The sequence below is a fragment of the Lactuca virosa genome, chromosome 9, assembly GCF_052849685.1.
Source record: "Lactuca virosa cultivar CGN04683 chromosome 9, Lactuca_virosa_CGN04683_v6, whole genome shotgun sequence".
Classification (NCBI taxonomy): domain Eukaryota; kingdom Viridiplantae; phylum Streptophyta; class Magnoliopsida; order Asterales; family Asteraceae; genus Lactuca; species Lactuca virosa.
In genome coordinates, this window is record NC_136434.1 from 158,541,275 (window position 1) to 158,613,363 (window position 72,089).

A 72,089-nucleotide genomic window follows, 5' to 3' on the forward strand; every position below is an offset into this window, starting at 1 on the left:
ATTGGAGAAGGGAGCTAGGGTTTATGATCATTGTCTTGTGTCTGGGGACAGGGTGTTGAGAGTTCATTGCTCAGATGGGTTTGATTGCAGTACAGTGGATGGGTCCCTGGTGTGATGTGACCCTTTCATTCTTTGGAGTATGATCTGAATTGTTTAACATGTCTGGTATGAGTGATCGGTAGTCAATTTTTGGGCATTGACTTGTTTTATCAGTCGCAACAAGGGAATCAGAGGGGCAGTGAGTTGTCAAGGTTTGTTATTCGAGGAGCGAATAGCATGGTGATATCTTGAGAAAGCGGTCTGGCAGTGAGACAGTCCACTAGAGTTTCCAGATTTTGGAGAGTCAGAAGAGTTATCGTAATAGCAGAAGGGTCTATCCTTTTTCTAGGTGGGAGTTCCTGTTTGGATTTAGGTGTCCATGGAGGGTGATAGTTGTGTGGTATGAGATCCTCTCGGTGGATCTTTTCGGTTATTGGGTTCGATATATGTGTTGTTGAGGAGCGATTTCGAGGGCGAAATCTAATTCAAGTGGGGGAGAATTGTAACATCCGGACTTTCAGCAATATTATTGTGTGATTAATATTGAGATTTATGGAGTGACTCGACGAGTTGTGAGTCCAACTCGTCGAGTAGAGTCGAGTGTCCACGTGGGATTAATGATTGGACTCGACGAGTCAGAGAGCTGACTCGCCGAGTAGGTGCTGGGCAGGAAACCCTAATTTCCTAGGGTTGGGACCTATTTAAAGGAACTTATGGCCTCATTTGCGGCTACCCTTCCTTGAGAGAAAACCCTAAACGTGTATAGAGAGCCATGAGAGTCTTAGAAGCTAAAACTTGAAGTAGACTAGTGCATCTCTTGAGGGGAAGAGGAGATCACCCATCAAGGGAGCTAGAGAATCAGTGGATCTGGTGTAACTTCGTGCCAGGGCTTGAGTAAGAGGTAAAAGCTTGCACCTTTCTTGTTATTTTGCTTAGATCTGGTAAATATGGAAGATTAGGGTTTCTTCCACCATTGTTGGGACTTTCTATGCATAAGGTCTCTCTTGAGGGCTAGACTTCAGATCTGGACCTTGCGAGGTCCATAGAGTCCAAAGATTATAGCTTTATTTAACCATAGAAGAGTTATTGTGGTTAATCATCCTTGTTAGAGTTATATTGGCATTATGAGCCTTATATGCCATGTTTAAATGTAAAGCTTGCAGCTTTACGTGACAATCGACCCTTAGGATGGTAGATCTAGTGTTTGGGGTGATGGATCTGCCTCAAAATGTTTGAATGAGGAATCAGATCGAAGGGACACGTCGAGGCCATGGCCTGACTCGACGAGTCGGTGAGGGTTTATCCCGATGGGTTGATTGAGTGATAACTCAGCGAGTTGGGGGTCAACTCGACAAGTTGAGCTAGACTTTTGAGACTTCTGAGGATACGAGGGGACTCGACGAGTCGCAAGAGTGCACTCGACGAGTCGGGTCAAACTTGGACTGCTGACTCGAGAATTTTCTTCTGTTGACTCTGGGGTTCTGGTCAACATGAGTAATAAGGACCATGGAAGGGTAAAATGGTCTTTTATCCACCTCAAAGAGTTAGAAAGAGAAAGAATAGTCTTCGGTTGTTTGAATTGTGGAAAAAGTATTAATTAGTGATATTCATCCCTTGTGTTAGGCGGAGGCTAGTTCGAGATTCGGGTGCGAGGTTGTTTACTTGCTACTAGTCAGGTGAGTCTTCTCACTATACGTACCTAGAGTGGTAATATGAGTTGTGTGTGACCGGAGGGTCTTATGTGTTTATTTAAGTACTGTGATACCCTGGTTTATGTCTTTGTGATATATGTTGTGAATTATATTGAGATTACTGAGTTGAGGGACCGGAGGGTCCCACTGAGACACATTGACCGGAGGGTCTTATTGAGTTACAGCCTCGAGTGTCTAACGAGATGTGTGTGGTATTTTGGGGAACTCACTAAGCTTCGTGCTTACCGTGTCATGTGTTATGTGTTTCAGGTTCTTATCAGGAATCACGGGAAGGCACCAACTTGATTGTACACACATCTGAGTTGGAGATATGTCTTTGGAGGATTCTGGAGTTATGACAAACCATTTTGAAATGTGTTGATAAATTGATACTTGTGATTTTTGAGAAAATGTAACATGTGATTTATTGTGTTTTAAAAATGAAAAAAAAATGGGTTGAAAATTTACGTCGTTACAATGACACTTGAATGTCATACCATGGGGGTAGCCCATGGCATTTCAGGGAAAAGACGATGGGGGTAGACCATGGAAAATGTATGTGTGGTATGTGGTATTCTTGGGAACTCACTAATCTTTGTGCTTACGGTTTTTAGTTTTTGTTTCAGGTATTTCTGTTTATAAAGGGAAGAGCTCGAGATGATTGCAGTGCACTCACCACATGTTTCTGCATTTTGTGATTTACTCTGATATTGATCATGTGCCGATACATTTTGATAACTTTGGTTTTATGTCAATGATATGGTTTGATGTTTTATTAATCTAGAAATGAAAAATTTTATGGTCTTATTTATGGGACGTTACAAGTTGGTATCAGAGCCTTGGTTTGAGGGATTCAGACATACTCTTGGGTGTCTCAGAACTCAAACCGAGGATTTGGTAAAGTTTTTTCAAAAAGAAATGTATTTTTAAGAAAAGAGTTTTGTAAGACTATAACGGGTGTGGTGCATGTAATCAGCCGAGCTCAAGTAAGTTTTTCCTAAAATACCCATACAGGTTATCTGTTATGATTTTATTTATGAATCTGTGAATCACATGACTAGTTAGGGCTAAGGATCTGCTCAGTGTTTGCATGATAGAATGCTAGGAGTGATACCTTGTAGCCTAGGGAGCATTGGATGTTATACTGGAATGGGAATATCTATTGGTATCCATAATTGCTAAGTGTATGCTTTAAAAATTGTATACGGTTAGGATCATACATCCCTAAAATGATTGATTTGGCCTTATTTCCTGTTCCTCGTTTGGTTGTGGTCCTAGGGTAGAGTCTTTTACTCGATAGTCTATTTGATCTTGTTATGTGTATAATTTGCATGCATAAGGCAACCGGCTATGAGAGTGGAAGTGCCTTACATGAGTTGTAGTATGTGGGATTGGATGTTCTTTGGTTATTCTATGGATTGGAGTGCTACTGCATGAAGGCTGCTTGATTTATGCTTTATGGAACTCTTGGGTGATGGGAGTTAGCTACTATGTGAATATGTTAAGTCACATGTGACAAAGGTTGAATAATCTAAGAGTGATGGATTTGACCCTATTGCGCAACTCTTGTCTGAGTCCAACCGTTGCAGGGATGAGTCCGTTACTCGAAGGATTATCAAAGATTTGTTGGATGTAATTGTATTCATGAGGTAGGTAATTGGAATTATGGGGAGTTCTTCAGCAGCTGATGGCAGGGTGAGGTCGGGAATCTAGGAAAGCCTAGGAAGTGTTTTAGTGGGTTTAGTTACACTGTTTAGCGAGATTTGGGGTAGCAGTTTGAGAAGGTGACTTAGAGGATTTGGGATGATTCTTGAGGAAAGTATGGATAGGTGTGGAAGGTAGTATTAGGCCCGTACTACTGAAAACAAAGGATCCATACTCGAATCGGGGAGAGTCTTGGAGAATCTAGGAAGCCTGTGGGATAAGGATTCTTGGGTATGTTCTTATCTTTTGCATGTTGTTTTTTCAGTATGGTGTTGAGCACTCGGGAAGGAGGTTCGAGTTCGGAGTTAGGCTCAGGTGCAAGTGTTGATTCGATCGATGAGCGCATGCGGGAGTTCATCTCCTCGGAGATAACCCGCAATATTTTGGAATGGACTCCTGTGATCTTTGGTTCAATCAAGGAAGGGATTTTGGAGCTCTTGGATGGTCGTCTCAGGGCCTTTCGAGCCGAGATTGTAGCGGGGCAGTTGGGGGCTCATCTGGAGCCCAATGCTTGTGGATCCTTGAATCCTTCAGGAAGGAGGATCCTATTGCTAGTTCTCGACATTTGGGATTGGAGGTGGGATATGCACCATGTTTTCAGGAGGGTCGATCCCATGATTGGATTGTCGTGGAAGTTTTGCTAGCCTTACGCGAGGAGCTACCCGACATCATTGGGAGTGTCACTGATAGATTGGTCGTTGGGTTCAGGGGTCGGACCTTGGCTGTTCTGACGAATGATGGGATGGCCGGGGTAACCCAAGAGCAGGAGATTTATTTGGAGCACCTAGGGAAGAGGGAGCCAGAGCATGTGTAGGCAGTTGAGGGTCCTGCGAAGAGACCCAATACTTCAGATCAACGCTTGAGGGGCTAGCAGGGTTGGGGTCAGTGCAACACGTGTGTGAAGTAGCACGATGAGGTTTGTCGTTCTAGGGGCATGGGATGCTACAAGTGTGGAAGGATTGGCCACGTCAGTCTGGATTGTCCTCAGGGGGCAAGCCCATTACGTTTTCACTACAATCAAGTGGGTCACAAGAAGGTCGACTGCCCGATGTTGAGGGGTGGAGCAGTGAGTGTACCTGCTCCGGTTTCTGTGAGGATCTCTAATGGTCGTGAGGATAGGGCAGGAGCCCCAGCTGTGAGGAGTCGAGTATTACAGTGTCAGTCAGGGGAGACCAGGGTCCCATCAGGTGCTGTTGCGGGTATGTTATCTTTTTCTTTCTTCTTGATTATTACCAGAATTTATATTTCTTTGTAATTTTGCTTTGGTTTGAGTAAGCATTATCTTTGGTTTGGTTCTCTGCTATTGTCTGGGTTATATTATCAAGAATTGTTATATGTTATTCTGCATGCCAAGAGTCTTTAGTGAGGCGCATCTTGCTGAGCGAGTTTCAGTTTATTCGATTGTTGTTCTGATGCGTTGGTAGGGTCTATTCAGGGGTATCGTTTGGAAGTTTTATGATCGGAATAGCTGGTTATTTCTCCAATGAAGTCAGAGTTCAGTCGTGTTAGCGTTTGATCTATTAGTTTTAGTTGGAGGCATGTTAGAATTTTATTAAGTGTTCTCATCGCGGGTCAGAGTATATATAAATCTTATATATTATTGTTGGTGAGGTTTTGCAGTATTATTAAATTTTGTTTTGTACTCCAAGACTACCAATTATAGACGAGGGCCAGACAGGAAACACCGAAGGCCAGTACCATTTTAGTAATTAAGCCGTTCTTAAATCCAACAATCCTATGCGACCCTTCAAACCAGATTCCCCGTACCGTAAGTAGCCAAGAAGTAGTGTAATTAATAATAATAATAATAATACTTTTATTAGAAGCTAATTGCTATAGTTGTATTCCTCTTTCGAGGATACGAGTTCTCTATAGCCAATTTACCTCTGATACCAATCTGTCACACCCCCGGTTGAGGCAACGAAACACGCCGGGTTATGCGACTAAGTTCATGGATCACAAGAAAATTGAATATATAGCACAAGTACAACAATAACCAAAATAGCATTCGAGTTCCATCTTGATATTTGAATACAAGGTTTTTACAAATAATAATAATACATGAATTGCCTTAACATATAGGCATATAATACAACAGTAGGTAAACTAGGTCACCTGTAATCCAATCTGTCTTGAATGTCTGTTTAGTGATTTCCTGATAATACATGTAGTTTTGAGAGTCAACACAAGGTTGGTGAGCGTTACAAGTTTTCTGCTAACAACAGTAATACTTTAATAAGTCTAAAAAGTATTTTCTTTGTATGTATAATAATGGTTAGAACAGTGTTTGCAATGAGTCTTTAAAATCCAAAATGTATATTTTGTATAAGTAAATGCATACATAAAAATGTGTTTGTAATGAATCTTTGAAAGACAAAATGTTATGTTACATAAGTAATTCCATACTTAAAATAGTTTTGAAAGCAACCAAGCCCATAGTTATAGTGTGTGTGTGTGTGTGAGAGAGAGAGAGAGAGAGAGAGATTCCAGTTAATGATTATATTGGGTCCTATAACCAAGCTATATGACTTGAGTGTACCCCCCCTACAACGCTTCATTAGACGTTGTAGTAAAAATTGTAGACACCTATCACCCACTTCGATTGATCGGTCGAGAGAGATTCCAGTTAATGATTATTTACTAGTTTATTCGTAAAAATATGGAAAATTGTTAAATAATAATATTTTTATAAACTAGATTTATTGTATTTTAGCATAGAAAGGAATTTGATTTGTATAAACAACATATTTAGGCATATGTACTCCCCCCCCTGAAATAATTAAAATATTACAAATGGGTTGTAATCACTCACCCTTGAAGTGTGAGTTCGAGTTGTTCAGAGTTTATTAATTTTTTGGAAGCTTGACGTAAGAAACCACAAATCCACCATTCTTGAACTTTGAAATACTCTCAGGACCATTTCGTAACAAATGTAAACTATTGGGGGTTGTTTGGTAATTTTAATTAAACAAAATAGGGCTGATTTGGTTAAAATAATTCAAGGAGGGACTGATTTTGTAACTTGAACAAATTATAGGGGCTGGTATGTAACTTCTTGAATAAATGGGACTGTTTTGGCTGATAATTTTGAAGGTAAGGGTTGTTTTTGAATAAATGGGATTATTATTTGGGGATTTGGACTGACTTTGAATAAAGATTTAATAGTGGGGGTATTTTGGTCCTTTCACAAGCTAAATTAAATCAGGGCTTTTAAGCCCCCGTTTCTTTGTTTGATCAGGCAAAAGAAATGGAAAGCTAGAATTGAAAGCAGTCGACACGAAGAGAGATGAATGGCAAACGCGAACGAACAATCGATGGGTCGAAAGGGAGCACGAAGGTTCGTCGCTCGACTCGCAATCGGTGGTGGCCTCCGGGGTTCGACTAGACTGAAGAAGGAGAAGGATCGAAGCCGCCAGGCGGCGGTGACCTCGGACGAGAAGGAAGAGACGAAGCAGCGGGGCTGCTCGTCTTCTGTCTTGGAAGTAGTTACGAAGGAGAAAGAGGTCCGAAGGGGGTCTGGGAGACGTCGCGAGCAGCAGCAGCGATGGGGTGTTCGGTGGGTTTGCTCGAAGGGAGGGGAAGAGGAGTGCGAGGGTGGGGCTGTTACTTCGATCGGTAGCAGGTAAGCGAATGGGGGCTGCTACGGCAGCCTCCCCTGTTCTTCTTCTTCTTATTATTCTTCTTCTTGTTCTTTAATTGTTCTTGACAGAAATTGATATAGGGAATGGATGTTTATGTGTTGGTGTTTGATAAAGAATCGATGGATGTTTGGGTTGAGGCTTGGTCATCGAAACCGAAAAGGACAGAGGTGGATTGTGATGTTCTTAGTCCATTGGTGGCAGCTCAATGAAAGAAGAAGGTAGCAGTAAAAGCGATTCTCAGGGTGTTTTTGGGAGGCTTCGATTGACTGGAAACCGAAAGGGTAGAAGAACAAGATGAATCTTTTTTTTTTGAATGTTTGATTGTTTCAGTTGACAGGGAAGGAAAATGGATTAAGAAAAAAAAAGTGTTGTTCTTCTTGATTGTTTACGATCAGAAGATTGTTTGAGTGTGGTTTTGTATAAGCTGAATGGTAGAAGCAAGTTGTACAATAGTTGAGTAGTGTATACGTTTTGTATAATGTATTTGTTTCTATATTCAATTAAATATGTATTTGTGTATGAATTTATTGACCGGTAGGATGTATATTTTTAATAGATTTAATATACACTCTATGTGTATTTTGGTTGGAGACATTTTATAAGAATAATACATACTTTTATAAGAGTAATACATACATAATATTTACACGTTTTCATATTTTCCTTTAGATGGGACTTGCTCTACTTTGACTTCTTTATTTCATAACACTAGCCTTATAAGTTTTTCCATGTATATTTGTAATATATATAAATATACATAATAGGTGTCCAAATTTTGCAATATATACTATTAATTGGTATTTGAAAGTGTTACATGAAATATATATAAATTTATATATATTTAGTGTTGTTATATAATTTTAATTATATAACATATATGCATTGTGATTACACGACTAATTTGGATCTTTTGAAGTCGCAACAACACCAAAAATATATATACATATATAGTGGCTTGTCATTATACCACTTATAAACATTTTTAATAATAACTACAATACATTTTATATATATTTATTTATCGTGATGTATACCTCGATTCTCGTGTCCTCGTATAGATTCATATAAATTTTCTAAAAGTGTATGCTTAATGATCAGGTCGTGGTGATTCCTAAAATGCAGACGGAATTGAATTCTGTTATACTGATATCTGTGAAATGACGTTTAAAGTTTCGCGTTTAATTAAGCTGAAAACATCTGATTTTTTACTTTTATAAATATTTTTATAAAAATATTTCAAATATGAAATTAAATATTAGGCTATAGCCTGAGTCCAAAAATGTTTTCGGAAATTTCATTTAAGGTGTGCAAGTCCCTCAACGGATACAAGTTGTTTTAATAGTTTTAAGAAAATCAATATTATATTGGTTTTGGATTCTTAAAACGCTCGTATCTTTTGCATACGAACTCCGTTTTGGACGTTCTTTATATTTTCAGAATCAGGGAAACACGTACTATGAGACTAGAGTGTTTATATGGCTCACGACTGCTTAATACAAAATCTCAGTTTTTCAGACGTATTCCTAGGGTTGCAGTTTGAGTTGTTTGATTTGTTTGCCAGATTACATATTTGGAAGTAAGATACCATATGGTATCTTATAATGGTTGAAATAACTCATTTATTTTACATTAGATGCACTAAAACTCAGTGAGTCAAATTACAAAGAGATTTACTGTGAACTTGACCGTTCATAGTCTTTGACCTAAATTCTGGGATGTCACATTTCCTCCCTGTTAAGGGAATTTCGTCCTGAAATTATTTAGTTCTAGATTATTTTGTTTCACTATCATTTTGTTGTAATAGTATTTCATTCCAGTAGTGGAGGGAGCACCGCTGAAAAATTGCGGATACTTTTTTTTATCCTCACGTTTCCATGTAAACTTCGGCTCTCTACAAGAGTTCCATCGGGCATTTACTATAGTTATTTGACTTTGCTTGAGGCTTTTGATTTCTCGATCCATGATCTTCATCGGTTCCTTCACGAAATGAAGTTTAGTGTTGACCTGGATCTCATTGAGAGGGAAGACAAGGTTCTTATTGGAGAGACACTTCTTAAGATTAAGCACGTGGAAGGTATTGTAAACTTTATTGAGTTCTTGAGGTAAACTGAGTTTGTGAGCCACCGGACCAATCCTTGCCAGGATTTCAGAAGGTCTGATGTATCGGGGTTTTAGTTTACCTTGTTTTTATTATCTCATGAAAAATTTTCATCGTGCGACCTTTAGTAGGATACGGTCTCCAAATTTAAATTCTATGGTTCTGCGTCTTGTGTCAGCGTAACTTTCATGACGACTGCGTGTGGTCTTTAGTCGTTCCTTTATCTGAACGGTCTTCTCTGTTGTTTCATGAATGATCTCAGGGCTAGTGAATACAGTATATACAACATGTTTATTAGCTAGTTGGGTCTCTCTAACTTCTATCCAGGATATCGTAGAACGATATCTGCATCCGTACAAGGCCACGAATGGAGCGGCCTTTATGCTAGTGTGGCAACTATTGGTATATGAAAACTTAACTAGTGGTAAGTGAGTATCTCATGCATTACTGAAGTCTATCACACAAGCGTGGAGCATGTCTTCCTAAGTTTGTAATGTTCTTTTGTTCTGTCCATTTGTTTGAGGATGACATGCTGTACTCATATCGAGTTTGGTTCCTAGGAACCTTTACAATGATCGCAAAAACGTGGAAGTGAATCTGCTATCTTGGTCCGAGATGATATATATTGGTAGACCATGAAGTATGACTATTTCCTTGAAATAGGTCCTGGTGAGTTTCTTCATCTTGTCGGGTTCTTTGATGGCTAGGAAATGGGAGGACCTATTCGACTAGTTGGTTGGTCCCAACTCGTCGTGTAGGAGTTGATCAGGACGTGGAGATTATGAAGTTTACTCGCCGAGTCGGAGGATTAGACTCGACGAGTTGAGTCTGTCTGATGAAACCCTAATTATCTGAGCTTGCACCCTATTTAAAGGACTTTAACTCCTTTACCCCACCTCCCTCACCACTTTAGTACCCTGAGACAAACCCTAATCGAGTTCCTTCCATTTGAGAGTGTTTAGAGCTAATAGAGGGTGTGTTTTGGTTCATTCCTTGAAGAGTAGAAGGCTTGGAACAAGGAGTCCTTGGATCCGGCATCATCTCAGTGGTAGTAGTCATTTGAGGGTAAAAAGTTATTACCTTGATCACTTGTTTGTTAGATCTCTCCATTTGAGAGTTTATGGCCCTTTCTAGTTTCTCCTTGAGTCATTAAGGGTTGTGAGCATGCCATGGAGCTGAGACCTCAGATCTGGACACTACTAGGCCCTTTAGGCCCAAAGCCTCAAGCTTTATGAAGCTTTGAACCGTCTTCATGTCCTAAACCCCTTCTTGAGCTTAGTTTTGGGTGTTTTAGCCTTGTGAGGCCTTTCATGATCGTAAAGTTAGCAACTTTACGTGGTAACTTCATCCTAGGAGGTTGGATCTGGAGTTTGGAGCATTGGAATCGATTGGAATGAGTTTAATGAGAAAGGGCTGAAGAACTCGACGAGTTGGGCATCCAACTCGACGAGTTGAGTCGGGTTTCCCCGTTTTGTACACAGAGTAACTCGACGAGTTGGTAGAACGACTCGACGAGTGGTTAGGGTTTTTCCCCGATCTTTTGGACTCTGCATGGACTCGACGAGTTGGCTAGCAACTCGGCGAGTTGACTCGGGTTTTTGTGATTACTGAGTATTGAGGAACTCGATGAGTTCATGAGTTGCACTCGACGATTTGGGTCAGCTTTGACTGTTGACTTCCGTTGACTTTAGGGTTTTGGTCAAGCTGTGGATTTTGGAGGCTAGGGAGGGGCGGAGTCTAGACCAGTAGTTCGAGTGTGGGATATATTGCTTTATTGTGCGAGGTGAGTCTTCTCACTATACTTACCTGAGTGGTAATATTGTGTAACCGGAGGGTCTTATTTGAGTTATTGACCAGAGGGTCGTATCTGAGTTACTGACCGGAGGGTCTTATGTGCTTATACTGATTTATGTGATATCATGCATTTTGTCTTTGTGATTTATGCTGTATATTATTTCTGTGCCTTATTGAGATACCGGACTGGAGGGTCCGACCCGAGTTGTGAGACCGGAGGGTCTTCACTGAGATACCGGACTGGAGGGTCCGACCCGAACTGTGAGACCGAAAGGTCTTCACTAAGATACATGACCAGAGGGTCCTTATCAATACATAGCCACGAGAGGCTAATTATTTGTGAGTGGTATTTTGGGGAACTCTCTAAGCTTTGTGCTTACAGTGTTGTGTGAAATGTGCTTCAGGTACCTCTCAGGATCACGGGAAGGTGCCGACATGATTGTACACACCAGCTAGTGATTATGTTTTGAGGATTCTGGGATATTGTCAAACATTTTTATTAACTTGTGTTTTGAACAATTTATAAATTGGGTTTTTGGTTTTAAAAATGAAAATTTTATTTGGGAATTTGGAGCGTTACATGTTGGTATCAGAGCCTTGGTTTGAGGGATTCGGATGTACTCTCGGGTATGTCTGGACTCAAACTGAGGATTTGAGAAAATTTTCTAAAAAGAAATGATTTTTTTAAAACGAGTAAGAGCTTTTAAGAGAAAACGAGATGAAGCAGTGTGTACAATCAGCCAGAGCCTGAACGGTGATTTCCCAAAATACCATTGCTTGTTTATATTATGAGATACTTATGAGATATTAGAGCTGCACGCTAGATGATAGCCTAGGTATTTCAGGAATTTAGAGCTAGAGTTGCCTGATTCATGATGCCTTAGCCTAGGTAATTTTCTTTATTGATATTATCTACTATTTTCTCTGTGTATGTGCTGAGTAGGAGTACCTAGCAGGAATATTTTAGAGAGAGCTTTGAGTCGAGGAGTAATCTAGGAGAGATATCTAGATATGTATTTAAGGAATCTACTGAGAGAGTAGTTAAATACCCATGAGAGGTAGGATTGCCTAAGTTCGGTGATGCCTTTTGAGTTGTGGTTAGAGCAAGTGGAGTTGTATGCTAGAGTGGTTTTATGTGCTGGTGGAGGTTACTCGATGCCCAGATGCTGCTTGCTTTGTGCTTTGTGGAACTCACGAGTGATGTGAGTTAGCTAGAGAGCTAATTGACATGGCAAGGAGTTCTTCAACAGCTGATGGCGGAGAAGTGTGTGAACCTAGGAGAGCCCAGGGAGTAATTTCAGTCCGATGAGTGCGTTGTTCAAAGGAGAGTATTCGCTGGAGAGCGAGCATGAGTAATGGGATTGGTTGATCGAGAAGGTTGAGCGGCTACTTATGAAATGTGGGACGATCCGTGTGGAAAGTATGGGTAGATGTGGAAGGTAGTATGGGCCCGTACTACTAAAAGCAATGGATCCATACTCGAAACAAGGAATATTCCAGAGGTTCTAAGTAGCAGAGTGAAGGGAGATAACATGGTTCGGGTACCGTGATTCGTAGCAGAGTGTGTTTCCGTCTTTACGAGTTATCCGACTATGGGTGTTCAGACTGAGAATGGATATGGTAAACTGTGGGGCTAGAGGGCCATGACGGCCAAGCATAAATGGAGTATACCTTGCGAGGAAAAATGGAGTTTAGACCTCGAGGGAGTTAACTGGTGAGGTACCAGTTGGAGGCGTATGACTCAAAAAGGAAGTGGGGATGATGCATTATGGAGGATGGCAGTCTGAGCTGAGTGTTCGGCCGATGGTTGTGATGTCATTTTCTGTTACAAGAATTACACTATTGCCGCTTCCCGTGCGGAGCGAAAGGGCTAACGAGCTTCCGGTTTCAGATTTTGGAGGTAAACCCCGTGGGGTAGCATATAGTTGTGATATTGTCACCAGAGTGTTTTGTAGTATGTCTGATGCGAGGTATTTCTTATACCGTAAGAGAGTCATCAGTGGGGACTGAGATGGATGAGGACAAGGATATGTCTTAGTTGAGTATAGTAAGGCATATTTTCACAACAGTTCCAGGTAATCAAGAGGAGTATATTAGGGCGACGACCCTCGTTGTCTACGTTATATATTGACTGTGAGAGTGAGGTCTCTTGCTTCTATGATAACTCACGCGATGGAATGTTGGTTGAGGAATCGGAGATGAGGTGTGTGTGATAGTTCATTATTTTCAGGTTGAGAGTCGTAGCTAATTCGGGACAGTCGGGATGTCCGGTGGTGTGTCGGTATGAGATTTTGGGTGACTAGAGGCAGTCACATTAAGAGGATTCCGAGGTATTCATCTGAGATTTGGGATACTTGGAGTTATTGGGTCCTTATCTGGAAGGTCACCGAGTGCTGCGTGGTACATTTCATGAGTTGGGAATGCTACATCTGGCGAGCCGATCTGTAGTGTGGTCTGTTTGGTATGTTAATGGACGATGGTTCGAACCCTAAGTGAGGGAGAACTGGGTATTCTGTGGGGAGAATCCTCAATCTGATGTGGTACAGAAGTTTGGGTTATGGGGATCTGCAGTCCGAGTGTATGAGACTGGGGGTATGTGGTAGTCGAGGCAATGTATAGAGCGAGATGATGCATGTTGCATATGCTCAGGAGAGAATGAGTGTCTTCACGACAGGTGGCCGTTGGACATGAATCTGACTATGGTCCGTGTTTCTTCGTGTAACACCGTAAATTTTCAAATAAAATTTTCATTTTAAAATCACATAATTCTCATAACACATTTCACAAAAATCTCTTTTATTTAATTTACAAAACGCAACTCCATAATTGTCTGATTAATAATCCAGGATCCTCGAAACATAACTCTTTCTCTGGTGTGTACAATCAAGCCGGCGCCTTCCCGCGATCCTGAGAAGAACCTGAAACACATATCACATAACACGGTAAGCACGAAGCTTAGTGAGTTCCCCAAAATACCACATACACAAATAATAAGCCTCTCATGGCTATAACTCAGCATGCACCCTCCGGTCTCATGCGTCTCGGTGTGGACCCTCCGGTCGTGTGTCTCAGTGAGGACCCTCCGGTCTCACAGCTCGGTTTGGACCCTCCTGTCCTGTCTCAGTGGAACCCTCCGGTCCGACAACTCGGTTTGGACCCTCCGGTCCTATCTCAGTAAAACACAGAATATAGCATATATATCACACAGACAAAACGAATAATATGGTGTAACTCAAATCAGCATAAAAGACCCTCCGGTCACACATAGATACCACTCATGGTAAGTATAGTGAGAAGACTCACCTCGGATGATGAACAACTCCTATAGATGCTATTGCTGCACCAACCTCTAACACTGGACCAAAATCCACAATTACCCAATTAAGATCTAAGTCCAAATCCTCACTCTTCGTCTAAAGGTAGTCCACTAACTAGCCCATCAATAATCTAAAACTCATCGGGCCCACCAAGGCCCAATAATGAATAGGCTCTCCCGAGGCCCAACTCTCAAGTCCAAGTGCCAAGCCCAACACAAGGGCCCAAGGAATATATAACATTTCTCTGCTCAAAATCTCTAGTACACAAGCTCAAAGATCCAGGCCCAACCCTTAAGGCCCATTATAAGATTTAGCCCAAAAATCCCACAGCGAGGTTACGCGGGGCGTACCTCCCTTGGTACGCTCAGCGTACACAAGCATGCGCGAAATATGACCGGGGACACCAACCCGCTACGCGGGGTGTACCAGGATTACACCTGGCGTACGTCCAGTATGGCTTTACTCACTTTCTTGGTCTTAACCCGTTAAGACCTTAGCTCATATCACAGATCTGGACTCCCTAATAGCTCTTACTCCGTAAAGTGAGTGACTTTAAGACTTTGCATGGCTGATAAGGTCACAAACACACAAAAATCTCACTCTCTTATCTCAAAATGCTCATATCTCATGCATGGCTTGATTCCAACGTCCAAGTCTCGAGTTTTATGACACTACACCACTTAAGATACTCAAAGGGGCTGATAATAAACTCTGGAGCTCAATATCTCATAAATTCTCCAACTTTGGGACTAAAACCCTAAAATACACTAAAATGATGCACAAATCAAAGGAGTGAGAAAGCTTTGAGCGTTATACTTCAACATGAAGCTTCCAACTCAGATAAACTCAGATCCAAAGCCTGGAATCCCACTCCTTATTCTTCAAGGTTCCTTCTTCACTTCAAAGCAACACAAGATCACTCATAAGCTCACAAATGATAGCACAAGCTCCATGGATGAGTATCTTGGGTTTGCGAGGGTTTATTGTCTGAGGATGGTGGCTAGGAATGAGGCCATCTTATTCTTTATATAGGGACTGTTGAGCATCAACACTACCGGTTGATCTAAAACCAATTGGTGTTAGAAAGGGTGCCACCTTACCCATATAGCGCATTCAGCCATCCAGGACCAGACATTCGATTGCGGCACTCTAGGCCATCGTGCGAGGACTTGGTCGATGCCATTTCTGACCCCCAACAATCCCCCCTCAGAAATTGCTCCCTGAGAGAATCGAACCCTCGCCACTGTCTCTGATACCACTTGTTGAGCATCAGCGCTACCGGTTGATCTAAAACCAATTGGTGTTAGAAAGGGCGCAACCTTACCCATATAGCGCATTCAGCCATCCATGACCAGGCATTCGATTGCGGCACTCTAGGCCATCGTGCGAGGACTTGGTCGATTTCATTTCTGACCCTTAATAGGGACATCCCCTCATTTAGGGTTTTCACTCTATGCCTAGTACGCCCAGCGTACCCTATGGTACGCCTTGCTTACTAGGTGACTCTGCTTCAAACTCACGCACATGAGTACGCTAAGCGTACTCACACGTACGCCCAGTGTACTCAGCTGCCACCTTTCTCAAATAAGGGACCTATCTTGACAAAACTTCAAACTTCCATAGATTCCTCGATATAAATTTGTTTCCTATGAACCTCATATCCACGGAAAGGTGACAAGAAGCCCTACGCTTCTAGCAACTCGTTACAGCCCCGAGGCTTCCTCATGCCCGAGTTGCATCCCACGAACCCTAATCACGGACGATCCAAAACAGGATGTTACACTTTGGGTGTGCCAATGTTTGAGTTTCGAGATGCTTGGGTTGCAGAGGTCAAGATTTGATTGCTGAGAGATTGATATTTTGATGTATAGATTGTTATTTGTATTCCGGGAAGGGCAGTTGATTTGTCAATCAACTTCAGAGTCGCTATGAGTAATTTCGCATGGGCTTGATCAGTTGAAGATGGGGCTTGGGATTTTCATCAACGTGTTCTCAGTCATTGACAATTCCTCCGTGTTTCAAATTGTGAATTGGAGCACTTCAAGGTTTCGAGTTGTGTGAGTGGAAGATTAGTGGTCGTGGCAAGACATCATGAGATTCTGTGGTGGTGTATCGAGATATCCGAGTGTGATGCCCTAAATTGTTGGATTACTATGAGACTTGGGTTTGCCAGACAGCAAGTGTAACATCAAGCGAATATATTTCCAAATGTGAGACCATCAGTTAATTGTTGCCAGATGGGGATTGTCCAGGGGTGTAAACTGTACTGAGGAAAAGTGCCTTGTCTACGAGAATTTTCATCAAGAGTAGTGATGCATAATCTAGGTAAGTGAGCGCACCTATCTATGTCGGACCGCGGAGCATGAGTTAGTGAACTCGGTATGGTGATAGCTTGATGATGAGATTGTGGGGTGATAAGAGAGTGAGTGGATCCAGGTGAGAGTAATCACTTAGGACTGTCAGGGAAAACCATGGGGTGAGCCCATGGCGAGTGAGAGAGTGTTGTAAGACTACGGAGAGCCGTAGCATTCACTTGTCAGTGAGAGAGTGTTGTAAGACTACGGAGAGTCATAGCATTCACAAGCCAGTAAGAGAGAGTATTGTAATACTGCGGGGAGTCGTAGCATTCACGAGTCGGTGAGAGAGTATCGTAAGACTACGGGGAGCCATAGCATCCACGAGTTGGTAAGAGAGAGTATCGCAAGGCTGCGAGGAGCTGTAGGATCTGTGAGTCAGTGAGAGAGAGTATTGTAAGACTGCGGGGAGCCGTAGCATTCACGAGTCGTTAAGAGAGAGTATCGTAAGACTACAGGGAGCCGTAGCACTTAGTAGTGAATGAGAGAATGTTATAAGACTGCAGGGAGCCGTAACACTCATCAGTCAGTGAGAGATTGTTGTAAGAATATGGGGAGCTGTAGCATTCACTAGTCAGAGTGTGATGCAGAGGGGCTCTTACGACTGGGTAGCCTTGCTAATTGAGTCTGTGGGAACATGGTGGCCGGACTAGGGGCAAGACTGGGGTCTCAGCGATGGTTAGAAACTGTTATTTTTTGAGTTAGGGAAGGGTTGTCGCTGATCGGAAGGATCGAGGTGTAATGCATGAGTAGATTCGTGGAACATGGGTCATGAGTTGAGTATCAGACTGGGACGAGTGGTTCCTATTCTGTGTCGGACTAGACTCTTGTGTTTGAGTTTGGCTCTATCTATGTGGAGGATGAGCAGTTTGGGATTTCAGATTTTTAGATGGATTTAATTTTGAGTGGGATGTGTTTCCCATCTGATGTTTTAGACTTGGGTGAATCGGTTCGTTGGTTTGAGGATGTCACACCCTCAAAACCAAATGAACGGCGGAAACGTTCTGGGGTGGAGGACGTCATGTACAGTATCACAACAATGCAAGTAGTAAACAAGCAACAACATCATCCATTGCATTAATAATATAATTTCATACAAGTGTGTTCCGTTAAGTTTTAAAGACACCATAACAATATACATCAAAATATAAGATGAGTCTTGAACGAGCTCCATCTTCTCAAAACTTGGCTCCGGTACCTGTCTACTGGTGACCTGAGAATACAAGTTATTTTGAAAGAGTTTATCAGCTTTAGAGCTGGTGAGTTCATAAGTATATTAGTGTCTGTGTTTGTATGAAAGCATTTGTAAGATGTTTTGTAAGATGTACTGTGTGTTTGTAAAAGTTTTGTATTTGTTTGAACTATCCTAGAAAACCCTATGTTTCCTACTAAAAGTAGCCTTCTACCAAGGCATCTAGTGTCTGTGTGTGAATCCTTTGTAAAAGTGAGTATTTTCCCAAATCCGACTATCATTAACCAAAAATATAGTTTTTACATTATTGTTTATTGTGTGAAATCACAAAGTAAAATGTAAAGGGAAAATGTTATAGTACTTTAATGTAGTATTATGAAACTACTGCTGTACTAACTACCTTAAGTTAATTGTATATTTTAAGGTAACATGTGATCGGCCTGTATCTTGCTACCGACTCAATAGTAAAGTGACAATGTAAGATGCCACAAAAATGATGTTTGGCACCCGTAGACTTGCAAGTCCCACTGTAGCGAGCAGCAAGGTGTAGGATAGTCAATCCAGTATAGATCTATACACAAACTCATGCGCTCCCCAATTAAGGAGATTCTGATACAAAAACAGTCATGGCAGGTAGTGCCATGCCCTGTTTAATGGCTCACATAAATGTATTAATGTAAATGTTATGTGAATTGTGTGCTAGCTGTATTGTATGTTCTTTCTCTGTCTAGCCTGTATGTTTGTTTCTCATCACTCTGTTTCATGTTTGTTTCTCATTATAGTATGTATTGACTCATGTATGAACTGACTCATTGTATGTTTCATCGTTCTAGTAATAGTATCTTCCTAAACTACCCCTATGGTAGCTTACTAGCAATGTATGAACACGTTTGCATACCCTTGCTACCCAAGGGTATGGACTTGAATGAAGGAAAACCTTTTGTATCTATATACATATACATAATATATAACTAGGATTCAAACGACCCTCGGACAACTAACCTTGATACCCCAAGACCACAATCAAACAAGAACAGGAAGTAGGGTAGACTAGCAGTCCTAAGTCCTTCTTAATCCTACTTATATAACTATATTTATATAGATACACATAATATAAGTTAAAAGAGGTTGATAACAAACCTTTTATATCTATATACGTATACATAATATATAACTAGGATTCAAACGACCCTCGGACAACTAACCTTGATACCCCAAGACCACAATCAAACAAGAACAGGAAGCAGGGTAGACTAGCAGTCCTAAGTCCTTCCAATCCTACTTATATAACTATATTTATATAGATACACATAATATAAGTTAAAAGAGTTTGATAAATGTATTGACAATAAAAGAGTTTGTAAAATAGTTTGAGGTAAAACAGTTTGATAAACAGTTTGAAAAGTAAGAAAACCATTTGTTTGGTAGTTATTAATCACATGTGATTGATATAATAACTACAATTGTTCAACTTGTATCCCCCCCATAAAGCATTTAAAAACATTAAAAAGGTTAATTAAGGGGTATGAACTCACCTGTAGTTGGTGGTTTGGATGAACTGAAGAAATAGGATTGCTAGGTGTCAAGTGAAGACTTGTACACACACAATGATCCTATTTAACATATAAATACCACATATATGTATCTAATTAGACTTTAAACAACTAATTAGCAAAGTTAAGACATCCTAAGACAAGTTAAACACCTTATATAAGTGTTATAAGTATCAAGGAATGCATCTAAGTGTTGTAGCACAATGCTATAGGGTTTAGGGTTCAAAAGAAACCCTAACTTGAGTTTACGGTTTTGTGACCTCAACCCAATGGGTTTACGGTCGTAAACTCTAGAGTTTACGGCCGTAAACTCCCCCTCTTTTGACCATTTGTTGATTTGAACGTTTCTAAGTCCATTGAAGTGTTTCCTCTTGAAGTATAAGCCTAAGGAAGAAGCTAGGGCACCATTTCACTCCTATTTGGAGTTTACGGCCCAAAGACCACATCCCTTTGGGTTTACGGTCGTAAACCCTAGAGTTTACGGCCGTAAACTCTTATGGATGTTCGTATTTCGATGTTTTCAAGTCCTTAACACATCAAGGTAAGGATCCAAGTTAGTTACTTAGGCTTAGGAAGGGACTAGGGACATTTCGGTCCCTTAAAATGGGTTTACGGTTCAAGAACGTTCTTGGACCGTAAACAAGAACCGTAAACACCATTTTCTTGGTGTTTCTTGGATGATTTCATGTTATTATGGAGTATAGCAAGCTTAAACACACTCTAGGATAGAAGTACTTACTATATGGAAGCTTGAAATGAGCCAAAATGCCAAAAACACTAGTGTGTGTTCTTGGTGTTCTTGGTGAAAATGGAAAAATCAACCTTTTGGAATGATTTCACGGTTAGAAGGGTGTTAAAACACTAGATTAAGTGATCTACTAACTCGAAATGGTTGAAAACACTTACTAGATCGAGATTTGGAATAAATCCCGTGATGATACTTGAGAGGATTTGCTTTTGTTCTTGAGAAATTTGGAAAAATGATAATAAATGACAAGTGTCATATATATACCCCAAATTTCTGGGTTTTTGGCTGAAAATATTTTATTCTGGCAGTAAACTCCAATTTCTTGAAGTTTAGGAATAACAGTGTTGCACTATAACCCTAGGGCATCCTCTCTCCTGGTATCTCATAAAGTGTAAATCCTAAAATAATCAAACTTAATCCAAAAAGTCTGAAAATTTAACTGTAACTGATTTGACTCCTATTGAATTGACATGTTGTATAGAATAGAAATTTCGGGTTGTCACATCATCCCCTCCTTAGAAGGAATTTCGTCCCGAAATTAGAATTTAAGCAATTTAGTAGTTACAAGGAACTAATTAAAAAGACGAGGATATTTCAGTTTCATCTGATCCTCTCGCTCCCAAGTGAATTCAGGTCCTCGCTTGGCGTTCCAGCGAACCTTCACTATCGGGATGCGGCTTTGTTTCGTTTGCTTGACCTCCCGGTCCATGATCTCTACTGGTTCTTCCACGAAGTTGAGGCTCTCGTTGATCTCGATCTCGTCGAGTGGGATTACAAGAGTCTCGTCAGACAGACACTTTTTCAAGTTCGAGACGTGGAAGGTAGAATGTACGTTACTGAGTTCGCTTGGTAAGTTAAGTTTGTAAGCTACAGGGCCGATTCTGGCAAGAATTTCGAAAGGCCCAATGTACCTTGGATTTAGCTTTCCACGCTTTCCGAAGCGTATCAAGCCCTTCCAGGGTGAGACCTTCAATAGAACATGGTCGCCCACCTGGAATTCCAACGGTTTCCTTCGTTTATCAGCGTAGCTTTTCTGTCGGTCTCTGGAGGCTTTCAGTCGTTCACGGATCTGAACGATCTTCTCCGTCGTTTCCCGTATGATCTCCGGACCTGTGAGAGTGCTTTCAGGAACTAGTCCCTTAGCTAACTGGGTATCACCCACCTCAGCCCAGCACAGAGGGGATCTGCACTTTCGGCCGTAGAGGGCCTCGAATGGAGCAGCCTTTATGCTTGTGTGATAACTGTTGTTGTAGGAAAATTCTACAAGGGGTAAATGAGTATCCCATGTTTTCCCAAAGTCAATCACACAGGCTCGCAACATGTCCTCTAAGGTTTGGATAGTCCTCTCACTTTGCCCGTCTGTCTGTGGATGGTAGGCTGTACTCATGTCCAGCCTAGTTCCTAAGGAACCTTGTAGTGATTGCCAGAACCTAGAAGTGAACCTACTATCTCTGTCCGAGATAATGGATATAGGGACACCGTGCAATCGTACAATTTCCCTTATATAAGTTCTTGTAAGTTTCTCCATCTTGTCTGTCTCTTTGATAGGCAGGAAGTGCGCTGACTTGGTCAATCTGTCGACGATGACCCATATGGTATCAAGTCCACCCGTTGTCTTGGGCAACTTGGTTATGAAATCCATAGTGATCCGCTCCCACTTCCATTCTGGGATCTCAGGCTGTTGAAGAAGACCTGAGGGTTTCTGGTACTCGACCTTGACCTTTGCGCAAGTAAGGCATTTACTTACGAAGGTAGCAATCTCTGCTTTCATGTTAGGCCACCAGTACAACTTTTTAAGATCCAGATACATCTTATCTGAACCTGGGTGAACGGAATAACGAGTGTTATGCGCCTCCTTCATGACCAAATCTCTGAAACCACCTAGTTTCGGGGTCCAGATCCGGTTCATGAGATAATAAGCTCCGCCACCTTTGACTTCCAAGTTCTTATCCATCCCTCGCAGGGATTCATTGGTCACATTTTCAGGCTTCAAAGCGTCGAGCTGAGCCGCCTGTATTTGTGTGGATAAGTGCGAATGGATAGTCATAGTCAATGACTTGACTTTACGACCAGAATATTCTTTCCGACTTAGGGCGTCAGCTACTACATTGGCCTTGCCGGGATGATAACGAATTTCGCATTCGTAGTCACTGAGTAGCTCGACCCACCGTCGTTGTCTCATGTTGAGCTCCTTCTGATCGAATATGTGTTGTAAGCTCTTGTGGTCTGTAAAGATTGTGCTCTTCGTACCGTACAGGTAGTGTCTCCAGATCTTCAAAGCAAATACAACTGCTCCTAGTTCAAGATCGTGCGTCGTATAGTTGACCTCATGTGTTTTCAGCTGCCTCGAGGCATAGGCGATGACCTTACCTCGCTGCATCAGAACACATCCGAGACCTTGGTTCGATGCATCGCAATAGACAACGAAGTCTTCTATTCCTTCGGGAAGGGATAGTATTGGTGCAGTGCATAAGGCTCATTTGAGCGTTTGGAACGCTCTCTCCTGCTTTTCTTCCCAGTCAAAGGATACGCCCTTCTGGGTAAGCGTTGTAAGAGGCTTTGCAATGCGGGAGAAGTTCTGAATGAACCGGCGATAGTAGCCAGCGAGGCCTAGAAATTGACGAATTTCTGTAGGCGTCTTCGGTGCTGACCAGCTCTCAATGGCTTTAATTTTGGAAGGGTCCACGTGTATTCCTTCCTTGCTAACCACGTGCCCTAAAAATTCGACTCGGCGGATCCAAAATTCGCATTTCGAGAACTTCGCATAAAGCTTCTCCGCGCGCAGGGTTTCTAAGACTTGTCGCAGATGTTGACTATGTTCTTCCTTACTACGAGAGTAGATAAGTATGTCATCGATGAAGACGATGACGAACTGATCCAAGTAAGGACGACACACCCTATTCATTAAGTCCATGAATACTGCGGGCGCGTTTGTTAATCCGAACGGCATCACTACGAATTCGTAGTGCCCATAACGAGTTCAGAAGGCTGTCTTTGGAACATCCTCCCCTAGCACTCGTAATTGGTGATATCCAGATCTTAAGTCGATTTTGGAAAAGAAATTCGCCCCTTGAAGTTGATCGAATAAATCGTCTATCCGAGGCAAAGGATAACGATTCTTGACGGTCAGTTTGTTGAGCTCCCTGTAGTCGATGCACATACGAAAAGATCCGTCTTTCTTTTTGACGAACAAGACTGGAGCTCCCCAAGGTGAGAAGCTTGGTCTTATAAAGCCCTTGCTGAGCAGTTCGTTAAGTTGACAGGATAGTTCTTGCATCTCTGCAGGTGCTAGACGATAAGGCGATTTGGCTACGGGGGTAGCCCCTGGAACTAAGTCGATTCTGAACTCGAATTGTCGTTGCGGAGGTAATCCTGGTAGCTCTTCTGGAAAGATGTCGGGAAAGTCGTGTACTACTGGAATGTTCTTGATGTCTTTCGCTTCTTGGCTCACATCGACCACATGAGCAAGGAATGCGCGACATTCCTTACGCAAGAATTTCTGAGCTTGAATGCTCGAGATGATACGAAGGTTTGTGCCGGGTTTGTCGCCATAAACTACTATGGTTTCGCCAGACGAAAGATTAAGGCGGACTGCCTTTTCGTAACACATGATGTCGGCACGCTGAAGACTCAACCAATCCATGCCAATGATGACGTCGAAACTTTTAATTGAGACTGGCATGAGATCGATCGAGAATGAATGGCTATCTAAAGTTAAGGTACACCCTATGTAAATGCAGCTAGTGCTCTCTGTCTTCCCATTAGCCATTTCTACTGTGAACGGTTCTTTGAGTGCTCGTGATTTTTGCTTAAGTAAATGAGCAAATTTTTGATTCACGAAGCTTCTCTCCGCTCCACTATCAAATAGTATACAAGCATAAGAGTTGTCGAGGAGAAACGTACCAGTGACCGCTGTGGGGTCGGCAACCGCCTCCTCATGACCTATAGCCAAAACTCTTCCTACTCCACCGGCAGTCCCTGCCTTGGGGCAGTTCCTTTTGTAGTGGCCCACATCGCCACAGTTGTAGCAAGATTGGCCCACTCCAGCGCCGGGGACTTGGGTGATTGGCCTCGCCGGAGATTTACAGAAACGGGCTGTATGCCCCTTCCTGTTGCAGTTTACACACTGCATGTCCCGACAGGCTCCCATATGATGGTAGTTGCACTTGTTGCATAAAGGTAAACTTCCAGAATACTGCTTTATTGGAATAGCAGCAGTGGCAGGTGCTGTCGCACTATGAATTGCCACCGTCTGCTGTTTCTTCGCAATCTTCTTCTTTTTCTTGTCCTCCCAGAATTTCCGCTTGGACTCTGCAGTTCTGGCGGTTTCTGAGATGGCCAGGGTGGTTGTTGCAGCCGGGGTACGGACCCCGTGGTCAACTAGCTGCTGTGCCAATCGCTTGGCACTATCAAATGTAGTGGGGCGTGATGACAATACATTTCCCTGGTATGGTGGCACCAGCCCCCATATATACCTCTCGATCTTCTTTCCCTCTGTATGAATCATGTTGGGACAGAGGGCCACCAGTTCACAGAACCTGGCGGTATATGCTACGATGTCGGTGCCTTTCATGGTTAGGCGCCAAAGTTCTTCCTCCAGCTTTTGGATCTCGCCCCTCGGGCAGTACCCCTCAATCATGAGGTCTTTTAAAGTATCCCAGCCCATATCATTTGCCACTGAAAGAGATAGTGACTTTACATGGCTATTCCACCATGTTAGGGCTCTGGTTTCAAAGGTGCAAGCTGCGAACTTCACCTTGCTCCCTTCTGGACAAGAGCAGATTGCGAAAACCGATTCGGTTTTCTCAAACCATTGCGAGAGTACAATGACTCCGCCAGTTCCTCTGAAGGATAATGGCTTGCAGTTTGTAAAATCTTTGTAGGAGCACTCTCTCGAGCGCACAGGGGTTTCAACCTGTATTGTTAGAACAGGAGTCCCTCCTCCAGTGGAACTTGAAGAATGATATTCATCCATGGCTGTTGCCACAGCCGTAGCTACAGCAGCATTGAGGGCTGCTGTATCAAATTGAGGAATAGGTGGTGGAGGATTACGTCTTGTTGACTTTCGTGGAGGCATCTTTTTGCTGAAAGTTTAGAATGAATAAGATATTGATGAGAATTTGACATGAACATTGATGAGAATGACTCATGGACTAACTCTCCATAGCCCAACAGCATAATTAAATGGAATACTTGAATGAAGATGAAAGTATTTGGATAATAATTTCCATTAGATTTTTATATCTGTCAAAGATATTGGAATTACAGATGTAATGAGTTTGGGGAAAAATGACCTAGAAGTAGGTCTTACATCATCCAAGATGGGAAAAATTTTGACAGCATACTACCAAATCAAAACCTAGCAGGTCTAAGATTTATAAGGATAGGAAATTAGACTTAAGTTTTTACATAACTAAGTTATATCCAAAAGAGAAGTCGGTAAAATTTTAACGACGACGAGAACTGCTTGAGTGAGTCCTTGAATCAGATAGGAGACGCTCTATGTCTCTCACACGTCTATCAGACCTTGCTTGCTGAGCTCGAAGTTTCCTGACTTCGGCTCGGGTTTCAGCAAGTTCCCTCTGAAGCATTGCATTGCTAACCTGAGCCCTTTCATGAGCGGACTCCTGCTGGCTAATGCGCACAGTGTTAATACCAGAATTGGCATCCACTTCTACTACCCGGTCGATAGCTGCTCGACCCTGCTCGGTGTTCCGAGCAACCCTACGAACCATGATAGGTAGGACCCTATCAGCTGAACCTCCCTCAGTGAGGTTGTAGAAGCTTCTGTCTCCATTGTAAGGAAAAGGTTGACCTTGTTCCTGACTCCACCTATTCAAGTTTGTGGCCCACAAAGGTGTGGGTCCTTGAAATGCAGGACGAGGGTTTGGGTTTTGAATAGCTGGGAGTTGGTTGTTAACTTCTTGCTCCGAGTCGGAACCATCAGAAAAACCTTCAGCTTCATAATCATCTAAAGGAATTGGGTGATTATCTTCTGGTTCGTCTTCCAGCCATTCTGCGTTGTCGTGGTTGGGAAAGTACGGGTCTCCGGGAAGATAAAATCCAGCCATTAAATCTACACGAGAAAAGGGATATAAGAAATAACTAAATTTAACTAACTAACTAAATAATTATAAGATGATCTTTATCAGTTGTCCCAATACTTGTTTAAAGCATACCAGTTATATGTCATGCAGACGGGATAGACCTTCGAATAAGTGACCCTAACCCTAAGCCCACAACCAAACAAGGAACAGGAAGTAAGGCAAAGATCACAGATTCTAAGTCTATGACATCCTAGTACATATAACTTTAGTGTATCCACTAAACAACCATTGTTATACTAATAAAGACCTTTAATTCTCGAATAAGTAATTATAGTAACACAAAATACTCCTATAGTATTTTAAGTTTAATGTTTTGTTCTACTGTTCTTGTTGTAGATGTGTTGGTAAGTTTTTAGACTTGTTGCAACCTCACAACCACACTTAGGCACATGCTAATCACTCCTCGGATAATGTAGTTGATCAGGCTACATCTTCCCAGGGTTGACCATATGTCTCTAAGTATGCTTATGCTGTCCACCAATCGCAATACTTTTGTTCTGTCCTAGTGACACTGATTTTAGTATGAATGCAGGTATGTATACTTTATTAAATATTTTATTATTTAAAGTATAAACTCTTCATCAGAGTATTTTAAATCCCGCTTGTGTTTATAGTTCGTATATCTTTTATGGGTTGATACACTCGATTCACTATAAACAAAGCTCTGATACCAATCTGTCACACCCTCAAAACCAAATGAACGGCGGAAACGTTCTGGGGTGGAGGACGTCATGTACAGTATCACAACAATGCAAGTAGTAAACAAGCAACAACATCATCCATTGCATTAATAATATAATTTCATACAAGTGTGTTCCGTTAAGTTTTAAAGACACCATAACAATATACATCAAAATATAAGATGAGTCTTGAACGAGCTCCATCTTCTCAAAACCTGGCTCCGGTACCTGTCTACTGGTGACCTGAGAATACAAGTTATTTTGAAAGAGTTTATCAGCTTTAGAGCTGGTGAGTTCATAAGTATATTAGTGTCTGTGTTTGTATGAAAGCATTTGTAAGATGTTTTGTAAGATGTACTGTGTGTTTGTAAAAGTTTTGTATTTGTTTGAACTATCCTAGAAAACCCTATGTTTCCTACTAAAAGTAGCCTTCTACCAAGGCATCTAGTGTCTGTGTGTGTATCCTTTGTAAAAGTGAGTATTTTCCCAAATCCGACTATCATTAACCAAAAACATAGTTTTTACATTATTGTTTATTGTGTGAAATCACAAAGTAAAATGTAAAGGGAAAATGTTATAGTACTTTAATGTAGTATTATGAAACTACTGCTGTACTAACTACCTTAAGTTAATTGTATAGTTTAAGGTAACATGTGATCGGCCTGTATCTTGCTACCGACTCAATAGTAAAGTGACAATGTAAGATGCCACAAAAATGACGTTTGGCACCTGTAGACTTGCAAGTCCCACTGTAGCGAGCAGCAAGGTGTAGGATAGTCAATCCAGTATAGATCTATACACAAACTCATGCGCTCCCCAATTAAGGAGATTCTGATACAAAAACAGTCATGGCAGGTAGTGCCATGCCCTGTTTAATGGCTCACATAAATGTATTAATGTAAATGTTATGTGAATTGTGTGCTAGCTGTATTGTATGTTCTTTCTCTGTCTAGCCTGTATGTTTGTTTCTCATCACTCTGTTTCATGTTTGTTTCTCATTATAGTATGTATTGACTCATGTATGAACTGACTCATTGTATGTTTCATCGTTCTAGTAATAGTATCTTCCTAAACTACCCCTATGGTAGCTTACTAGCAATGTATGAACACGTTTGCATACCCTTGCTACCCAAGGGTATGGACTTGAATGAAGGAAAACCTTTTGTATCTATATACATATACATAATATATAACTAGGATTCAAACTACCCTCAGACAACTAACCTTGATACCCCAAGACCACAATCAAACAAGAACAGGAAGCAGGGTAGACTAGCAGTCCTAAGTCCTTCTTAATCCTACTTATATAACTATATTTATATAGATACACATAATATAAGTTAAAAGAGGTTGATAACAAACCTTTTATATCTATATACGTATACATAATATATAACTAGGATTCAAACGACCCTCGGACAACTAACCTTGATACCCCAAGACCACAATCAAACAAGAACAGGAAGCAGGGTAGACTAGCAGTCCTAAGTCCTTCCAATCCTACTTATATAACTATATTTATATAGATACACATAATATAAGTTAAAAGAGTTTGATAAATGTATTGACAATAAAAGAGTTTGTAAAACAGTTTGAGGTAAAACAGTTTGATAAACAGTTTGAAAAGTAAGAAAACCATTTGTTTGGTAGTTATTAATCACATGTGATTGATATAATAACTACAATTGTTCAACTTGTATCCCCCCCATAAAGCATTTAAAACATTAAAAAGGTTAATTAAGGGGTATGAACTCACCTGTAGTTGGTGGTTTGGATGAACTGAAGAAATAGGATTGCTAGGTGTCAAGTGAAGACTGGTACACACACAATGATTCTATTTAACATATAAATACCACATATATGTATCTAATTAGACTTTAAACAACTAATTAGCAAAGTTAAGACATCCTAAGACAAGTTAAACACCTTATATAAGTGTTATAAGTATCAAGGAATGCATCTAAGTGTTGTAGCACAATGCTATAGGGTTTAGGGTTCAAAAGAAACCCTAACTTGAGTTTACAGTTTTGTGACCTCAACCCAATGGGTTTACGGTCGTAAACTCTAGAGTTTACGGCCGTAAACTCCCCCTCTTTTGACCATTTGTTGATTTGAACGTTTCTAAGTCCATTGAAGTGTTTCCTCTTGAAGTATAAGCCTAAGGAAGAAGCTAGGGCACCATTTCACTCCTATTTGGAGTTTACGGCCCAAAGACCACATCCCTTTGGGTTTACGGTCGTAAACCCTAGAGTTTACGGCCGTAAACTCTTATAGATGTTCGTATTTCGATGTTTTCAAGTCCTTAACACATCAAGGTAAGGATCCAAGTTAGTTACTTAGGCTTAGGAAGGGACTAGGGACATTTCGGTCCCTTAAAATGGGTTTACGGTTCAAGAACGTTCTTGGACCGTAAACAAGAACCGTAAACACCATTTTCTTGGTGTTTCTTGGATGATTTCATGTTATTATGGAGTATAGCAAGCTTAAACACACTCTAGGATAGAAGTACTTACTATATGGAAGCTTGAAATGAGCCAAAATGCCAAAAACACTAGTGTGTGTTCTTGGTGAAAATGGAAAAATCAACCTTTTGGAATGATTTCACGGTTAGAAGGGTGTTAAAACACTAGATTAAGTGATCTACTAACTTGAAATGGTTGAAAACACTTACTAGATCGAGATTTGCAATAAATCCCGTGATGATACTTGAGAGGATTTGCTTTTGTTCTTGAGAAATTTGGAAAAATGATAATAAATGACAAGTGTCATATATATACCCCAAATTTCTGGGTTTTTGGCTGAAAATATTTTATTCTGGCAGTAAACTCCAATTTCTTGAAGTTTAGGAATAACAGTGTTGCACTATAACCCTAGGGCATCCTCTCTCCTGGTATCTCATAAAGTGTAAATCCTAAAATAATCAAACTTAATCCAAAAAGTCTGAAAATTTAACTGTAACTGATTTGACTCCTATTGAATTGACATGTTGTACAGAATAGAAATTTCGGGTTGTCACAGAGGAGGACCACGAGACGCATGAATTAGCAAGTAGTAGACGACCGAGGTCGAATGTGGGGTGCGAATTTCAAATAGGTTGTAGTAATCGCTTGGGGGTAAAGCGAATTTCGTGATTTTGGAGTTCAGTGTGATTGGTTGAGATAGCTCAGTTGGATAGAACGACTGTGAAGTCGTATTGCCGAATGGGCTAGGGTAGCCTTTGAGATTCAACTTTTAGGTCGGGAGCTGACCTGGTACCCAGTGTTGGAAGGAACATTTGAAGGGAAGCTGGGGCTTATGGTTATGGAAATAAGAGGATATTTTCAACCGGGCATGGTCATTCTTCTAGTGTCTGAGAGCAGAGTACTGAGATTCATTCTTCAGATTGGTTCTGATAGTAGTACCGGTGGTTGGTCCTTGGTGAGATGTGACCCCTCCGTTCCTTTTGAGTTAAGATCTAGACCGACTAGTATGTCTGACATGAGTGATCAATAGCCAATTATAGTCAACGACTTGTTCCCATCAGTCGTAAAAAGATAATCAGAGTTGGAAGTGTTTTATCGGGCTTGTTATTCGATGAGCGAGTAACATGGTGATATTCCACATGGGCGGTCTTTCGGGGAGACAGGCCAATACAATTTCCAAGTTTTGGAGAGTCAGAGCTAATACTGCAACGACAAAGGGGTCCGTCCTTTTCGGGTTGGGAGTTCCTGTTTTAGTTTCGGATGTCTTGGGAAGGAGACCGTTGTATGTTATGAGATTTTCCGGTGGTACTTCTCGGAGTGTTTGTTTCAAACTATGTGTCGATAAATAACGATTTCGAGGGCGAAATCTAATTAAGTGGGGGAGAATTGTAACACCCCAATTTCCAGGATGTGAAACTTGAGAATTTTATGCACATTATAAGACCTACTCGATGAGTTGGTTGGTCCCAACTCGTCGTGTAGGAGTTGATCAGGACGCGCGGATTATAAAGTCTACTCGTCGAGTCGGAGGACTAGACTCGACAAGTTGAGTCTGTTTGATGAAACCCTAATTATCCGGGCTTGCACCCTATTTAAAGGAATTTAACTCCTTTACCCCACCTCCCTCACCACTTTAGTACCCTGAGACAAACCCTAATCGAGTACCTTCCATTTGAGAGTGTTTAGAGCTAATAGAGGGTGTGTTTTGGTGCATTCCTTGAAGAGTAGAAGGCTTGGAACAAGAAAGAGTCCCTTGGATCTGACATCATCTCAGTGGTAGCAGTCATTTCAGGATAAAAAGTGATTACCTTGATCACTTGTTTGTTAGATCTCTCCATTTGAGAGTTTATGGCCCTTTCTAGTTTCTCCTTGAGTCATTAAGGGTTGTGAGCATGCCATGGAGCTGAGACCTCAGATCGGGACACTACTAGGCCCTTTAGGCCTAAAGCCTCAAGCTTTATGAAGCTTTGAACCGTCTTCATGTCCTAAACCCCTTCTTGAGGTTAGTTTTGGGTGTTTTAGCCTTGTGAGGCCTTGCATGATCGTAAAGTTAGCAACTTTACGTGGAGACTTCATCCTAGGAGGTTGGATCTAGAGTTTGGAGCATTGGAATGGACTGGAATGAGTTTGATGAGAAAGGGCTGAAGAACTCGACGAGTTGGGCATCCAACTCGACGAGTTGAGTCGGGTTTCCCCGTTTTGTGCACATAGTAACTCGACGAGTTGGTGGAATGACTCGACGAGTGGTTAGGGTTTTTCCCTGATCTTCTGGACTCTGCATGGACTCGACGAGTTGGCTAGCAACTCGGCGAGTTGACTAGGGTTTTCGTGATTCTTGAGTACTGAGGAACTCGACGAGTTCATGAGTTGCACTCGACGAGTTGGGTCAGCTGTGACTGTTGACTTCCGTTGAGTTTAGGGTTTTGGTCAAGCTGTGGATTTTGGAGGCTATGGAGGGGCGGAGTCTAGACCAATAATTCGAGTGTGGGATATATTTCTTTACTCTTCGAGGTGAGTCTTCTCACTATACTTACCTGAGTGGTAATACTGTGTTACCGGAGGGTCTTTTTTGAGTTAATTACCGGAGGGTATTATTTGAGTTACTGACCGGAGGGTCTTTTGTTCTTATACTGACTTATGTGATATCATGCATTTTGTCTTTGTGATTTATGGTGTATATATTTCTGTGCCTTATTGAGGTAGGACCGGAGGATCCAACCTGAGTTATGAAACCGGAGGGTCTTCACTAAGATACCGAACTGGAGGGTCCGACCCGAGCTGTGAGACATGAGGGTCTTCAATGAGACCCATGACCAGAGGGTCCTTATCGAGGCATAGCCATGAGAGGCTAATTATTTGTACGTGGTATTTTGGGGAACTCACTAAGCTTCATGCTTATAGTGTTTTGTGAAATGTGTTTCAGGTACCTCTCAGGATCGCGGGAAGGCGCCGACATGATCGTAGTGACTGTACCGAGTCCTGAAACTCGTAGTGACTGTACCGAGTCCTGAATATCATCTTTGGAATGTGTACTTCTTGAACTCTGAGTTGATGATATCTGAATCTTGGATCGATATTTAAGTAGCAACAAGATCTTTGTAGTTAGCCGAACAGGTCATCGATCCTCGGGAGTGGATAACGGTTCTTGATGGTGAGTTTGTTCAACTCTCGTTAGTCAATGCATATCCTGAACGATCCATCCTTCTTTTTGACAAACAATACCAGAGCTCGTCATGGAGGGAAGCCTGACCTGGTAAAGCCTTTGTCAAGAAGTTGAATGGATAGTTCTTGCATTTCCGATGGAGCTAGACGATAAGGAGATTTTGTCAGTGGTGCTCCACCCAGAATTAGGTCGATTCGAAATTCGACCTGTCTGACTGGACGTACTTCAGGAAATACATCTGGGTAATCGCATACTTATAGTATGTCTTTGATTTCCTTACCCTTGTCTTGCATATCCACCACATGGGCCAAGAAAGCGAAGCATCTCTTCTGCAATGCTTCCTTGCCTTCATGCAAGTGACGACTCTTAGATTCTTTCTTGATTTATCTCCGTAAATCACGAGAGCTTCGTAGTTGGGTATAGGTCGTCGAACGGCTTTTTCGTATGATAAGATCTCTACTCGATGAAGTGATAACCAATCCATTCCGATGATCACATCGAAACTTCCAATGGTCATAGGTATTAGGTTAACGTGAAAGACGTGGTTCTTCGGGGTGAGAAGGAAATTAGTGATTATTTCTAAGGTGCTTTCTAATTGGTCGTTTTCTACTTCTATTGTGTAAGCTTCATTAAGTTTGCATGGTTTATGGTTAATCATGCTTCTAAACTTTTGAGAAATAAAACTTCTATTGGCGTTGTCGATAGGAAACATACTAGTAACCACGGTTGGTTTCAGACGAGCATCTCCAACACCTATCATGAATGTTCTTCCTTTGCTACCCTGATTCTTTAGTTTCGGTTAGTCCTTCTTGAATGCCCTGGTTGATTGCATCGAAGCAACTTCAGATTCTTTTTGCAGCAGTGATTGAGATTGTATCATTCGGTGCCTTTCTATAAAACTTAGAGGTGTGACCTTTCAAGTTATAGATGTTGCAGACCATGCAATTTCCGACATGGTGAAAATTGCACATGGTATACTGGGGTACAATCCTAGAGTAGAGCTTTGATGCGATAGGAGTGTTTGTGATTACTGTGTATACTACCACAGGTTCTAGACTAGGTTTGTGATGCTTGAAGTTCCCTTTTGACATGACATGGAACTTCCTTTATGTACTCCCAACCTAGTTCTATTCAGTTTGTGGGGTCATGGTACCATGATGGATATGCTGCTCGGTCAATTGTTTAGCACTATCAAAGGTAGTGGGTTTGGATGTACTAACCAGACCTTGAACTGGTGAAGCTAATTGGCAGATGTACCTTTTGGTCTCTTTGTAATATGGTTTCACCATTCTCGGGTAAGGGTTTGCGAGGTCGTTAAATCGGAAGGTGTAAGCAGTCACCTCTGATCCTTTTGTGGTAAGGTTCCAGATTATAGAGAGTGATCGGTTCCAAAAATCTTACAGATTTCAAAGTTATAGTGAGTAATTGAAATCCTACTGATTTGAAATGATAGAGAGAGAAATTTTGATTCTACTGAATGATCTGGTGAAGCTAATTCTCGGGCAAGGGTGAAGCTAATTCCCAGATGTACCTTTTGGTCTCTTTGTATTATGGGTTCACCATTCTCGGGCAAGGGTTTGCGAGGGCGTTAAATCGGGAGGTGTAAGCAGTCACCTCCGATCCTTTTCTGGTAAGGTTCCAAATTATAGAGAGTGACCGGTTCCAGAAATCTTACAGATTTCAAATTCATAGTGAGTGATTGAAATCCTACTGATTTGAAATGATAGAGAGAGAAGTTTGGATTCTACTGAATGATCGATGGAGAATTATGGGTTTCTCTGCTACGATGGTAGCGGAGCTATTGGTCCTTTGTTCTTCTTCGGGTTTAGGCGAACTAGGAAAATCAGAATGTTATCCTATATTTTTAAGTATTTTTAAAATGTATATGTTGTTTTGGGGTTGATATAAGGTTTCTAAGGTACTAGCTTTTTGCAGAGAATCTTGAGAACATCCTTCAATCTCTAAAACTTTCAACCATTGTAGTCTGTCAAACTCCTTGCTCAAGGTTGGTTGTTCACCGACCCGATCATAAATAACAAAGGCGTACGTTCCAGGTTTATTTATGGTATGGCTTATGTACGGTACTAACCTTAATTGAAGCATTTGACCTAAAGGGTTGACTTGGTAGTTTTAGTTGGAGGCATGTTAGAATTTTATTAAGTGTTCTCATCGTGGGTCAGAGTATATATAACTCCTATATATTACTGTTGGTGAGGTTTTATAGTATTATTAAATTTTGTTTTAAACTCCAAGACTACCAATTACAGACGGGTCAGACAGGAAACACCGGAGGGCAGGACCATTTTAGTAATTAAGTCGTTCTGAAATCTAACAACCCTATGCGGCTCTTCAAACCAGATTCTCCGTACCATAAGTAGCCAAGAAGTAGTGTAATTAATAATAATAATACTTTTATTAGAAGCTAGTTGCTATAGTTGCATTCCTCTTTCGAGGATACGAGTTCTCTATAGCCAATTTAGCTCTGATATGAATCTGTCAGACCCCCGACCGAGGCGGTGGAACATGCAGGGTTGTGCGACTAAGTTCATGGATCACATGCAAATTTAATATATAGCACAAGTACAACAATAAAAAAAATAGCATTCGAGTTCCATCTTGATATTTGAATACAAGGTTCTTACAAATAACAATAATACATGAATTGCCTTAACAGATAGTGTAACATCCCAATATTTGTCATTTATGGTCCATGGGGACTTCCAGTACTTAGGTTAGCTGTCTCCAAATCGTCATTCTATGCTGAAAAGTCCCTCCTCCTCTTTCCTAGTCGTGACCCCGCCACCGACACTCCCCCTGTAGCCATCCCGGGAGCAACATCTCTCACAGAATGCAACGCTGAAACTTGCTCCTCGAATTTGGCGATCACCCTAGCGGTGACCCAGTCCACGACACCGAAAAATTCTTCTCACAAAATCTGAGAAACATCCACGGAAATCATCTCCTGTATCTGATCGACGGACAATATCGGCCTATCCTGGCCACTCGCTCCCGATCCCGATCCGGATCCCGCCTCAAATCGATTCGCCATCACCATACTGAACATATACCAGGAAGATATCAGATAATCCACATACACGATGGGGAACCTACTCCTAACCAAACCCTAGGGGTTGTGACTTCCTTGATACGCATATGGGTCCTGTGCTTTCTGTAGTACGGGCCCATACTACCTTCCACACCTACCCATATTTGTCTCAAGTATCACTACAACACCCTACAATATACATATACATAGCGAGCGCTAAATCCTCACTCCTAGAGGAATACTAACTATCTTATAACTGGCCTCCCGACCTCTCACTACCCACCCATCCACTAACAGCCACACGACCCTCCATTTGTGCCAGTTAACTATTGCAAGAATACAATCACATACTGTACAGCTTAAACAATCTTAGACTAAAAGATTTAATCCCACAACGGTTGGACTCAGACAAGAGCTGCGTAGCAGGACCAAATCCCTTACCCTAAGACCATTTAACCCATGTAGCATGTCACTTAGAGTATTCATCCAATAGTTAATTCACAGACGAAAGAGTCATACAACAATTAATGAGGTACTTTACATAAGATAAGGCATCAAAGATCAGGCAGTTCTATCATACGGTTCCTGAGGATCCCTATCTTATTACTAGCATGTTGTTCTAACATATCGCATAATATCAAATAACTTGTATGGTATTTTGGGGTCTACTTACTAGACCCGTCGTAGGCATGCCTGGTATTCCAACCCAAGGTTGTTTGGGGCAGGTATAAGTGTTCGTACTTGTTATCTGGTTAGTTATGTATGATATTTTGGGAGCTGACGGATGCATTATCCTGCCAGCACAAAGTGGTTCGCTTCAGGAAGAGGGAAAGTTGGGTCTCCGATATTTTGGATCATCAGGATTTTGTCAGGTTGGCAAAGTGGCATGTAGGATAGACATTTTGAAAAGGTTCGGTTAGATTCACATCGCTTTTCACGTTTGGCAGATGCAAATGTGCATATTAGATGAGTAGGCGGTTGTATCGCTGGGTGATGTTTAGGTCAGAGAGCACTTGAACTATGTAGGGAAACAAGTGGCAGCATCGGAAAGGATCCGAGTAGACTTGAGAGCCAGAGTCCCAGATGCAGGAGCATTATCGTGAATGGTTCTCCATAGCAGGCTTCGAGGATGAAGCCTATTTTAAGTGGGGGAGAATTGTAACATCCCAATATTTTTCATTTATGGTCCCTGGGGATAGAAGGATGAAGCCATGAAAGTCTAAGGGATAAATTGCAATTATTGGGATCAGGAGGAGTACGCTGCGCGTACATAAGGGTACGCTGAGCGTACTAGGTGCACCTTAGTACGCTGGGCGTACACTTGTGTACGCTGGGCGTACTCATGGCAGAAGGAAACCCTAATATTTAGGGTTTGGGGACAATATAAGCAACATTATGAGCATAACACCTACCCTTACCCCAGCCTCCATTGCTTAGAGTCGTTTTCCCCAAACCCTAGCCATTTCCTTGAGTGTATGAGCTTATTGAGTGTTTCTTGAGTGTTTTAAGAAGAAGGTGTTGCATAAAGGAGTTGGAGAAGAAGATCAAGCTTGTAGATCTGAAGTTGGTTTGTGCCCTAGAAGCTTCAGAAGGTAAAAAGCTTCAAAATTTATGCTTGTATGATATACATCTAGCCATTCTAGCTTTATGAAACCATTCTTGTCCCAAAAGTCCCAAAGTTGGTGCATGTTATGATTTGGACGAACTGAGCTGTCCTTCTAGACTCTTGAAGGGGTTTTGAGTGATAAAAGTGAGGTCCCAATGGCTTAAGATGTCCCATGCTTGGAGTAGGAAGGTATTAATGGATTAAGACCAAGTATTAAGAGCTTTCTGGACGTCCAAAGTGATAAATTTCGAGGCTTTATTGTCCTATGGCACATTTGGTCGATGGATCTGGAGTTTGGGCTTAAGTGCTTAAGCCATTAAGCACTTATCAGGGTTTTGGTGAAACCCCTCGTACGCCCAACGTAAATCTTGTACACACAGCGTACTGGGTCAACCACCCCAATGGTGGTCAACATCTGTTCGGGTACGCCCCGTGTACCAGAGGAGTACACCCCACGTACGTCCTCTGTTGGGCCTTTGACAATTGGGCTTCGGGTTTTGGGCTATTTATGGACTAGTTGGATTTGGACCTTTACTGGACTTTATGAATATAATGTTTTGGGCCAAGTTTTGATGATGGATCTTGGAGTGAGGCCCAATTAGGGAGTTGGGCATGGGTTTTGCTTAAGGGCTTTCCAGGTTATGGTATTGCAATTGGGCCTTGCACCAATAAAGAGAATGGACATGATGGATTATGTGGACCCTTAGTCAAGATTGTTATGTTGTGTAATGACTTGGTATTTATTATTTGGATACATCGAGATTTTGGTAAGACAGCGATTCGGGAGTCGATTCTTTAGTTCAGATCCGCATTGCGAGGTGAGTTATCCTCACTATACTAAGGGGTCTAAGGCACCAAGGCTGGCCCATTGGATTGATATCCTAGTAGTTGTTATGATAAGTATGTGTTAGATATACATGCTAGTTGGATATGCTAGTTTGGTAGGCTTGTAGGACTACCTGTGATATTATTCATTATTGGTATGTGCATTTATATGTTACATGTCGACATGTTATGTGGGATGGGTTGAGGTTGTACTGCTCCGCTCGGTAGCCAACAAACCCTAGGAGCATTCCAGATACGAGCTGTGGGCCCGGTAGGCAATCCAGATGCGTACTGTGGGCTCGGTGGCAATCCAGATGTGAGCTGTGGGCCCGGTAGGCAATCCACACTCACACTGTGGGCCCAGGGGTATTCCATTCTGTAAAGCTGTGGACCCGTCACATGTTGTTTATGATTATATGTGTATTGTTGTGGGTATGGGTATTTTGGGGTAACTCACTAAGCTTTCGTGCTTACAATTTCAGTTTATTGTTTCAGGTTCAGCGGATGACCGCGGGAAGGCCAAGGCGTGACCGTACACTTCCTCGATTTATGATTATGAATTATGGGAATTCTGATGTTTAAACTATTTTGAAAACAAATTGTAATAACTGAATAGTTTTTATATGATTTAAAAAGTTTTAAATTGGCTCAAATTATATGGATGTTATAGATAGGCATATAATACAACGACATGCAAACTAGGTCACCTATAATCGAATCTGTCTTGACTGTATGTTTAGTGATTTCCTAAGAATACAAGTAGTTTTGAGAGTCAACACAAGGTTGGTGAGCGTTACAGGTTTTCTGCTAACAATAATAATACTTTTAATAAGTCTAAAAAGTTTTTCTTTGTATCTATAACAATGGTTAAAATAGTGTTTGCAATGAGTCTTTAAAAGCCAAAATGTATATTTTATATAAGTAAATCCATACATAAAACTATGTTTGTAATGAATCTTTAAAAGCCAAAATATTATGTTACATAGGTAATTCCATACTTAAAATAGTTTTGAAAGCAGCCAAGCCCATGGTTATAGTGACAGATATATATATATATATATATATATATATATATATATATATATATATATATATATATATATATATATTCTAATTAATGTTTATAGTGGGTCCTATAACCGAGCTATATGACTTGAGTGTACCACCCTACAACGCTTCATTGGACGTTGTAGTAAAAATTGTAGACACCTATCACCCGTTTCGATTGATCGGTCGAGGGTTGTAGCTAGCAACTGAAGGTGGGGATGTCAACCCTGTATAGATCTATACATATGAATCTTATTCTGAAGATTAACGATTACAGTGGTGTGGGTATGCTAAGTGTTTAAACTCAGCTAATGAATAACGTCTCACTAGAATGCCCTTAACTAAAAAGTTTGTGAATAACTCTCAGCCCTAACTTAATTTTGATTAAGTCACTGGGCATAATGAATATCGTTGTATAAGGTTTATAAAAGTCGAGTATGTTTGACGTGTATGCAAAAGTGTGGTGTTCTCGCTTTTATACAAATGAATGTTTCAAATTAATGAACATATGTGCATTTATAAACGTTGAGAGATTGGCCCAAGAGTACCTGGATTTGAGGCAGGGGACGGAGACGATGACAGAGATCACCAAGATGTTCACAGAGAGGGCTATGTTTTGTCCTGAGTTTGCTGCATCTGAGCAGGCTCAGATGACCCGATACTTGAGCATGCTCAAGACGGAGATCATACAGATTGTTTCCACTCAACGCTATGGTTCCTTGTTGGATATGCAGGAGTCCGCCAGACGGCGTGAGATTGAGATTGATTTGCAGATGAGGGAGCAGAGACCGGCCCCGACGCAGTCGGAGCTTACGCCAAAGCGATTTAAGGTCGATGATGTCATATCTTGGGGTCGGAGAGGCCGCACTTGTGGTAAGTGTGTCAAGGTTCATGAGGGTGCTTGCCGATCATCTTCTGGGTGCCACAATTGTGGCCGCAGGACCATATGGCAAGGGATTGCCGCCAGGAGGCCCCAACACACAGTTCCAGAATTTGTTATCATTGCGACCAGGTTGGTCATGTGAAGACCAACTGTCCCTCGCTTGCTGCTAGGTCGGCGCATGCTAATTTGATGATAACTTATGGGAGTCAAGGCAGGGTGGAACCCCCGAGGGCTCGAGGACGCGCTTTCCAGCTTATTGCCGAGGAGGCCAGAGCAGCTCCCGCTGTTGTTACTAGTATGTTGCTATCCATTATTCTGTTGTTTATGCTTTATGTTATGCTTATCTGTGTGCCTCTGTTTGGTACGTTCCTAGTTAACTCTTTTCCTGCTTTAGTGTTGTTTGAATCGGGTGCGAGTCGGTCCTTTATATCTTGATCGTTCAGTAGATAGTTGGATATGCCCATTAGGGAGTTAGAGTGTCCATTGCGAGTTTCTTTCGCCAACGAACATGAGGTTTCTGCATCATCAGTGTATCAGGGTTATCTCCTGGAGATCTTCGGGGTTCCTTATCTAATCGATCTAATCCCTATCCCCATGGGGGATGTTTGCATGATTGTAGGTATGGATTGTCTTAGCCGGTTCAGTGCCATGATTGATTGTGAGGGTCAGCACATGGTAGTTCGAAACCCAAGTGGGGGAGAATTGGTTATCTATGGAGAGGGCACCAGGATGGGTTTAGGGTTTTGTTCTGCAGCCAGGGCTCGACAATATATTTAGAATGGATATGCGGGCTACTTGGCTTATGTGGCGGATATGCGTGTTGGGGATCAGGTTTCAGTTTCAGAGGTCCCGATTGTCAAAGATTTTACAGATGTGTTTCCGGAGGAGATACCCGGTATGCCTCCTAAGAGACAGGCCGAGTGCAGGATTGACCTTGTGCTAGGTGCGGCCCCAATTGCCAAGGCACCATACCGCTTGGCACCGCGTGAGATGAAGGAGTTTTCATCTCAGCTACAGGAGCTGCTAGGCAAGCAGTTCATCAGACCGAGCAGTTCTCCGCGGGGAGCAGCTATTTTGTTCGTCAAGAATAAGGATGGTTCACACTGGATGTCCATTGATTACCGGGAGTTGAAAAGTTAACGGTGAAGAAAAGTTATCCCCTTCCGCGGATTGATGACCTCTTTGATCAGTTGCAGGGTGCATCTTGGTTCTCCAAGAGAAATATGAGGTCTGGGTCTCATCAGTTCAGGGTGAGAGAGGAGGACGTGGAGAAGACCGCGTTCTGGACTCATTATGGGCATTAAGAGTTCATGGTGATGCCATTTGGGCTCACCAATGCGCCTGCAATATTCATGGATTTGATGAATCGAGTATGCAGGCCGATGCTCGATCGTTCTGTTATTGTGTTCATTGATGATATCTTTGTGTATTCCAAGACCATAGAGCAGCATGAGGAGCATCTTCATGAGCTTATGGGGGATTTGAGGTGAGAACGGCTTTATGCTAAGTTCTCGAAGTGCGAGTTTTGGTTACGAGAGGTTCAGTTCCTTGGACACCTCGTTAACCAGGATGGGATATTGGTCGATCCGGCTAAGATCGAGGTAGTGATGCAGTGGGCGGTTCTGAAATCTCCCTCGGATATCAGGAGTTTCTTGGGTTTGGAAGGATACTATTGGAGATTAATTCAGGATTTCTCCAAGATTGTAGCAATCGACATTTGAGACACTTCGGCAGAGATTATGAGAGGCCCCAGTTTTGACCCTCCCAGAGGGAATTGAGGATTTTGTAGTGTTCTGTGATGCATCCATCACTGGTTTGGGGGCGGTCCTCATGCAGAGAGGACTGATGATAGCTTACGCTTCACGAAAACTGATGTACCGGGATCTGAGGTTGAGCTATTGGTGGCCTCATATGAAGAGGGAGATAGCCTGGTATGTGGAGAGATGCATGGCCTGCAGGATGGTCAAGGCTGAGTATCAGAGGCCGCATGGCAAGCTGCAACCTCTGGAGGTTCCCATGTGGAAATGGGAGCATATTTCGATGGACTTCATCACCAAGTTGCCGAAGACGACAAAGGGTTTTGATACTACATGGGTCATCGTCGATCGATTGACCAAGAGTACCCACTTTCTGGTGGTTTGGGAGAGTTCATTGGCCGAGAAGTTTGCCGATGTATATGTTCGCGAGATTGTTGCTCGCCATGGGGTTCCGGCCTCTATTGTTTCAGATCATGATGTTCGGTTCACCTCCCGTTTTTGGCAGAAGCTCCATGAGGAACTGGGCACGAGGTTGCACTTCAGCACTGCTTATCATCCGCAGACTGACGGCCAGAGTGAGAGGACAATACATACCCTTGAGGATATGTTGAGGATCTGTGTTATCTATTTGGGTGGCAGCTGGGACTCCTACTACCCCATGCAGAGTACTCCTACAACAACAGTTATCACTCCAGCATTGGTGCTCCACCTTTTGAGCTCTTGTATGGGCGGAGGTGTCATACCTCGGTTTGGTGGGGAGAGGTTGGTCATAGGGTTATGGGGCGGACCGAAGTGGTCCTTTAGACCATGGATATGATTCAGAAGATCAGGCAGAGATTGCAGACTGCTCAGAGTCGGCAGAAAAGCTATGCCGACCGACGCTGATAGGAGTTAGAGTTTCAGGTTGGCGACATGGTGTTACTGAAGGTCTCACCTTGGAAAGGTGTGATACGCTTAAGGAATAGGGGAAAATTGGGTCCCTGGTATATTGGGCCATTTCAAGTGATCGTCAGGGTTGGCAAGGTGGCTTACAGATTGGATCTTCCTGAGGAGCTCAATCAGATTCACAACACTTTCCATGTTTCGCAACTGCGAAAGTTCGTATTGGATGAGGATGCAGTGGTTTCCTTGGATGATATTCAAGTTGATGAGCACCTGAACTATGTTGAGAGGCCGGCGGATATCCTGGAAAGGAAGTTAAACTGAAACATCACAAAAATATAGTCCAAAAGTTTCATTTTTGATTAATAAATAAACTAAAGTTATCGAAAGCCATCACATCAAAACATAAGTAAAAATATCTCATATCCAAACATCTGTCAAAATATCAGAGTAAATACCCCAGGCTAAAAACATAATGGTGTGTGCACTGCAGTCATCCCGAGCTCTTCCCCTTGCTACCGGAAGTACCTAAAACCAAAACTGAAAACTGTAAGCACAAAGCTTAGTGAGTCTCCCCAACTACCACATACCATACAATATCACATAACATATCTTGGGCCCCGCCCCTGCTACATCGAGTCAAGCTCGGCATCGGCTTTCCCGACATCGGGCCCCACCCGACATCGAACCCTATTCAGCATTGGGTCCGCCCGAGATCGATCAGATCTCGGAATACATGTAAGCATAATAAAAAAATACACATAACCCTAAGCATATATGATAACATTTAAGCATTTCCTCGGGCCCCGCCCGACATCAGACTATAATCCGGTATCATACTAACATTCATCGGGACCGCCCCGACATCAAACCGAAGTTCGGAAACATACAATACAAACACATGCAAGAATCACAAAGACATCAAGCATACAAACATTAGTCGGGACCGTCCCGGCATCGAATCGAAATCCGGAAAAACATATAATTCTACATCGGGCCCCGCCTGGCATCGGATCATAGTCCGAAACTACCACTAGCTAAACGGGCAGGCCTTGGTGCCTTAGACCCGTTCCTACTGGAGGAAACTCACCTCGAATGCTAGCTGTGAAATCTTGAGTTAGGAATCTCTGATGGCTTGTAACACCGTAAATTTTCAAATAAAAATTTCCATTTAAAATCGCATAATTCTCATAACACATTTTACGAAAATCTCATTTATTTAATTTACAAATTGCAACTCCATAATTGTTTAATTCAAATCCAGGATCCTCAAAACATAACTCCTTCACTGATGTCTACAATCAAACCGGTGCCTTCCCGCGATCATGAGTAACTTGAAACACATAACACATAACACGGTAAGCACAAAGCTTAGTGACTTCCCCAAAATACCACACACACACACACAGATCATTAGCCACTCGAGACTATATCACTGTAAGACCCTCCGGTCCATGTGTCTCAGTGGGACCCTCCAGTCCCATGGTTCGTTGGACCCTCTGGTCCGGTCTGTAAAGCTCCGCATAGCATAAATCACAAAGACATAATGCACAACATAAAACATAAGGCAGGATAACATAATACTCAATGTAAGCACATAAGACCCTCCGGTCACACATTAGTACCACTCTAGGTAAAGTATAGTGAGAAGACTCACCTTGCGAGCAAGCAAGCAAATATCCTCGAACTCGAATCTCGAACTAGCCACCGCCTAACACATAGGGTAAATATCTCTAATTAATACTCGATTCTTGACTCTAAGTAACCAAATGTTATTCTTCTCTCTCTAACTCTCAAATTGGGTAAAAGACCATTTTACCCCTCCATGGTCTCCATTACTCATGTTGACCAAACCCTAAAGTCAACAGAAGTAAAACTCGATTCAACAGTTCATGTTTGACCCAACTCGTCGAGTGCACTCTTGTGACTCGTCGAGTCCCCATGATTCCTCAGAAGTCTGAAGAAATTCTAGCTCAAATCGTCGAATTGACCCCCAACTCGCCGAGTTATCGCACAATCAACCCATCAGGACAAACCCTCACCGACTCGTCGAGTCGGCTCCTTGACTCTGCGAGTCCATTCAGACGCATATCTCATCCAGTCGTTTTCAAGGCAAGGAACCTTCCCAAATTCTAGATCTGCACCACTAAGGCTTATCAATCACGTAAAGTCACAGCCTTTACGTTCATAAATGGCATTTTGAGCTTAAAATGCCAAAACACACCTCAAAAAGGGGTTTTCACTTAAGATCACTATTATGGTTGGATAAAGCAGGGACTTTTGGACTCTAGGGACCTCACATGGTCCAGATCTGAAGTTCAATCCCTCTCAATGAACATAAAACACTCAAGGTCCTCATATTTGGGTGGAAAAACCCTAGTTTCATAAAATCATGAGATCTATACAAAATAATGAGAAAGGTACAAGCTTTATACCTTTCCCAGAAGCTCTGAAGAGGAACAATCTCAGATCTAGCAGCACCTTCTTGACCATTGGCTTGGAATTCTTCTCTCCTCTTCACAAGATGCACCAAACACTCACAATTATCCAAGCACTATTTATCAATGCTCAAAGGTCGTCTAGGGTTTGTTCTCAGGGAAGTGTAGTCGCAAATGAGGCTATAAGTGCCTTTAAATATGCCCCAACCCCCGGAAATTAGGGTTTCTCTGCCCAACACATACTCGGCGGGTCATCTCTCTGACTCGTCTAGTCCACTCATTAAATCCACATGGCCAACCCGACCCTGCTCGGCGAGTCGGACTCACAACTCGTCGAGTCACTCCATACATCTCAAGGATAAACACCCATTAATGCATCTGAAAGTCCGGATGTTACAATTCCCCCCCACTTGAATTAGATTTTGCCCTAGAAATCGCTTCTCAACGTTACATAGATCGAACCCAAAAATTCCGAAAAGTACCGTCGAAAGGATGTCATACCACACAACTAACTTCCTCCATAGACACCTGAAACCAATTAGGAACTCTTAAACCCAGAAGAGGACATACCCTTCTACCGCTACGATACCCCTTTTTACTCACCATAATTTGAAAACTCTAGTGGGCTGTCTCACTGCCCGACCGCCCTCTCAAGCTATCATCATGTTATTCGCTCCTCAAATAACGGTCCCTGCAAAATCATTGCCCCTCTGATTCTCTCGTAGCGACTGATAGAAACAAGTCAAAGCCCAAAAATTTGCCACTGATCACTCATACCAGACATATTAACAATCCATATCATACTCCAGGGGATGAAAGGGTCACAATACACCAGAGACCCACCCAATATACTGCAATTGAAATCCCATCTGAACAAAGAACTCTCAATACCCTGCCCTCAAACACAAGAAAATAATCATGCTTGCTTAGAAGCATCCTCTGACATCTAATAATCATAAGCCCCAGCTCCCACTTGGATATCCCCTTCAACACTGAGCACCAGGTCAACTCCCGACCCAACTGTTGAACCTCCGAAGGTTACCCGTTGCATACCCCAAAACATCTCACTGACTTCCTTTTCACAACAACTATCTCGGCCCATTGTGACGCACAAGTCACGAAGTTCGCTTTACCCCAAGCGAATACTACAATCCCAAATGAAATCGTCTCACCCTCGACCTCTGTCGCCTACTACTCATTAGATCCATGCGTCTCGCGGTCCTTCCCATACAAACGAACTGACCCACTTAGGTCTAAGACATCAGATGACACACAATACCCCTCAAAATGGAACCCATCTCTGAATCCAGAATCTCATTCACCTACCCAATTCACCACTAAAGCTAAACTCAAACTCGAGAGTTTGGTCCGACACATAATTGGAACCACTCGTCCCAATGAAGCACTCAACTCATGACCCATGACACGCAACCCACGCGTACACCACTTCTCCAATTCCTTTCGATTGCAATAACCACAACTTAACTCAGAATATAACGATTCCCGACAATTATGGAGACCCCAGTCCCGCACCTGGTCCGACCACCAGGTTCCCGAAACTCAAAGAATAAGGCTACCCAAGCCTAAAGCTCTTCTGCGTCATGATCTAACTTGTTGAGAGAAAAACTTTGAGACACACTTGAACAAACGTTAGAACAAGTAGATTGCGGAATAGTTAATCTCGAAGGATCTAAAAGCTCAACAATAATATTAGTAAATTAGAGTTAGATAGTTAGAGTTAGTTGCGGAAAAGTAAAGAAATAGAAATGACAACAATTGTTATATCAAGTATACACATAAGTTGATTCATAACAAGGAATGCATTCAAACCGAGTTAATAAGGAAGATCAAACTTAGTGATTAAGTCACAAAAGACTTGCTCCGAAGAGAGGTTATAATTGATGGGTTTTTGAGAATTCTAACACTCTTATGGTGTACATGCAACCCTAGAAACCTTGGATCTATGTTTGACTAAGATACATGCAAATAATTATTTTTCCAAGGTTCTTATCCTAACTAGCATGGCATGGGGTACTTGAATCAAATAAAACTAGTAGAATTACTTACCTTGTAGTAGTAGTTGATTGCTTGGAGTTTGAGAGCCTAGCACCAATAATGTGGATGCCTCAAATGGAAGTCAGAAATCACCACAAACTTGGAAACTTGAGAGAATAGTCACAACCTTTCTTGAAATCGGCCCTCTTAGTTTTCTCACATCAACTAGTGCAATTTCAAGAACCAAAGCCTCCTTTATATAGTGTGGTGGATTAGGGTTACATCCATGTAAACCCTAATACCCATGTCTTTTCATTTCCATGAGATCCACGGGTTAAAGCTCCATAGAGTATCCATGGACTTTCCATGCAAGCCTAGCCCATTCCAAATAAGCATTAGCCCACACTATATAAATACAAGAGCCCATATTTAATTAGTCATACTTTTGATCTCTAAATTAATTCTAAATTAATTATAGATCAATACTAATTAAATAATATGATTGCAGGCTGAAGTCATTGCCTGCGGGGTACCAAAGACCAAGAGTTTTGCTTCCTTTCAGGTACTGTAGTATTTATTTGGCTACGGTCATGTGAGACACTTTTGGGTCAGCTTGATACCTTGCACATACCCCAGTTGCAAAAGACGATGTCTGGTCGGCTTGCGCTGAGGTACATTAGAGAGCCTATGATACCTCTATAAGTCTTGTGATCCACAGGTTCTCCTGAGGGATCAGCAGAGATCTTATAACCAAAGGCCATGGGGACCTTAGCCGAAGAACAGTTCTCCATAGAATATTTCTTTAACAGTTCGGTGGTGTATTTTTCCTGATGAATGAAAATTCCTTGTGGAATTTGTTTCACTTGAAGTCCTAGAAAGAAGTTAATCCCTCTATTCATGCTCATTTGGAACTTGTTAGTCATGAGCTTAGCAAATTCATTCACCATTTCTTGATCAGTTGATCCGAAGATGATATCGTCCACATATATTTGTACGAGCATAAGGTGGTTACCATTTGCTTTTCTAAATAAAGTGGGGTCAATAACTCCTCTCTTGTACCCGGATGAGACAAGGAATTCAGAAAGAGTCTCATACCATGCTCTTGGGGCTTGCTTCAGACCGTAGACTCCTTTTTCAAGCTTGTAGCAGTGGTCTGGGAATTCAATATTTTCAAAGCCCGGAGGTTGCTGAAGATAAACCTCCTCTTTTAGTTCCCCATTGAGAAAGGCACTTTTTACATCCATTTGATGAACCTTGATATTCTTGTGGGCTGCGTATGCTAGGAAGATCCGGATAGCTTCCATGCGTGCTACCGGAGCATACGTTTCATCGTAGTCAATGCCTTCAAGTTGACTATATCCCTTTGCAACTAACCTTGCCTTGTTTCTGACTACCGCACCAGATTCATCCAGCTTATTATTGAACACCCATCTAGTGCCAACAATGGCGTGACCACGTGGCTTCGGAACGAGCTGCCATACTTTGTTTCTTTGAAATTCTTCTAGCTCTTCTTGCATTGCGGATATCCAGTCAGGTTCAAGCAATGCTTCTTTGATCGTTCAGGGCTCTACCGAGGACATAAATGATGTGTAGTGGCAGTGATCAGATAAGTCCTTGGAAGATCGAGTCTGGATACCTGCGGATGGGTTGCCAATGATTTGACCTGGTGGGTGGTCCTTCGTCCATACATGTAGACGGGGTTGCAGATGATCAGCAGCTGCGGTAGAGGGAATGTCTTCGATATCAGAAGACTCTGCGGTTGGAGATGGCAGTACCCCTGGATTTGAGAACATCCTGCAGAATCATCTTGGATTGTTGGAGCGAGAATGGAATTTTTTTGAGCAGTTGGAATAGGTTCCCCCTGGATTGCTGATGGGAGATCCTCTAGAACCTGAGAAGGTTCCCCCTGGACTGCGGATGGGATAGTGATAATCCTTGAATTGGTTCTTGTGTCAATGTTCTCTATGTGTTCATCATCCGAATCCGAAGATACATTTGATGGTAATGATTCTCTGCGGATGGGAACTTGAGCAACATCAAGTACTGGAACCTCGACGGTTGTTGCTTGATCCGGAGTAGAGCTTTCCCCCTCAACCGGAGAGGTGGAAGTATTGAGAGATGCTACTTCGGATAGTGATGGACCAGAAACATCATCGTGTTGTTGTTGAGCTTCCGGAGACACAAGAACTTCGGATAATTTCGCCGTTTCAACAGGGTCGAAAAGATCGTCATAATTGACTTCAACTAGATTTAAAGGACCTGAAGAGGCAGGAATATCGCTTTCCATGATTGTTGTGGTTTCAGTGGATGGAGGGGCGTTGCGGATGTGAGAATCATCAAATTTCACATCGAAGCTTTCAATAATTAGCCTTGTACGTCTGATGAGGACCCTGTAAGCAACTTTGTTAGTGGAATAGCCAAGGAAAATGCCTTCATCAGACTTAGGTGCAAACTTGTTAAGATGATCGCGGTTGTTGATCACAAAACATCTACACCCAAAGATATGAAAGAAGCGGACATTTGGCTTTCTGTTGTTAAGGCCCTCATATGGTGTTTTGTTGAGACGTTTGCACAAAATGCTTCGGTTTTGAACAAAGCATGCGGTGGCTACAGCTTCAGGCCAGAAGTAGAGAGGAAGGTGTGCGAAGTTAAGCATGGACCTAGCTGCTTTTACTAGAGTGCGATTCCTTCTCTCTACTACTCCATTTTGTTGCAGTGTATAAGGAGCTGAGAAGTTGTGAGTGATGCCTTTGGAAACCAAGAAACTGTTAAGGAGATGATTAGTAAACTCGGTTCCATTATCACTGCGGATACGTCTTACTGGAAGCTTGATCTGAAGCTCTATTTCCTTGATGAAATTGATGAGAATCTGCGGTGTTTCTGACTTGAGTCTAAGGAAGAAGACCCATGTGAAGCGTGTAAAGTCATCTACAATAACCAGTATGTATTTCTTGTGATGGAGACTGGCTACGGTGGATGGACCGCAGAGATCAATGTGTAAGAGCTCTAGTGGTTCAGAGATTGAAGAATCAATCACCATGGGGTGACTTGCTTTGGATTGCTTTCCACATTCACAAGCCGGCCAGAGAGTATCGTTGCTGATTTTGAGAATAGGGAGACCTCTGACTAGTTCTCCGGTGACCAAATTGTTGATGTACTTGAAGTTTAGATGAGCTAGATTGCGGTGCCATAGCCAGCTGACTTCGGATACGGCTTTGGATAGGAAGCACAACTGCGGTCTACCAATGATCAGAGAGACATTCAAAGGATACATGGTACCTTCGGATCGGAATTTGATCAGACACGTGTTCCTATCACTTGTCATTACATAGCAAAATTGATCATCAAATTCAACTCGATGTCCTGCCTTACATAGTTGGCCAACACTGATGAGATTGTGTTTAAGGCTTTCTACATAAGCAACCTTCTGAATAGAGAAGTTCCCCGTAGTGAGAACACCATAACATCGGATGACTCCATTCGCATTGTTGCCGAATGTGACATTTCCACCATTGCATATTGGCCTGAAATCCCGAAGGTATTCTAACCTTCCGGTCATGTTCAAGGAGCAGGCACTGTCAATTAACCATTCATCTTCTTGTTCCTCCTTGCACAAAGCCTGAGAATTACACGGTTAGTTTAGGCATCCGAACTAGTTTGGAGCCTAGGGCAATCGGTGAATTTCTGAATGATGCATGGACCGAGGTTGCAGGGACGGGTCTCTTGTCAACTTTTAATCCTAGTCTTGGGTGTTTGTGCAGTTTTGGAGTGTTGTGAGTTTTTGAAAAAGTACGAGGTGTCTGACTCCGACTAGATTTGACATATGATGAATCCTTTTGACAACTACACTGACATTTACAAAAAGAGATTTTGTCTTTTGATCTGACACTATGCTTGGTCAGCGGTCTATAGGATGAATTGGACTTGTTACCGGTCCGAGGTTGGTAATCCCTTACATGAGTGTTGTTGTGTTTTGAAAAAGTTTGTTTTTGAAAAGTTTTAGCACGTGTAGGTCTTTGAGTTCTTTTTGGTGGATTTGGTAGAATACCCTTCCACTTTTTGAAATTTTGACGTGACTTTGAAAGTGTTGGAGTGGGTAAGATACACTTCCATTTTGGATCATCTAAGGAATAGACTTGAAAACCATTGTTTCGAAAAGACTTTACACTTTTTTGGGTTTTGTCAGATGAATTAGGAATGACTGATGAAACTTGACATTCCTTTTTGTGTGTTTTCTTGATAGGAGAGTTTTTTGAAAAGTAGTGTGAGAAAACAAATTTTTCTGGACTCTTGGACTTTGGAAATCTGACATGCTTCTTGTTTTTCGAAAAAGTTTGTCTATTTGTGCCATGGGATCGAATTTCCTCTTTGAAAGCCTTTTTAGCTAAGGATTTTGGTGAACCGCAGTCTTTGTTGTTCAACTGCGGTTTCCTGGAATCCTTTGAAAATTTGTGAAAACGAGGGCTTGAGTCATCAGAACTTGAAGATTCAGGGATTTGAGAGCATTGACCCACTTCAAAGTTTTCTATGGGTAATTCGTGATAAATTGGTTGAAGAGTTGCAGAACTTTTGTTCGAAGACTGCGGTAGGGATGAGTTAACTACCGCAGAGTAAGTCTTAGTTGGGACTGCAGTGGGACTTTTGTGGGACTTTTGGCTACAGCGAGAGACACTGCGGTCTGAGGGTAGAGATGGAAAGTTTTGCGACACTTTCGGACCCTCAACAACTATTTCTTCATCGACTTCGGATGAAGTTTGAGAATTTGGGTAAATGGTTCCACAAATAGGAGTTTGATCACCTATGTGACCCGAAACCTCAGGCACGATTTCCTCAATTACACAATTATTGCTTAGATTATGAAGTCTACTGAAGTGTGTTCTGATATCTTCGGGAAAAGTCTTGTCATTGACTGGGAAATGAAATTCTCGGTCTGGAGGGACATACAGTCTATCTTTGTTAAACCGGGGTGAGGAATCCATTGCGGTAGGATATCCATTTGACCAACCCCAATTGTATGTATTGTCCACGGTTCCATTATTTACCAAATTTTCACTAGCTTCACTTTCATTGAACAATTTTTCGATTAAAAGATTTAAGCGTAGAATTTCACTCTGAGCTAAATCTCTCTGGTTCAAAGTTATCTCTATGTAACAACCCGTTATTTCAGGTCAATATAATGACTAAAAGTCGAGTCTTGTAACCTCTTTGCAAAGTAATAAGAATATCATCGAAAATGAAATGTTCAAAAAGCTCTGTTTGGGTACACTATGTGGTAGAAATCGTGATAAGGTTTCCAAAAATATAAAGAACACTAAAATCCGAGTTATAACGAAGGAGTTATGACCAATCAAAGATTCGTAACACTACCGGTAAAGCGCTGTTAAGCATAAAACGAGAAATTTCAACAAAATACTTTTTAGCCTTAGGTATCTAAATGAAAGTCATAGATATCTTTAAACCGCGAACATACATAAAAAGAACGCCCCAAATCTGACTTCGTATGAGGAAGTTATGAATTTTCGAAGTTTCTGACCTAGTAGTAGACAGCTAAAAACTCGAAATAGAGATCGAGCGGTCTTTAGCCGACACAACCTAAACGAAAGTTGAAGACCCCGACAATAGGAATACCACAGTAAAAAGTCTGACGAAAATGGACACCAGATGAAGGAGCTAAGGAAGTTAAATGGACTTTTCCAGGTCCAGCCTGTTAAAAATAATATAATAAAAATAAAATCAAAATTAGCCGACGGAGTCTAAACGAGAGTTGTAGAACCTTTCCACACCTACGCGTGCATTTAAAGAACGTCGAAATCGGAGCTCCTACGCGAAAGTTACGGATTTTACAAGTTCGGGACACAAAACCCGAGGCTGACTCAGCCTCACGACGTGAGGGAACCATGCTCACGACGTGAGCTCGTCACTGATGGGTTCCAGAGTGTCAGCCACGTCAAATCGTCGAAGAGGATCATGCTGACTAAGCCTCACGACGTAAGAATCCAAAACTCACGACGTGAGTTCCCAAATCAGCCCCTATAAATAGAAGCTTAAGGGTGTCGGGTTTGTTGCTCATCTCTTTCCATCTAAGTGCCGTTACTCTATGTGATAACCCCGAGAAGCCTTCCCGAAGCCCTGGTTTTTCATACTCGAGTCCCGAAGGAAGTTCTACACTCCCGAGATCCCCGGGAATCCCGAGATTTCAACTCTCTCTAGTCAAAGTTCTGCTCGATTCTTTTATCGACTACTTCAAAGCAAACACTTCAATCAAGTGAGTTCATACCCCCTTTTATGCACTTTCAAATACTTTATAATGTACTTTTAATACATTTGGGGGGAGAATACAAGTAAACACTCGGTTGATCCCGAGTGAAAACGTAAAAACTCTTGTTATACTTTGCATGTATTAGACTTATCTATACAATGAAACTGTTCAACATGCAAGACTATTGCTCAAACTTAACCTTGTGGTATGAAACAAAAGTATAACTAGTAATAGCCTCGTTTATACAAAATGCATTATGTCAAGAGCAACCTTTCTTGTTAAACCATTTTATGCATTCAAGGAACTCATGATTTATGCTTTGTCAAACATTGTGAAAGAGGATAAACATTGCATACAAAACTACTATTTTAATACATACTTAGTTGAGAATCCGTGAGACGATTACATCTTCAAATGCTACCTTTGTGTTACAAAGGTACTACCTAAAGTCCTGTCTATTATAACCAGAGTCTCCCGTCTGGAGAGCGTGTCAAATGTGTATAGATCTATACGGGAAGTCATGATCTCGCGCCCTGACTGGTAGCTACAGTCCTTTGGGTGACAGTTTGTCATAAACGTTACGACGCCTGAAGACCGTTGCCACAGGCATATTATGTTTAGTATGGTTATAAAACTCACCGGATAGACAATTATTATGGTATTCTGCTTTTATGAATGGATAGCTATTAAAACTATTCTTCATCTAACAAGTGCGATCTTCTTATAGCTTTATTATGTAAAACTATGTCTTAACCTTTCAAGTATGTCAGTTGCTTACGATTTTCGGTCTTGGACATTAGAGACTGCCTTTTTCTTTAGGAAAATAAGAGATTTTCCTGTATCCAAAACAATCAACTAATAGGAAAATAAGGGATTTTCCTGGTGCAACTATTTACAATTCACAACGCGAACATTCATATGCATTTCATACTTTAATAAGGAAATAAGGGATTTCTTGGAAAACGCACGAACTTTGGAATGGCATACATTTTCTCAAAACCGCTTATGAACTCACCAACTTAATTGTTGACACTTTTTCTTTGAAATAACTTGTATTCTCAGGGAACCGCTAAGCAGGTTTGGAAATCAACTTTTGGGGATTAACGCTCTGACGTTAATTACTTCTTTTGAAAGATGTTTATGTACTTATCATTTGAACATGTAACAAATACAATTATGTAAACATTTTGAAACCTTATATGTATGGTGGTGTGTACTTTCCTTACTATGAACTGTTATGATACTAAATTTGACGTCCTCCGCCCCCGAACGTTTCCGCCGTTCTGGTTTGGGGGTGTGACAGATTGGTATCAGAGCTTTGTTTATAGTGAATTAAGTATATCAAAACCATTTTTGGTATACAACTATAAACACAACTGGGCAAAAACACTCTGAGTAAGAGTCATACTTTTAAAAATTAAATCTATTTAATTCTTTTGTAAAGTAGGCATGCATTCATTTCATATTAATAACAGTGTTAAAAATAGATCAATATAGAAGTATTATAAATAAATTGTGCAGTGCAGGTGTGCCTTGGGACATGTAATCGGAACTCGGATGAATATAGCCTGATCAACTATATTTGTCCAAGAGCCGACTAACGTATGCCAAGGAGTGTCTGCAGTGGACAATAAATTTAAAACTTACCAGGAGCATATCATTAAGAATACTATGGGAGTATTTGGGTATCTTCGAACGTCAAACTTAAGGGTAAATTTTACATGCTTTAGCTTATAGTAAATTCTTGACCCTATTCTCGTATAGACTCAATGGATGGATTCCATCTACCCGGAGACCCCTACTACCCCAACCAAGGTAATGGGGGATGGATTGAAGACGACCCCGAGGAAGAACCCATGGAAGACGAGGAAGAAGAAGACTCGGATAGCTCAGCCTCAGAGCCTGAGGTAATCAATCCGCCAGCCGTCCCACCTCCATCCGTTTGACCTCCTTTCAGGATGGGATTTCAAGGACCAACTCCCGTCTGGGGAAGCCACATCCACCATTGGAGTCAGCAGAAAGGACTGTGTCCTCCTTACGGTATGTGTCGGGACTTCTACGATGTCAACGGAGGAAGTTCAGCTGATCGAGCACTCCCAGTTATGGTAGGCAAACTTGCCAATCAGGCTTATCAATCCGGAGTCCAGGCAAACCGGATTCACGAGGTTGACATAAAGATGGAGGATAACACAACTGATATCCGACGCCTTGACATGCTACAAAGGAATGCTCAACTCCACACACACTCTCTCCAAGAGCAAATGACTGCAGCTCTCTTCGAAATGAGGGATTTGAGGGAGCAACAGGCTGCCTTTGACAGTCGTCTCATGGGAGCCAAGCAATCGGATGCGGAATCGAGCTCCAAGCGCAATCCGCGCCGCGAGTAGTACTCGCCTAACCCCCAAAATTTTGATATAGAATAGGACCATCGGCTAAAAGTCGTACTTTCTTTAACTTTCTGTAATCGGAGACCTTTAGAAAGGTCAATTGTGTTCTAACTTCGGATGTAACGCAACCATATGTTTAATATATATTGGGCATATCTCTTTCGTGTATTAGTCCTGTGCATTTCATTCGGGTTCATGAGTTTATCTATTGCTATTCAAACTCCATTTTGTGAATCAAACTCAAAGCCTTGTGTAGGTCAAACCAAATTCGTAAACTATTAAGGATAGTTAACTCATTATCATTCAACCCTCAACCACCAAAACTAATAATCTTTCATTCTTAATTCTTGGCAGCACGATGCCTCCTCGTCCAAACCTAAGACCCAGGCCGGGCACGGTACCACCACCACCTCCACCACCAACTTATGATCCGGCCATGGTCCAGGCTGCTATCACAGCAGCAGTAACCGTCGCCCTCTCGCAAATAAACTCCAACGGAAATGGAGGGACAGGAAGCAGTACGAATCATTCCAACCATGGCACTAGTCATGGTCAAGTAAGGGAATGTACTTACAAGGAGTTCTCCAACGCAAAGCCAAAAACTTTTAATGGCACAGGGGGAGTCATCGCACTGATGCAATGGTTTGAAAAGACCGAAACGGTCTTTGAGATCTGCTCTTGTCAAGAAGCGAGCAAAGTCAAGTTCGCTGCTTGCACCCTCACTGATCGAGCCCTCACCTGGTGGAAAAGCCATGTGAAGTCCATGACTCTCACCGTCGCCAACGCCATAAGTTGGGAGGACTTGAAAGTCCTACTATTGGAAGAATACTGCCCAAGGGGCGAGATACAAAAGCTAGAGCAGGAGCTCTGGAATCTGAAGATGACTGGGTCTGACCTAGTAGCCTACATGGCCAGGTTCAGCGACCTTGCTTCCTTGTGCCCTGCCATGGTCAACCCAGAACCGAAAAAGGTTGAGAGGTACATTTGGGGGTTGTCACCCCAGATTCAAGGTCACGTCTTGGCCTCCAACCCTATCACTTTCAACAGCGCTAAGCGCCTGGCTCAGCGACTCATCGACCACGGGGTCAAACAGGGTACTGTTGCAGCTACTGCAAACCCATCAAAGGAGGTACACGGTTAGGGAAGGCCTTGGAACAAAAGAAGGGGACAAAACCTACAGGGGAACCCCAAGAAACAACAAGTGGTAGCGGCTCATGCAGTTACTGTTCCTGCCACCGCTGCACCCACAAGTTCATACAATGGGAGATTTCCGAAGTGCAACCAATGCAACTTCCACCACCACGGTCCTTGCAGTGACTTCCAATGCACCAGGTGCAATAAGAAGGGGCATACGGTCCGCTTCTGCAAGGAGCCAGCCCAACAAGCCGCCCCCACTGCTAGTACCGGAGTAAGCCGCGCCTGCTTTGAGTGCGGAGCCACAGGACACTACCACAGGGACTGCCTGAAGGCAAACAACAGGAATACCGGCGGAAGGGGCCGAGTGTTCGCAATGGACATGATGAAGCCGTTGCAGACCCACTGTTGTTACGGGTACGTTTCTTCTCGATAACTCATATGCATGCATTTTGTTTGATAGTGGAGCGGAGAGGAGTTTTGTGAGTCATAAATTTAAAGGCCTGCTGAAACAAACGCCCCAATCATTAAGAGAACCGTTTTTAGTAGAAATGGCCAACGGTAAAACCGAGGGCACTAAGGAGATATACTTAAACTATACCCTAACTCTAAATGATAACCCCTTTCCAATCAGCCTCATGCCAGTCTCGATTAAGAGTTTCGATATCATCATAAGCATGGACTGGCTGAGTTCTCATCGTGCGGACATTTTATGTTACGATAAGGCCGTTCGCCTTAATCTGCCAACCGGCGAAACCCTCATAATCTATGGCGACAATGTTGGATAAGGTGTCTAAGTCCATAACTATTTCTGGTATGTACTTGACCCGACCCGGCATGGTCCATTTGGGTTGCATGGCACCATGCAATTGGATAAACTAAAATGAGCGAAATAACACTTATGGTTTATTAATGTATTATAAGTTCTAATATATTAATAATATTATTTAATTAGTTTGATCAAGAATTAATTTAGAATTAATTAAGTGATCAAAAGATAACTAATTAAGTATATGGGTAGATTATGTAAATCTTCCATATCTTATATAGTGGGCTAAGAGGCTCCATGGATTATCAAGTTGGGTTCCACCCATAGGATGCTCCATGGATGCTCCATGGAAGTTACAAACCCATGGGTCATGGAAATGAAGAGTCATGACACATTAGGGTTTACATGGTGTAACCCTAGATGTGTCAACACTATATAAGAAACCCATTCTCCACCAAAATTGGCTACACATAAGAAACAAGAGGGCTAGAGCCGATTTTGCAAGTGTAAGATTCTCTCAAAGTTTACTCCTTTGCATTTGGTGTTGTGTGAAGCATTTGAGGCATCACACTTGGGGTGCTAGGCTCACAAGGTTTCAAGGATCATAATCAACAACAAGGTAAGTTATTCTATCTTTCATTCAAGTTAAAAATGTTCCCCATGTATGCTAGATAGGAATATAACCTTGGAATTCAACTTTGCATGATTATTAGACAAACATAGATCCAAGGTTATTAGGGTTGCATGTACACTTAGGAAGTGTTAGAATGCTCAAAACCCATCAGTGGTATCAGAGCCTAGGTTTGTTTGTTGTTTTTTTGTGTGCAAACAGCTTGAAAAAAAATCGTTTTTCTGTTTTCTGCTCGTATGAAAGTTTGCACATTTGTTGCTGGAAATGGACTAGAAACATTACTCTAAACTGGTTTGATGTTTTAAAGCTTGTTTTAGATGGTGTAATGTTTATGCTACTCCATTTACAATGGAAATTATTAAAATTACAAGTTTTTTTAAGTGTAATTTTTTGATTCTTGAAAGTGTTCATATTCATGTTCTTGAACTTATGAAGATTAGATGATCATAGGAATTGTTTGTAACCTTCATAGTAGTTTAATTCATGATCATAATGTGTTTTAATGGAGTCCATAACTTGTCCTCAAGTTATGGAAAACCAAAAGTCTCACTTTTATTAAAGCCATTAAAAGAACACAAGAGTTATAAAAATGAAGAGTCTTCATTTTTATTACTCAATTAATTCATAAGTTATAAGAAATGAAAAGTTTTGGAAGTTTACAAAACTTGCCCTCAAGTTTTGGAACATGTAAAGTCTTGATTAAAACTTTAGTTCCAACCCTTAGAATTTTAAAAGTTAAAATTCAACCCTTATACTTTATAATATTATAAGTTACTAATATATATATATGTATAACGTCAAGTCGTCTTACCGCTAGTACGCCTCATTCACGAAGCCGTTCTATAAGGGGGGTATAAGGTTGTTGCCTATAAAATGGCAACTTAATGGGTGTCCACTCTCACCCACCGCTTCCTTGATCGGTGGAGGGTCGTTAGCCGAACGGGTAGGACAAGGACTTATAAATTCTCATTAAAAGTATGATGAATATTATAAAGTAACTAAATGCTTTTATTAAATTCCCAATCTTAGTTACTTTAGGAAAATGTGAATAAGGTGCTAATCCATGAAATTACACTTTACACTTTGTTTAAGTCGTTAGTGGAGCTCGTATGGTTAATCGACACACTAACTTGGACTTAACAAGGTAGGTAAAGGGTGACTTAAAGTTTATTATAGGTCGGTGGAGCTCGTGTGGTTAACCGGCACATCGATTGAGTAATAAACATTGAGTGTACCAAGTGATTTGCATGGTTACTTCACACCTCGTTTTGTGATCCTCGGTATCCTAGTCACAAAACTTGGAGGGCACACTCGAGATTGAAACATGCCTTTGAAAAGTTCATTGAATCTCAAAAGAATCTAGGAATTTCTAAGAACCAATTAAAAACCTAATATTTATATTTCGTTTTTCATGGTGGAAAATGGTGACTCGTCATTCACCTACCTTTCAAATATGTTATAGCTTGGATTACGGCATACCTCTTCTAAGTTATAATATATTGTGATTGGATCCTAGCCTTAATATTACTGTTGGGTGTTTTATTAAGGACTCTCTTAATATCTAAACTAATCTTGTTCTCTTCTTTCAGATGTCTTCAAACAATGCTGCTTCTGGCTCTAATCCTAATGGCTCCTTTACCCTTATGAACTTGTGTGGGAAAGTCACTTTTGATGGATCCAACTTCAATGAATGGATCAGAAACATCAGGATGATTACCCGCTACGAGGACAAAGAGTATGTCCTTGACAAGGAGCTTAAGGAGATTGATGAGACCACTGCAACTCCCCAGGAGATCGCTGACTTCCGGGCACATGAAAGGGATGCTACAAAAGTGGCATGCATCATGTTGGCCACCATGACAGCGGAACTCCAAAAGTCCTATGAGGACTTCTACCCTTTTGAAATGCACCAAGATCTGATGGAAAGATACCATCAAAGTGCACGACAAGAGAGGTATGAAATCATATGCTCTATCATAACAACCATAATGAAGGACGGGGAATCCGTCACGAGCCACATGCAGAAAATGCAAAGGTATGTGGATCGGTTGCTGAAGCTTAATGTGAACTTCCCTGAGGAGCTTGCAATAGATATCATTTTGCACTCCTTACCATCGTGCTATGATCAATTCCGCATGACATATCACATGAATAAGGAAGAGGTCACACTCAGCAAACTTCAGGGACTCCTCAAGACCGCAGAAACAAGTCTTAAGGATAAGTCGGTTGTTAACACTCCTACTCCAAACTCCGCCCCGGTTTTGGCAATCGGGAAAGGTAGAGGGAAGAAGAGGAAGAGCTCTTCGAAGGGTACCAAGGCTAGGACCCTTGATGGCTCTTCTTCAAGTGGAACCAAGAAAGGTTTTGTCACTCCTTCTTCTGACCCTAAAGAGGCTGAATGCTTCTATTGCCATGAAAAGTCACATTGGAAGCGGAACTGCCCAAAGTACCAGCAAGATGTGAAGGATGGGAAAGTTAAACCCAACCATGCAGGTACATACACTATATTGTCTAATAATTCACCCCATTCTAATTCTTGGATCCTTGATACAGGTTGTGGTATTCGCATATGTACTGATTTGCAGGGACTAAGAAGAAGTGAGAATGTGGAGCATGGGAAGATAAACTTGATCATGGGGAATAGGAAAGCTTCACCTGTCACCAAGATTGGAGTTTATACTTTATCGCTAAGTAGTGGGTTTAGTTTAGATTTGAATAAATGTTGTTATTCGCCAGAAATGGCAAGAAATATTATTTCCTTTCATGCATTGTATAAACAAGGTTTCACCTTTTCATTTGATAATGAAGTTGGTTCGATTAATGCTTTCTTTAATAATGTTCTTTATTTTAAAGCATTACCTTGTGATGGTGTGTATGAAACTGTATCTGTGGTTGATAACTTAGGAAATAATGTATTGTGTATTGATTCTGTTAATGATAATAACTTGGATAAAGCATCATTATGGCATTGTCGTCTTGGACATATAAGCAAGAAACGCATAGGCCAACTCCAAAAGGATGGAGTATTGGAGTCATTTGACCTAAAGTCAGATGATAGTTGCGAATCATGCTTACTTGGAAAAATGACAAAGTCACCCTTCACAGGTTCTTGTGAAAGGGGTGAAGGTTTGTTGGATCTTATACACATAGATGTGTGTGGGCCCTTCAAACATGCCACAAGGGATGCTAATCGTTATTATTTGACTTTTACTGATGATTATAGTAGATATGGATATGTCTACTTAATCAAGCATAAGTCAGAGACTTTTGAGAGGTTTAAAGAGTTTAAACAGGAAGTCGAGAATCAATTGGGCAGGAACATTAAGATGCTTCGATCCGATCGAGGTGGTGAGTATCTTAGTTCAGAGTTCCTCGACTATCTTAGGGAATGTGGGATTGTCTCACAATTGACACCTCCCAGGACACCGCAGTTGAATGGTGTAGCTGAGAGGCGTAATCGAACCTTGTTGGATATGGTTCGTTCCATGATGAGTCGAGCTTCGCTACCAATCTCATTTTGGGGGTATGCCTTAGAGACTGCCGCCCATATCCTTAATCTAGTTCCCATAAAGAAAGTTGCCAAAACTCCTCATGAGATGTGGACTGGTAAAGTACCCAAACTAGACCACATTAAGATTTGGGGTTGCGAGGCTTTCGTGAGACGCGAGACTCATGATAAGCTCGAACCTCGAAGTCAGAGGTGTATTTTCATCGGCTACCTATAGAAATCCTTTGGTTACCTCTTCTACAGACCTAGTGAGAATGTGGTCTTTGTAGCTAGGAGGGCTTTCTTTCGAGAGAGAGAGTTCATAAGCCAAGGAGATAGTGGGAGGCAAGTTGACCTTGAAGAAATTCAAGAGTCAAGTGGTGAAGGAACTTCAAACCCTAGCACTCAACTTGAGGAGGAAACTTCTGTTGAGCCAATTGACAAGTCTGTACCTATGAGGTGTTCCACAAGGGTTAGGAATGCACCTGAGCATTACTATGGATTCCATATTACTGCAGAAGGTGATACACTTATCAGTGATGAGACACTGATAGGTCTGGATGAACCTAACAGTTATGCGGAAGCCATGGCAGGCCCTGAGTCAGCCAAGTGGAAAGAGGCAATGGACAGCGAGATACAGTCCATGTATGACAATCAAGTTTGGAACTTGGTTGAGAATGTACCAGGTCGTAAGACTGTAGGGTGCAAATGGATCTTCAAGAAGAAGACCGACATGGATGGTAATGTACACACTTATAAGGCACGACTGGTTGCAAAGGGTTTCTCACAAACTCCGGGAGTTGATTATGATGAGACCTTTTCTCCAGTGGCCAAGATTAAGTCTATTAGGGTTCTGTTAGCCATAGCCGCATTTCATGACTATGAAATATGGCAAATGGATGTCAAAACCGCTTTCCTTAATGGAAAGTTGGCTGAGGATGTTTACATGAGTCAGCCAGAGGGTTTTGTCAACACAGAGTACCCTAATAGAGTGTGTAAGCTTGAGAAATCCATTTATGGGTTAAAGCAAGCACCTCGCAGATGGAATCTTTTCTTTGATGAGAAAGTCAAGGAATTTGGCTTTTCTAGGAGTGAAGATGAATCTTGTGTATATGTCAAGGCTAGTGGGAGTATAGTTAGCTTTTTGGTATTGTATGTGGATGACATACTACTCATAGGAAATGACATCCCAACTCTGCAGGAAGTTAAGTCCTGGCTTGGGAAGTGTTTCTCTATGAAGGACCTAAGAGAAGCTGCCTATATTCTAGGGATAAGGATCTTGAGAGACCGGAGTAAAAGACTAATTGGACTTAGTCAGAGTACTTACTTGGATAAGGTGTTGAAGAGATTCGGCATGTAGGACTCCAAGAAAGGAGAGTTACCCATCCAGAGTAATGCCAGATTGAGTAAGACACAAAGCCCTAGTACTGAGGCTGAGATAGCAGAAATGAGTCGAATACCTTATGCTTCGGCTGTAGGATCGATCATGTATGCTATGACGTGTACTCGACCTGATGTAGCCTTTGCTTTGAGCATGGTTAGCAGGTATCAGGGGAACCCTGGCAAGGTACACTGGACTGCGGTAAAGAATATCCTCAAGTACCTACAGAGGACTAAGGACTGGGTCCTTACCCTCGGTGGGAGTGAAGACTTGAGAGTTGTAGGGTATAGTGATGCTAGCTTTCAGACTGATAGGGATAATTTCTGCTCTCAGTCAGGCTGGGTCTTTACCTTAAATGGAGGAGCAATTTCTTGGAAGAGTTCCAAGCAAGAGACAGTGGCTGATTCAACTTGCGAATCAGAGTATATAGCAGCTAGCGAGGCAGCAAAGGAGGCGATATGGCTGAAGAACTTCATTGGAGACCTTGGAGTTGTACCAGCTATTAAAGAGCCAATGGAAATTTTCTGTGATAGTGAAAGTGTAGTTGCCTTAGCCAAGGAACCAAGGGATCACGGGAGATCCAGACACATCGACAGAAAATACCATTTCATCAGACATCGAATAGAAGAAGGATTCCTCGTGGCAAAGAGGGTATCATCGGATGAGAATCCAGCAGATCCCCTCACGAAAGGACTGACTCGGGTTAAGCATCTCCAGCATGCTCGGAGCATAGGGCTGAAGGATGATATTAGATTTAGTAGTTAGATAACCTTGAAATTTGTAAAGTGTAATTGACATTAGATGATGAATAAAAGGTGTTTTATTTATGAGTAAAGTGTTGCTATCTCTTGTCGATCGTTTACTATATTTCTTTTGCATGTTTTGACTTCCAGAATAATTATGTTTGGTATATCATATTATTCGAACCTCCACAGTCGGTCATATGTCGGAAGTAGGTATGAATCAAGACTGTCATGATTGGTTGCGGAGGTCTAAGTTGTTGGACATGGCTACAACACTCATGAATGCTCATAAGTTCTGAGCATTGGACTCAACCCACGCTCACTGGAATCACTTCATGGAATTTATCTCGAGTGATCGTGAGACGGTAATATCATATAAGTCTTCAAACCTAGATATATGATTTGTTACTTATGAGTTGGTTATGCATTGATTGTACGAAAACGCATTGGTAACTCGATGTTATAAAACGTGCTCTTGTGTATAATTCAATGAGTAGTAGAACAAACATATGAGTCGAAGTTTATCTGTTCCTTCTTGGATTAGAAGCTGATATCTGGGCCCCTCGATGATTTTGTTTTGACCTATGTACCGGGCCCGGTCAGAACTAAGTTGATGTGTTCAATTGAGTTCTATGTCAAACAAATCGGAAATCGGGAAACAAACTGCTGGACACAAAGTAAGACACTGTTCCATGTATTTGTCCGGCTGATATCTATAACAGAGGATTATATGATCACTTATCTTAAATGGCGTATCATCATCTTCTCAGTTCCGAGAGACCTTGAAAGAGCTACGATTGCCGATCGGTTCCTGAAGTATTGCAGTTATAGTTATTAGACTTATCCAAGTGGGAGACTGCTGGATAAGGTGTCTAAGTCCATAACTATTTCTGGTATGTACTTGACCCGACCCGGCATGGTCCATTTGGGTTGCATGGCACCATGCAATTGGATAATCTAAAATGAGAGAAATAACACTTATGGTTTATTAATATATTATAAGTTCTAATATATTAATAATATTATTTAATTAGTTTGATCAAGAATTAATTTTGAATTAATTAAGTGATCAAAAGATAACTAATTAAATATATGGGTAGATTATGTAAATCTTCCATATCTTATATAGTGGGCTAAGAGGCTCCATGGATTATCAAGTTGGGTTCCACCCATAGGATGCTCCATGGATGCTCCATGGGAGTTACAAACCCATGGGTCATGGAAATGAAGAGTCATGACACATTAGGGTTTACATGGTGTAACCCTAGATGTGTCAACACTATATAAGAAACCCATTCTCCACCAAAATTGGCTACACATAAGAAACAAGAGGGCTAGAGCCGATTTTGCAAGTGTAAGATTCTCTCAAAGTTTACTCCTTTGCATTTGGTGTTGTGTGAAGCATTTGAGGCATCACACTTGGGGTGCTAGGCTCACAAGGTTTCAAGGATCATAATCAACAACAAGGTAAGTTATTCTATCTTTCATTCAAGTTAAAAATGTTCCCCATGTATGCTAGATAGGAATATAACCTTGGAATTCAACTTTGCATGATTATTAGACAAACATAGATCCAAGGTTATTAGGGTTGCATGTACACTTAGGAAGTGTTAGAATGCTCAAAACCCATCAGACAAACCCATTATCACTCTTCGTATTATCTCGTGTATCCAAGCTCAGAAGTGCCTACGCAAGGAATGCCACGCGTTTTTAGCACACATTGTGGATGTGAAACGTGAAGTCCAGGACATCAAGAGCGTGCCTGACGTATGCGAGTTTCTCGATGTTTTTCCCGAAGATCTTCCAGGAATACCACCCGCGAGACAAGTCGAATTCAGAATCGATCTGATTCCCGGAGCTACCCCAGTAGCCAAAGCGCCCTATCGATTAGCCCCAGCGGAGATGCAGGAGCTATCCAGCCAACTGAATGAGCTACTCAGCAAAGGATTCATCAGGCCGAGCTTCTCGCCTTGGGGAGCACCAGTGTTGTTTGTGAAAAAGAAGGATGGATCATTTAGGATGTGCATCGACTACCGAGAGCTCAAAAAACTTACCATCAAGAACCGATATCCCCTACCACGAATCGACGACTTATTCGACCAACTCCAAGGAGCCAACTACTTCTCCAAGATCGATCTGAGATCGGGATATCACCAGCTCCGAGTCCTGGAGAGTGATATTCCTAAGACGGCTTTCCGAACAAGATACGGGCATTACGAGTTTGTAGTGATGTCGTTCGGACTAACCAATGCCCCTGCCGTATTCATGGACTTAATGAATCGGGTATGTCGTCCATTCTTGGATAAATTTGTGATAGTATTCATAGATGACATACTCATTTATTCAAAGAGTAAAGAAGAGCATGGCCAACATCTGAGACAAGTCTTAGAGACATTACGAGCTGAGAGACTTTATGCGAAGTTCTCAAAATGCGAGTTTTGGATTAGGAAGGTGGACTTCCTAGGTCATGTGGTCAGTGAAGAAGGAATCCACGTGGACCCATCTAAAATCAAGGCTATCGAAAATTGGTCTGCACCAACTACACCAACGGAGATTCGCCAATTTCTAGGCATTACTGGTTATTATCGAAGGTTCATTCAGAACTTCTCCAGCATCGCAAAGCCTCTTACCTCCCTAACTCAGAAAGGTGTGTCCTACAACTGGGGAGAAAAGCAAGATGCTGCATTTCAGACTCTGAAACAGGCCCTATGCAGTGCACCCATTCTTTCTCTTCCAGAGGGGATCCAAGATTTTGTGGTGTATTGCGATGCTTCGAATCAAGGGTTGGGCTGTGTGCTAATGCAGCAAGGAAAGGTTATTGCATATGCCTCACGACAACTGAAAACACATGAAGTCAACTACACCACTCATGACTTAGAACTTGGAGCTGTGGTCTTCGCTCTGAAAATCTGGAGGCACTACCTATACGGTACCAAGTGCACCATCTTCACAGACCACAAGAGCCTTCAACATATATTTGACCAAAAGGAGTTAAAAATGAGACAACGACGTTGGGTCGAATTGCTCAACGACTACGAATGTGAGATTCGTTACCATCCGGGAAAGGCAAATGTAGTGGCTGATGCCCTTAGTCGTAAGGAGTACTCTGGTCGAAGAGTGAAGTCATTAACCATGTCGATCCATTCGCATTTGTCAACACAAATCATGGAAGCTCAAATAGAAGCCTTGAAACCCGAAAACATGACAGGTGAAACCCTTAGAGGGATGGACAAGAATCTAGAGATCAAGAGTGACGGAGTGCGCTACCTCATGAACCGAATTTGGACACCAAAGTTTGGTGGGTTCAGAGAGATAGTTATGAACGAAGCACACAAGACCCCATACTCCGTACACCCAGGTTCAGATAAGATGTACCTGGATCTCAAGCAACTCTACTAGTGGCCAAACATGAAAGAAGAAATTGCTACCTATGTGGGCAAGTGCTTGACTTGCGCCAAGATCAAAGTAGAACATCAGAAACCCTCAGGACTACTCCATCAACCCGAAATACCTGAGTGGAAGTGGGAGCAGATTTCCATGGACTTCATAACCAAACTACCCAAGATGCAGGGTGGTCACGATACCATTTGGGTGATCGTCGACAGGTTAACCAAATCTGCCCACTTCTTGCCTATCAAGGAGACCGATAAGATGGAGAAACTAACAAGAACCTACATCCGAGAGATCGTGCGAATTCATGGAGTACCAATATCTATCATCTCGGACCGAGACAGTAGATTCACTTCAAGGTTCTGGCAGACGCTGCAGAAAGCTTTGGGAACTAGGCTTGACATGAGTACAGCCTATCACCCACAAACTGACGGGCAGAGTGAGAGAACGATCCAAACCCTAGAAGACATGTTGCGAGCATGTGTAATCGACTTTGGTAAAGTGTGGGATGTTCACTTAGCTTTAGTCGAGTTCTCTTATAACAACAGTTATCATACTAGTATCAAGACTGCTCCATTTGAAGCCCTTTACGGCCGTAAGTGCAGATCACCTCTGTGCTGGGCGGAAGTAGGCGACACGCAGTTGGCAAAAGGTCTACTCCTTGATAGCACTCTCACTGGTCCGGAGATCATTAGAGAAACAACTAAAAAGATCGTTCAAATTCAAGAACGTCTGAAAGCATCGAGAGATAGGCAAAAGAGCCATGCCGACAAAAGACGAAAACCATTGGAATTTCAGGTTGGTGACCGCGTTCTACTGAAGGTCTCACCCTGGAAGGGCATGATACGCTTTGGGAAGCGTGGAAAACTAAATCCAAGGTACATTGGACCCTTCGAAATTACTTCAAGGATTGGTCCAGTGGCTTATAGACTTCAACTTCCGATCGAGCTTAACAAAGTACATCCAGTGTTTCACATATCTAACCTGAAAAAGTGTTTGTCCGACGAAACTCTGGTGATTCCACTCGACGAAATCGAACTTAACGAAAATCTTAACTTTGTGGAAGAACCCGTCGAGGTCATGGATAGGGAAATCAAACGAACTAAACAGAGTCGCATACTAATAGTGAAGGTCCGCTGGAATGCTAAGCGGGGACCTGAATTCACATGGGAGCGAGAAGATCAGATGCAACAGAAGTATCCGCATATCTTCCCTAGTCCCTAAAACTTTTATTCTGTAATTAATTTCGGGACGAAATTCCCTCTAACGGGGGGATGATGTAACAACCCGTTATTTCAGGTCAATATAATGACTAAAAGTCGAGTCTTGTAACCTCTTTGTAAAGTAATAAGAATATCATCAAAAATGAAATGTTCAAAAAGCTCTGTTTGGGTACACTATGTGGTAGATATCGTGATAAGGTTTCCAAAAAATATAAAAAACACTAAAATCCGAGTTATAACAAAGGAGTTATGACCAATCAAAGATTCGTAACACTACCGGTAAAGCGCTGTTAAGCATAAAACAAGAAATTTCAACAAAATACTTTTTAGCCCTAGGTATCTAAATGAAAGTCATAGATATCTTTAAACCGCGAACATACATAAAAAGAACGCCCCAAATCTGACTTCGTATGAGGAAGTTATGAATTTTCGAAGTTTCTGACCTAGCAGTACACAACTAAAAACTCGAAATAGAGATCGAGCGGTCTTTAGCCGACACAACCTAAATGAAAGTTGAAGACCCCGACAATAGGAATACCACAGTAAAAAGTCTGATGAAAATGGACACCAGATGAAGGAGCTAAGGAAGTTAAACGGACTTTTCCAGGTCCGGCCTGTTAAAAATAATATAATAAAAATAAAGTCAAAATTAGCCGACGGAGTCTAAACGAGAGTTGTAGAGCCTTTTCACACCTACGCGTGCATATAAAGAACGTCGAAATCGGAGCTCGTACACGAAAGTTATAGATTTTACAAGTTCGGCACACAAAACCCGAGGCTGACTCAGCCTCACGACGTGAGGGAACCATGCTCACGACGTGAGCTCGTGACTGATGGGTTCCAGAGTGTCAGCCACGTCAAATCGTCGAAGAGGATCATGCTGACTAAGCCTCACGATGTGAGAATCCAAAACTCACGACGTGAGTTCCCAAAGCAGCCCCTATAAATAGAAGCTTAAGGGTGTCGGGTTTGGTGCTCATCTCTTTCCATCTAAGTGCCGTTACTCTACGTGATAACCCCGAGAAGCCTTCCCGAAGCCCTGGTTTTTCATACTCTAGTCCCGAAGGAATTTCTACACTCCCGAGATCCCCGGGAATCCCGAGATTTCAACTCTCTCTAGTCAAAGTTCTGCTCGATTCTTCTCTCGACTACTTCAAAGCAAACACTTCAATCAAGTGAGTTCATACCCCCTTTTATGCACTTTCAAATACTTTATAATGTACTTTTAATACATTTCGGGGGAGAATACAAGTAAACACTCGGTTGATCCCGAGTGAAAACGTAAAAACTCTTGTTATACTTTGCATGTATTAGACTTATCTATACATTGAAACTGTTCAACATGCAAGACTATTGCTCAAACTTAACCTTGTGGTATGAAACAAAACTATAACTAGTAATAGCCTCGTTTATACAAAATGCATTATGTCAAGAGCAACCTTTCTTGTTAAACCATTTTATGCATTCAAGGAACTCATGATTTATGTTTTGTCAAACATTGTGAAAGAGGATAAACATTGCATACAAAACTACTATTTTAATACATACTTAGTTGAGAATCCGTGAGACGATTACATCTTCAAATGCTACCTTTGTGTTACAAAGGTACTACCTAAAGTCCTGTCTATTATAACCAGAGTCTCCCGTCTGGAGAGCGTGTCAAATGTGTATAGATCTATACGAGAAGTCATGATCCCGCGCCCTGACTGTTAGCTACAGTCCTTTGGGTGACAGTTTGTCATAAACGTTACGACGCCTGAAGACCGTCGCCACAGGCATATTATGTTTAGTATGGTTATAAAACTCACCGGATAGACAATTATTATGGTATTCTGCTTTTATGAATGGATAGCTATTAAAACTATTCTTCATCTAACAAGTGCGATCTTCTTATAGCTTTATTATATAAAACTATGTCTTAACCTTTCAAGTATGTCAGTTGCTTACGATTTTCGGTCTTGCACATTAGAGACTGCCTTTTTCTTTAGGAAAATAAGAGATTTTCCTTTATCCAAAACAATCAACTAATAGGAAAATAAGGGATTTTCCTGGTGCAACTATTTACAATTCACAACGCGAACATTCATATGCATTTCATACTTTAATAAGGAAATAAGGGATTTCTTGGAAAACGCACGAACTTTGGAATGGCATACATTTTCTCAAAACCGCTTATGAACTCACCAACTTAATTGTTGACACTTTTTCTTTGAAATAACTTGTATTCTCAGGGAACCGCTAAGCAGGTTTGGAAATCAACTTTTGGGGATTAACGCTCTGACGTTAATTACTTCTTTTGAAAGATGTTTATGTACTTATCTTTTGAACATGTAACAGATACAATTATGTAAACATTTTGAAACCTTATATGTATGGTGGTGTGTACTTTCCTTACTATGAATTGTTATGATACTAAATATGACGTCCTCCGCCCCCGAACGTTTCCGCCGTTCTGGTTTGGTGGTGTGACAGATTGGTATCAGAGCTTTGTTTATAGTGAATTAAGTATATCAAAACCATTTTTGGTATACAACTATAAACACAACTGGGCAACAACACTCTGAGTAAGAGTCATACTTTTAAAAATTAAATCTATTTAATTCTTTTGTAAAGTAGGCATGCATTCATTTCATATTAATAACAGTGTCAAAAATAGATCAATATAGAAGTATTATAAATAAATTGTGCAGTGCAGGTGTGCCTTGGGACATGTAATCGGAACTGGGATGAATATAGCCTGATCAACTATATTTGTCCAAGAGCCGACTAACGTATGCCAAGGAGTGTCTGCAGTGGACAACAAATTTAAAACTTACCAGGAGCATATCATTAAGAATACTATGGGAGTATTTGGGTATCTTCGAACGTCAAACTTAAGGGTAAATTTTATATGCTTTAGCTTATAGTAAATTCTTGACCCTATTCTCGTATAGACTCAATGGATGGATTCCATCTACCCGGAGACCCCTACTACCCCAACCAAGGTAATGGGGGATGGATTGAAGAGGACCCCGAGGAAGAACCCATGGAAGACGAGGAAGAAGAAGACTCGGATAGCTCAGCCTTAGAGCCTGAGGTAATCAATCCGCCAGCCGTCCCACCTCCATCCGTTCGACCTCCTTTCAGGATGGGATTTCAAGGACCAACTCCCGTCTGGGGAAGCCACATCCACCATTGGAGTCAGCAGCAAGGACTGTGTCCTCCTTACGGTATGTGTCGGGACTTCTACGATGTCAGCGGAAGAAGTTCAGCTGATCGAGCACTCCCAGTTATGGTAGGCAAACTTGCCAATCAGGCTTATCAATCCGGAGTCCAGGCAAACCGGATTCACGAGGTTGACATAAAGATGGAGGATAACGCAGCTGATATCCGACGCCTTGACATGCTACAAAGGAATGCTCAACTCCACACACACTCTCTCCAAGAGCAAATGACTGCAGCTCTCTTCGAAATGAGGGATTTGAGGGAACAACAGGCTGCCTTTGACAGGCGTCTCATGGGAGCCAAGCAATCGGATGCGGAATCGAGCTCCAAGCGCAATCCGCGCCGCGAGTAGTACTCGCCTAACCCCTAAAATTTTGATATAGAATAGGATCATCGGCTAAAAGTCGTACTTTCTTTAACTTTCTGTAATCGGAGACCTTTTGAAAGGTCAATTTTGTT

General features: G+C 41.8%; 2 long non-coding RNA genes across 2 annotated transcripts; one reads left to right on the forward strand and one right to left on the reverse strand.

Moving 5' to 3' along the window:
* Positions 1-5,226: 5,226 nt before the first annotated feature.
* Positions 5,227-6,691, reverse strand: LOC145136303 (uncharacterized). Its single transcript, XR_013720373.1, has 2 exons — positions 6,247-6,691; positions 5,227-5,646 (listed from the first exon to the last, which is right to left on the reverse strand). It is a non-coding gene; the product is annotated as an uncharacterized LOC145136303 (long non-coding RNA).
* A 230-nt stretch (positions 6,692-6,921) lies between these two features.
* Positions 6,922-7,598, forward strand: LOC145136304 (uncharacterized). Its single transcript, XR_013720374.1, has 2 exons — positions 6,922-7,056; positions 7,144-7,598. It is a non-coding gene; the product is annotated as an uncharacterized LOC145136304 (long non-coding RNA).
* The last annotated feature ends 64,491 nt before the right edge of the window (positions 7,599-72,089 follow it).